Source organism: Scyliorhinus torazame, chromosome 24 (genome assembly GCF_047496885.1).
Source record: "Scyliorhinus torazame isolate Kashiwa2021f chromosome 24, sScyTor2.1, whole genome shotgun sequence".
Taxonomy (NCBI): domain Eukaryota; kingdom Metazoa; phylum Chordata; class Chondrichthyes; order Carcharhiniformes; family Scyliorhinidae; genus Scyliorhinus; species Scyliorhinus torazame.
This window is the reverse complement of record NC_092730.1, coordinates 52,357,145-52,429,233: the sequence shown is the minus strand read 5'-3', so window position 1 is coordinate 52,429,233 and position 72,089 is coordinate 52,357,145. Positions and strand designations below refer to the sequence as shown.

The 72,089-nt window shown below is 52.1% G+C and overlaps 1 long non-coding RNA gene across 1 annotated transcript; it reads left to right on the top strand.

Annotated features, from left to right (window-relative positions):
- Window positions 1–19,475: 19,475 nt before the first annotated feature.
- Window positions 19,476–67,289, top strand: LOC140400062 (uncharacterized). The gene is made up of 3 exons (XR_011938025.1): window positions 19,476–20,474; window positions 29,222–29,306; window positions 65,562–67,289. It is a non-coding gene; the product is annotated as an uncharacterized lncRNA (long non-coding RNA).
- The last annotated feature ends 4,800 nt before the right edge of the window (window positions 67,290–72,089 follow it).

Below are 72,089 nucleotides of genomic sequence, written 5' to 3'. Positions count from 1 at the left end.
CTTGTTAACTCACTCCCCTGGTTCAACCACTGCCCTGGTTTACTCACTCTCCTGGTTTACTCACTCCCCTGATTCACTCACTCCCCTGGTTTACTCGCTCCTCTGGTTCACTCACTCTCCTGGTTTACTCACTCTCCTGGTTTTCTCACTCCCCTGATTCACTCACTCCCCTGGTCCAACCACTGCCCTGGTTTACTCACTCTCCTGGTTTACTCACTCTCCTGGTTTTCTCACTCTCCTGGTTTACTCACTCCCCTGGTTCACTCACTCTCCTGGTTCACTCACTCTCCTGGTTCACTCACTCCCCTGATTCACTCACTCTCCTGGTTTACTCACTCCCCTGGTTCACTCACTCTCCTGCTTCACTCACTCCCCTGGTTTACTCACTCCCCTGGTTCACTCACTCCCCTGGTTCACTCACTCTCCTGGTTCACTCACTCCCCTGGTTCACTCATTCCAATGGTTCACTCACTCCCCTGGTTCACTCACTCTCCTGGATCACTCTCTCCCCTTGTTCACTCACTCTCCTGGTTCACTCACTCTCCTAGTTTACTCTCTCTCCTGGTTTACTCACTCTCCTGGTTCACTCACTCTCCTGGTTCACTCACTCTCCTGGTTCACTCACTCCCCTGGTTCACTCACTCCCCTGGTTCACTCACTCCCCTGGTTCACTCACTCCCCTGGTTCACTCACTCTCCTGGTTCACTCACTCCCCTGTTTCACTCACTCTCCTGGTTCACTCACTCCCCTGGTTCACTCACTCCCCTGGTTCACTCGCTCTCATGGTTTATTCACTCCCCTGGTTCACTCACTCTCCTGGTTTACTCACTCGCTCTGCTGGTTCACTCACTCTCCTGGTTCACTCACTCCCCTGGTTCACTCACTCACTCTCCTGGTTCATTCGCTCCCCTGGTTTGCTCACTCCGCTGGTTCACTCACTCTCCTGGTTCACTCACCCTCCTGGTTTGCTCACTCACTCCTGGTTCACTCACTCACTCTCCTGGTTCACTCACTCTCCTGGTTCACTCACTCTCCTGGTTCACTCACTCTCCTGGTTTGCTCACTCCCCTGGTTCACTCACTCTCCTGGTTCACTCACTCTCCTGGTTTGCTCACTCCGCTGGTTCACTCACTCACTCTCCTGGTTCACTCACTCTCCTGGTTCACTCGCTCTCCTGGTTCACTCGCTCTCCTGGTTCACTCGCTCTCCTGGTTCACTCACTCTCCTGGTTTACTCACTCTCCTGGTTTGCTCACTCCGCTGGTTCACTCACTCACTCTCCTGGTTCACTCACTCTCCTGGTTCACTCACTCTCCTGGTTCACTCACTCTCCTGGTTCACTCACTCTCCTGGTTCACTCACTCTCCTGGTTCACTCGCTCTCCTGGTTCACTCGCTCTCCTGGTTCACTCACTCTCCTGGTTTACTCACTCTCCTGGTTTGCTCACTCCGCTGGTTCACTCACTCACTCTCCTGGTTCACTCACTCCCCTGGTTCACTCACTCTCCTGGTTCACTCGCTCTCCTGGTTCACTCACTCTCCTGGTTTACTCACTCTCCTGGTTTGCTCACTCCGCTGGTTCACTCACTCACTCCCCTGGTTCACTCACGCCCCTGGTTCACTCACTCTCCTGGTTCACTCACTCCCCTGGTTCACTCACTCTCCTGGTTCACTCACTCTCCTGGTTCACTCACTCTCCTGGTTCACTCACTCCCCTGGTTCACTCACTCACTCTCCTGGTTCACTCACTCTCCTGGTTCACTCACTCTCCTGGTTCACTCACTCCCCTGGTTCACTCACTCCCCTGGTTCACTCACTCCCCTGATTTACTCACTCTCCTGGTTCACTCACTCTCCTGGTTCACTCACTCTCCTGGTTCACTCACTCCCCAGGTTCACTCACTACCCTGATTCACTCACTCTCCTGGTTCACTCACTCTCCTGGTTCACTCACTCTCCTGGTTCACTCACTCTCCTGGTTCACTCTCTCCCCTGGTTCACTCACTCCCCTGGTTCACTCACTCCCCTGGTTCACTCACTCTCCTGGTTCACTCACTCCCCTGGTTCACTCGCTCTCGTGGTTTATTCACTCCCCTGGTTCACTCACTCTCCTGGTTTACTCACTCCCCTGGTTTACTCACTCTCCTGGTTTAATCACTCGCTCTGCTGGTTCACTCACTCTCCTGGTTTACTCGCGCCCCTGGTTCACTCACTCTCCTGGTTCACTCACCCTCCTGGTTCACTCGCTCCCCTGGTTCACTCACTCTCCTGGTTCACTCACTCTCCTGGTTCACTCACTCCCCAGGTTTACTCACTCTCCTGGTTTATTCGCTCCCCTGGTTTGCTCACTCCGCTGGTTCACTCACTCTCCTGGTTCACTCACTCTCCTGGTTTGCTCACTCCCCTGGTTCACTCACTCTCCTGGTTCACTCACTCACTCTCCTGGTTCACTCACTCTCCTGGTTTGCTCACTCCCCTGGTTCACTCACTCTCCTGGTTCACTCACTCTCCTGGTTTGCTCACTCCGCTGGTTCACTCACTCACTCTCCTGGTTCACTCACTCTCCTGGTTCACTCGCTCTCCTGGTTCACTCGCTCTCCTGGTTCACTCACTCTTCTGGTTTACTCACTCTCCTGGTTTGCTCACTCCGCTGGTTCACTCACTCACTCCCCTGGTTCACTCACTCCCCTGGTTCACTCACTCTCCTGGTTCACTCACTCTCCTGGTTCACTCACTCCCCTGGTTCACTCACTCCCCTGGTTCACTCAATCTCCTGGTTCACTCACTCCCCTGGATTAATCGCATCCTGGTTTACTCACTCCCCTGGTTCACTCACTCTCCAGGTTCACTCACTCCCCTGGTTCACTCACTCACTCTCCTGGTTCACTCACTCTCCTGGTTTGCTCACTCCCCTGGTTCACTCACTCTCCTGGTTCACTCACTCTCCTGGTTCACTCACTCCCCTGGTTCACTCACTCTCCTGGTTCACTCACTCCCCTGGTTCACTCACTCCCCTGGTTCACTCACTCCCCTGGTTCACTCACTCCCCTGGTTCACTCACTCTCCTGGTTCACTCACGCCCCTGGTTCACTCACTCTCCTGGTTCACTCACTCCCCTGGTTCACTCACTCTCCTGGTTCACTCACTCTCCTGGTTCACTCACTCTCCTGGTTCACTCACTCCCCTGGTTCACTCACTCACTCTCCTGGTTCACTCACTCTCCTGGTTCACTCACTCCCCTGGTTCACTCACTCCCCTGATTTACTCACTCCCCTGGTTCACTCACTCTCCTGGTTCACTCACTCTCCTGGTTCACTCACTCCCCAGGTTCACTCACTCCCCAGGTTCACTCACTACCCTGATTCACTCACTCTCCTGGTTCACTCACTCTCCTGGTTCACTCACTCTCCTGGTTCACTCACTCTCCTGGTTCACTCACTCCCCTGGTTCACTCACTCCCCTGGTTCACTCACTCCCCTGGTTCACTCACTCTCCTGGTTCACTCACTCCCCTGGTTCACTCGCTCTCGTGGTTTATTCACTCCCCTGGTTCACTCACTCTCCTGGTTTACTCACTCCCCTGGTTTACTCACTCTCCTGGTTTAATCACTCGCTCTGCTGGTTCACTCACTCTCCTGGTTTACTCGCGCCCCTGGTTCACTCACTCTCCTGGTTCACTCACCCTCCTGGTTCACTCGCTCACCTGGTTCACTCACTCTCCTGGTTCACTCACTCTCCTGGTTCACTCACTCCCCAGGTTTACTCACTCTCCTGGTTTATTCGCTCCCCTGGTTTGCTCACTCCGCTGGTTCACTCACTCTCCTGGTTCACTCACTCTCCTGGTTTGCTCACTCCCCTGGTTCACTCACTCTCCTGGTTCACTCACTCACTCTCCTGGTTCACTCACTCTCCTGGTTTGCTCACTCCCCTGGTTCACTCACTCTCCTGGTTCACTCACTCTCCTGGTTTGCTCACTCCGCTGGTTCACTCACTCACTCTCCTGGTTCACTCACTCTCCTGGTTCACTCACTCTCCTGGTTCACTCGCTCTCCTGGTTCACTCGCTCTCCTGGTTCACTCACTCTCCTGGTTTACTCACTCCGCTGGTTCACTCACTCACTCCCCTGGTTCACTCACTCCCCTGGTTCACTCACTCTCCTGGTTCACTCACTCTCCTGGTTCACTCACTCCCCTGGTTCACTCACTCCCCTGGTTCACTCAATCTCCTGGTTCACTCACTCCCCTGGATTAATCGCATCCTGGTTTACTCACTCCCCTGGTTCACTCACTCTCCAGGTTCACTCACTCCCCTGGTTCACTCACTCACTCTCCTGGTTTACTCACTCCCCTGGTTCACTCACTCTCCTGGTTCACTCACTCTCCTGGTTTACTCATTCTCCTGGTTTACTCACTCCCCTGGTTCACTCACTCTCCAGGTTTACTCACTCTCCTGGTTTACTCACTCTCCTGGTTCACTCACTCTCTTGGTTCACTCACTCTCCTGGTTTACTCACTCTCCTGGTTTGCTCACTCCGCTGGGTCACTCACTCACTCCCCTGGTTCACTCACTCCCCTGGTTCACTCACTCCCCTTGTTCACTCACTCTCCTGGTTCACTCACTCCCCTGGATTACTCGCATCCTGGTTTACTCACTCCCCTGGTTCACTCACTCTCCAGGTTCACTCACTCCCCTGGTTCACTCACTCACTCTCCTGGTTTACTCACTCCCCTGGTTCACTCACTCTCCTGGTTCACTCATTCTCCTGGTTTACTCATTCTCCTGGTTTACTCACTCCCCTGGTTCACTCACTCTCCAGGTTTACTCACTCTCCTGGTTTACTTACTCTCCTGGTTTACTCACTCTCCTGGTTTACTCACTGCCCTTGTTAACTCACTCCCCTGGTTCAACCACTGCCCTGGTTTACTCACTCTCCTGGTTTACTCACTCCCCTGATTCACTCACTCCCCTGGTTTACTCGCTCCTCTGGTTCACTCACTCTCCTGGTTTACTCACTCTCCTGGTTTTCTCACTCCCCTGATTCACTCACTCCCCTGGTCCAACCACTGCCCTGGTTTACTCACTCTCCTGGTTTACTCACTCTCCTGGTTTTCTCACTCTCCTGGTTTACTCACTCCCCTGGTTCACTCACTCTCCTGGTTCACTCACTCTCCTGGTTCACTCACTCCCCTGATTCACTCACTCTCCTGGTTTACTCACTCCCCTGGTTCACTCACTCTCCTGCTTCACTCACTCCCCTGGTTTACTCACTCCCCTGGTTCACTCACTCCCCTGGTTCACTCACTCTCCTGGTTCACTCACTCCCCTGGTTCACTCATTCCAATGGTTCACTCACTCCCCTGGTTCACTCACTCTCCTGGATCACTCTCTCCCCTTGTTCACTCACTCTCCTGGTTCACTCACTCTCCTAGTTTACTCTCTCTCCTGGTTTACTCACTCTCCTGGTTCACTCACTCTCCTGGTTCACTCACTCTCCTGGTTCACTCACTCCCCTGGTTCACTCACTCCCCTGGTTCACTCACTCCCCTGGTTCACTCACTCCCCTGGTTCACTCACTCTCCTGGTTCACTCACTCCCCTGTTTCACTCACTCTCCTGGTTCACTCACTCCCCTGGTTCACTCACTCCCCTGGTTCACTCGCTCTCATGGTTTATTCACTCCCCTGGTTCACTCACTCTCCTGGTTTACTCACTCGCTCTGCTGGTTCACTCACTCTCCTGGTTCACTCACTCCCCTGGTTCACTCACTCACTCTCCTGGTTCATTCGCTCCCCTGGTTTGCTCACTCCGCTGGTTCACTCACTCTCCTGGTTCACTCACCCTCCTGGTTTGCTCACTCACTCCTGGTTCACTCACTCACTCTCCTGGTTCACTCACTCTCCTGGTTCACTCACTCTCCTGGTTCACTCACTCTCCTGGTTTGCTCACTCCCCTGGTTCACTCACTCTCCTGGTTCACTCACTCTCCTGGTTTGCTCACTCCGCTGGTTCACTCACTCACTCTCCTGGTTCACTCACTCTCCTGGTTCACTCGCTCTCCTGGTTCACTCGCTCTCCTGGTTCACTCGCTCTCCTGGTTCACTCACTCTCCTGGTTTACTCACTCTCCTGGTTTGCTCACTCCGCTGGTTCACTCACTCACTCTCCTGGTTCACTCACTCTCCTGGTTCACTCACTCTCCTGGTTCACTCACTCTCCTGGTTCACTCACTCTCCTGGTTCACTCACTCTCCTGGTTCACTCGCTCTCCTGGTTCACTCGCTCTCCTGGTTCACTCACTCTCCTGGTTTACTCACTCTCCTGGTTTGCTCACTCCGCTGGTTCACTCACTCACTCTCCTGGTTCACTCACTCCCCTGGTTCACTCACTCTCCTGGTTCACTCGCTCTCCTGGTTCACTCACTCTCCTGGTTTACTCACTCTCCTGGTTTGCTCACTCCGCTGGTTCACTCACTCACTCCCCTGGTTCACTCACGCCCCTGGTTCACTCACTCTCCTGGTTCACTCACTCCCCTGGTTCACTCACTCTCCTGGTTCACTCACTCTCCTGGTTCACTCACTCTCCTGGTTCACTCACTCCCCTGGTTCACTCACTCACTCTCCTGGTTCACTCACTCTCCTGGTTCACTCACTCTCCTGGTTCACTCACTCCCCTGGTTCACTCACTCCCCTGGTTCACTCACTCCCCTGATTTACTCACTCTCCTGGTTCACTCACTCTCCTGGTTCACTCACTCTCCTGGTTCACTCACTCCCCAGGTTCACTCACTACCCTGATTCACTCACTCTCCTGGTTCACTCACTCTCCTGGTTCACTCACTCTCCTGGTTCACTCACTCTCCTGGTTCACTCTCTCCCCTGGTTCACTCACTCCCCTGGTTCACTCACTCCCCTGGTTCACTCACTCTCCTGGTTCACTCACTCCCCTGGTTCACTCGCTCTCGTGGTTTATTCACTCCCCTGGTTCACTCACTCTCCTGGTTTACTCACTCCCCTGGTTTACTCACTCTCCTGGTTTAATCACTCGCTCTGCTGGTTCACTCACTCTCCTGGTTTACTCGCGCCCCTGGTTCACTCACTCTCCTGGTTCACTCACCCTCCTGGTTCACTCGCTCCCCTGGTTCACTCACTCTCCTGGTTCACTCACTCTCCTGGTTCACTCACTCCCCAGGTTTACTCACTCTCCTGGTTTATTCGCTCCCCTGGTTTGCTCACTCCGCTGGTTCACTCACTCTCCTGGTTCACTCACTCTCCTGGTTTGCTCACTCCCCTGGTTCACTCACTCTCCTGGTTCACTCACTCACTCTCCTGGTTCACTCACTCTCCTGGTTTGCTCACTCCCCTGGTTCACTCACTCTCCTGGTTCACTCACTCTCCTGGTTTGCTCACTCCGCTGGTTCACTCACTCACTCTCCTGGTTCACTCACTCTCCTGGTTCACTCGCTCTCCTGGTTCACTCGCTCTCCTGGTTCACTCACTCTTCTGGTTTACTCACTCTCCTGGTTTGCTCACTCCGCTGGTTCACTCACTCACTCCCCTGGTTCACTCACTCCCCTGGTTCACTCACTCTCCTGGTTCACTCACTCTCCTGGTTCACTCACTCCCCTGGTTCACTCACTCCCCTGGTTCACTCAATCTCCTGGTTCACTCACTCCCCTGGATTAATCGCATCCTGGTTTACTCACTCCCCTGGTTCACTCACTCTCCAGGTTCACTCACTCCCCTGGTTCACTCACTCACTCTCCTGGTTTACTCACTCCCCTGGTTCACTCACTCTCCTGGTTCACTCACTCTCCTGGTTTACTCATTCTCCTGGTTTACTCACTCCCCTGGTTCACTCACTCTCCAGGTTTACTCACTCTCCTGGTTTACTCACTCTCCTGGTTCACTCACTCTCTTGGTTCACTCACTCTCCTGGTTTACTCACTCTCCTGGTTTGCTCACTCCGCTGGGTCACTCACTCACTCCCCTGGTTCACTCACTCCCCTGGTTCACTCACTCCCCTGGTTCACTCACTCTCCTGGTTCACTCATTCCCCTGGATTCCTCGCATCCTGGTTTACTCACTCCCCTGGTTCACTCACTCTCCAGGTTCACTCACTCCCCTGGTTCACTCACTCCCCTGGTTCACTCACTCCCCTGATTTACTCACTCTCCTGGTTCACTCACTCTCCTGGTTCACTCACTCTCCTGGTTCACTCACTCCCCAGGTTCACTCACTACCCTGATTCACTCACTCTCCTGGTTCACTCACTCTCCTGGTTCACTCACTCTCCTGGTTCACTCACTCTCCTGGTTCACTCTCTCCCCTGGTTCACTCACTCCCCTGGTTCACTCACTCCCCTGGTTCACTCACTCTCCTGGTTCACTCACTCCCCTGGTTCACTCGCTCTCGTGGTTTATTCACTCCCCTGGTTCACTCACTCTCCTGGTTTACTCACTCCCCTGGTTTACTCACTCTCCTGGTTTAATCACTCGCTCTGCTGGTTCACTCACTCTCCTGGTTTACTCGCGCCCCTGGTTCACTCACTCTCCTGGTTCACTCACCCTCCTGGTTCACTCGCTCCCCTGGTTCACTCACTCTCCTGGTTCACTCACTCTCCTGGTTCACTCACTCCCCAGGTTTACTCACTCTCCTGGTTTATTCGCTCCCCTGGTTTGCTCACTCCGCTGGTTCACTCACTCTCCTGGTTCACTCACTCTCCTGGTTTGCTCACTCCCCTGGTTCACTCACTCTCCTGGTTCACTCACTCACTCTCCTGGTTCACTCACTCTCCTGGTTTGCTCACTCCCCTGGTTCACTCACTCTCCTGGTTCACTCACTCTCCTGGTTTGCTCACTCCGCTGGTTCACTCACTCACTCTCCTGGTTCACTCACTCTCCTGGTTCACTCGCTCTCCTGGTTCACTCGCTCTCCTGGTTCACTCACTCTTCTGGTTTACTCACTCTCCTGGTTTGCTCACTCCGCTGGTTCACTCACTCACTCCCCTGGTTCACTCACTCCCCTGGTTCACTCACTCTCCTGGTTCACTCACTCTCCTGGTTCACTCACTCCCCTGGTTCACTCACTCCCCTGGTTCACTCAATCTCCTGGTTCACTCACTCCCCTGGATTAATCGCATCCTGGTTTACTCACTCCCCTGGTTCACTCACTCTCCAGGTTCACTCACTCCCCTGGTTCACTCACTCACTCTCCTGGTTTACTCACTCCCCTGGTTCACTCACTCTCCTGGTTCACTCACTCTCCTGGTTTACTCATTCTCCTGGTTTACTCACTCCCCTGGTTCACTCACTCTCCAGGTTTACTCACTCTCCTGGTTTACTCACTCTCCTGGTTCACTCACTCTCTTGGTTCACTCACTCTCCTGGTTTACTCACTCTCCTGGTTTGCTCACTCCGCTGGGTCACTCACTCACTCCCCTGGTTCACTCACTCCCCTGGTTCACTCACTCCCCTGGTTCACTCACTCTCCTGGTTCACTCATTCCCCTGGATTCCTCGCATCCTGGTTTACTCACTCCCCTGGTTCACTCACTCTCCAGGTTCACTCACTCCCCTGGTTCACTCACTCACTCTCCTGGTTTACTCACTCCCCTGGTTCACTCACTCTCCTGGTTCACTCATTCTCCTGGTTTACTCATTCTCCTGGTTTACTCACTCCCCTGGTTCACTCACTCTCCAGGTTTACTCACTCTCCTGGTTTACTTACTCTCCTGGTTTACTCACTCTCCTGGTTTACTCACTGCCCTTGTTTACTCACTCCCCTGGTTCAACCACTGCCCTGGTTTACTCACTCTCCTGGTTTACTCACTCCCCTGATTCACTCACTCCCCTGGTTTACTCGCTCCTCTGGTTCACTCACTCTCCTGGTTTACTCACTCTCCTGGTTTTCTCACTCCCCTGATTCACTCACTCCCCTGGTTCAACCACTGCCCTGGTTTACTCACTCTCCTGGTTTACTCACTCTCCTGGTTTTCTCACTCTCCTGGTTTACTCACTCCCCTGGTTCACTCACTCTCCTGGTTCACTCACTCTCCTGGTTCACTCACTCCCCTGATTCACTCACTCTCCTGGTTTACTTACTCCCCTGGTTCACTCACTCTCCTGCTTCACTCACTCCCCTGGTTTACTCACTCCCCTGGTTTACTCACTCTCCTGGTTCACTCACTCCTCTGGTTCACTCTCTCTTCTGGTTCACTCTCTCTCCTTGTTTACTCACTCTCGTGATTTACTCAATCTCCTGGTTTACTTACTCTCCTGGTTTACTCACTCTCGTGATATACTCACCCCCCTGGTTTACTCAATATCGAAATGGACATATTAGTGAGAGGCAACATGGTTTTGTGAAGGGGAGGTCATGTCTCACTAACTTGATAGAGTTTTTCGAAGAGTTCACAAAGATGATTGATGCAGGTAGAGCAGTGAATGTTGTCTATATGGACTTCAGTAAGGCCTTTGACAAGGTCTCTCCTGGAAGACTGACACAAAAGTTGAAGTCACACGGGATCAGGGGTGAGCTGGCAAGGTGGATACAGAACTGGCAAGGTCATAGAAGGGAGAGAGTAGCAATGGAAGGGTGCTTTTCTAATTGGAGGACTGTGACTAGTGGTCTTCCACAGGGATCTGTGCAGGAACCTTTGCTGTTCATCGTATATATAAATGATTTGGAGGAAAATGTAACTGGTCTGATTAGTAAGTTTGCAGATGACACAATGGTTGGTGGAATTGCAGATAGTGATGAGGACTGTCAGAGGATACAGAAGGAGTTAGATCGTTTGGAGACTTGGGCGGAGAGATGACAGTTGGAGTTTAATCCAGACAAATGTGAGGTAATGCATTTTGGAAGGTCTAATGCAGGTAGGGAATATACAGTGAATGGTAGAACCCTCAAGAGTATTGAAAGTCAAAGAGATCCAGCAGTACAGGTCCACAGGTCATTGAAAGGGGCAACACAGGTGGAGAGTTGTCAAGAAGGCATACGGCATGCTTGCCTTCATTGGCCGGGGCATTGAGTACAAGAATTGGTAAGTCATGTTGCAACTGTATAGAACCTTAGGCCACACTTGGAGTTCAGTGTTCAATTCTGGTCGCCACACTACCAGAAGTATGTGGAGGCTTTAGAGAGGGTGCAGTAGAGATTTACCAGGATGGTGCCTGGTATGGAGCACATTTGCAATGAGGAGCGGTTGAATAAACTCGGTTTGTTCTCACTGGAACGACGGAGGTTGAGGGCGACCTGTTAGAGGTCTATAAAATTATGAGGGGCATAGTCAGAGGCTTTTCCCCAGGGTAGAGGGGTCCATTACTAGAGGGCATAGGTTTAAGGTGCGAGGGGCAAAGTTTAGAGTAGATGTACGAGGCAAGTTTTTTTACACAACACAGTGGGTGCCTGGAACTCGCTGTCGGAGGACGTGGTGGAAGCAGGGACGATAGTGACATTTAAGGGGCATCTTGACAAATACATGAATAGGATGGGAATAGAGGTATACGGACCCAGGAAGTGTAGAAGGTTGTAGTTTAGTCGGGCAGCATGGTTGGCACGGGCTTGGAGGGCCGAAGGGCCTGTTCCTGTGCTGTACTTTTCTTTGTTCTCCTTTAGATTTACACACTTCTCTGGTATCACCATTCTCATGATTCACACAATCTTCTGGTGAATACACTCCCTGCTTTATACATTCCCCTCTTGTACACACTGCCCTGGTTTACACACTCTCTGGTTTACAAACTCTCAGGTTTACATAATTTTTAGTGTGCACATTCTCATGGTTTTGCACACTCTCCTGGTTTACACTCACTAATTTTAAACCCTCTCCTGGATGGAAACTCCCCTGGTTGTAAACATTCCTCTGATTTCCAGGTGCCCGGATTGTGGAAGTGCCTCCCCTCCACACACAAAGTCCAGCTCTATGAGTTCATCCTTATCCTTGTTTCTCTGTCACACTCTCTATTTTTCTTGTCTTTCTCTCTCATTTTCAATATGTCATCAGGAGTGTTGTGGACACAGTGATAACACGTGTAACACTGGCCCTCACTGTGAACACTGGACACAGTGATAGCACGTCTAACACTGGTCCTCACTGTGAACACTGGACACAGTGATAGCACGTCGAACACTGGTCCTCACTGTGAACACTGGACACAGTGATAACACGTGTAACACTGGCCCTCACTGTGAACACTGGACACAGTGATAACACGTGTAACACTGGCCCTCACTGTGAACACTGGACACAGTGATAACACGTGTAACACTGGCCCTCACTGTGAACACTGGACACAGTGATAACACGTGTAACACTGGTCCTCACTGTGAACACTGGACACAGTGATAACACGTATAACACTTGCCCTCACTGTGAACACAGCTGCCGTGTTGTGGGGGAGACGGTCACTGTCCCTCCTCCACACAGAAAGTCCGGCTCTGTGAGTCCATCTTTATTTTTTAAATTTGCTATTGGGATCAGAATGGTCAGAATCTGTGTCACTGTGAAAATCTCCACTCTCAGAGGGGGTGGGATTATTCTTTAACTGGGTGTCCCTGTTTGTTGAGTTTGCGGTTCAGTGTTACCGGGCAGTGCAGGAGGATAACATCAAACAGGAAAATCTCCACTGATAGAGAGGAGATAAATTGTATTTTCACCTTCACGAAAGGTGGGTCATCAATGAATTTAGTTTTTAAAATATGACTGGCTGCTGCCGGGTATTTAGGCAAACAGAAAACTCAGAGAATTGATCAGTGAGATGAAAATCTATAATTAAGACACGGATTGGGAACAAGTGTTGAGAAGAGGGAGAATTCTGCCCTGGGAAATGTCATTTCCAGACCTTGTGTGTGGATGTGAATATTGTGGAAGAGAGAGTGTGTGAAAGGGGCGGGCCAAACAGGAGAAACCAACTGTGTTTGTGTATCCGCTCTGACCAGGAGATCTCCCAATCCCTCTGGGACTAAATGGAAATATTTTTCATTCCAACAATCCCCCTGTTCCCCTCCTACTTTTCCAAGTTGGATTTCAGGGCAGTTTCGATGCTGCTTTCCAGATTTCTGTGGAAAGGTTGGGAAAATGAGAGCGATCGGGTGAGAGAGCGCGAACAGTGCATCAGTAAAACGGGGTTAAATGCAAAATGGAGCCTTCAAATCGCGTGAAACCTTTTCTACAGCAAACATGAGAGTGTGAGAGACAGGAAGGAATTATCCTGGGACACTGTGGAGCTGGAATTTGAGTGGAATTGGAGAGTTTGGGACGAGAGAAAAACACAGAGAGCAGCAGCAGCCTGGAGCTGAGAGCAGGTTGTCTCCGCCCCGTCCGCTCGCTGCCTTTAAGTTGCTCAGTGCCGCCACCAGAGGCTTCATTTCTCACCCACATTGACGGAGAGATTTTGTGCAGAGTTCCGGACATGAGCGACAGTGCAGCCGCCGAAACGGCTCCTCCAGCCGCCGCCCCAGTCAAGGCTGTCAAGAAGCAGAAGGCGGTTCCCCGGAAGAAACAAGAAGGTCCCGGGCTGGGCGAGCTGATCCTCCAGATTGTGGCGGAAAGCGGCGATCGCAAGGGGATTTCCTTACAGGCCATAAAGAAGGCGCTGCGGAGCAAAGGGGTCGATGTGGATAAACGGGGGGCCCAGATCAAGCAAAGTGTCAGGAGGGAATTGGCTAAAGGCGCCTTGGCTCAGGTCAAGGGCACGGGCGCCTCCGGCTCTTTCAAGATCGTTAAGAAGACAACCGGGGGGATAGTGATGAAGAGCGGAGCAGGCAAGAAACCTTCAGTGAAGAAACCAGCAGCCAAGAAATCTCCAAAGAAACCAGCAGCCAAGAAATCTCCCAAAAAACCAGCAGCCAAGAAATCTCCCAAGAAACCAGCAGCCAAGAAATCTCCCAAGAAACCAGCAGCCAAGAAGGCGGCAACTCCCAAAAAGAGCGCGAAGAAAGCAGCCCCGAAGAAAAGGTCTCCTGTGAAAAAGACCACGGGCGTAAAAAATCCGACCCAATCGAGGGCCAAGCCCAAAGTGAAATCAGTAACGGCTAAGAAACCAGCAAAGAAGTGAAAGAAGGCGAGCAAATTGTAAACCTGAACCCAAAGGCTCTTATCAGAGCCACCCACATCTATCCGGAAAGAGCTGACCCCCCGACCAATGAATCGCTGTCCCGGTGCTGGGAGCAGATTTCAGACAGAAATGTCAATCCTGTATTGCCGCTCACTCGCTGACATGCTCTGCACCTGGCCTCTCCCCCCACTCTGCACTAAAACACAGGGATGTTGCTGCCTCTTCTAACCGGGGATGTGTCCGGGGGAACAGTCACAGTTTGTGTTAGTTTCATTATTCACAGATTCAGGGGAGAGTCTGTAAAAGAGTTACATGGCGAAGAAATCCCACCTCATAACTTAAACACTTTATATCAGCTGGAAGGGATGTTCGTAAAATCCCCAACCCGTCTGGGAGAGGAGTTGTGTGGGGATGGAATCGGAGCTGGGGTTGAAATTGGAGCAGATAGTTGGGCTGGTTCTTGAAAGGAGTGAACTGAGGGGGGAATATTACTGACAAGTCTGGATTTAATAGATCTGCGTTTCTAACTCGCTGCTGTCTGATGTTGCAGTTTGTACGTGTTGTTCAGCGCGCTCTTTTCACTTCTGTTTGGAATATAAAATGTGGGTTGGAGCAGGCAGGAGGCGGAGCTGGATGATCAAAGACATTTCACTGCTCTGTCTGTCACTCAGTCCGCTCCCCACCTCTCTCCCTGACTCAGTCAGGTCGGGGCGGGCTGTATAATAAAGGAAAGAGCAGTAGCTCGTCTCATTCAACAGCGATTTGACTGAACAAGCATCATGTCTGGCAGAGGGAAAGGAGGCAAATTACTGGGTAAAGGCGGAGCAAAGCGGCACCGCAAAGTGCTTCGTGATAACATCCAGGGCATCACCAAACCAGCAATCCGCCGCCTGGCTCTCCGTGGCGGGGTTAAGCGCATCTCGGGTTTGATCTATGAGGAGACTCGCGGGGTGCTGAAGGTTTTCCTGGAGAATGTGATCAGGGACGCGGTCACCTACACTGAACACGCCAAGCGCAAGACCGTCACCGCCATGGATGTGGTTTACGCTCTCAAACGCCAGGGCCGCACTCTCTATGGATTCGGCGGCTGAGAAAGTCAATTTGACAATATAACAAAATCCAAAGGCTCTTTTGAGAGCCGCCGAAATCCTCACAATGAGACCATTGACCTTAGAATAGCAGCAGCATAACTCATCGAGCTGGTTTAGCGACTCATAACTTGGAAACCTCGATTTCCTGTTAAAACGGGTGGCGTTAGAGCAGGAAATCCTTTCCGAGCATTGATTTCTGTTTTCACTCTTTTGAAGAGCCGGTGCAGATTCGATGGGCCGAATGGTCTCCTACAGTATAAATTCTATAATTCGGCGACATAGTTGTACAGTCTGAAACACAAAACCTTTCTCCGAGGTCAAACCTGTAACCGCGCACAATGAACACTGACATTGATCAGAGACACTATTTACATAACAGATCTGTAAACACCGCCTCCTCCATCCATCTCCCCCAGAACAGTCGCTGAACGAATCAGCCAATTTTCCCTTTAATACCTATCGCTCTTTGCATTGAAAGAACCGATATCGCTGATCAGATAAAAATGAGACAGAATTCCGCCCCTCAATACGAGCTTTATCCCAGTCTGTTGTAGAACAATCAGGGAGTGAATCTGAATTTAATCCGGGTGCTCAGGCAGTGGGTCGAATCTGAGACAAAAATGGGACCAGGAATCATTGAGAAGTTTTTGATATTTACAACTTGAGATTGATTTTTTTCAGTTTTCTCAAATATCCGTTCCTGTTCCCTGTGAAATTGGCGGGCTTTTTGAAATTGATGGGGTGTCAGTTGCAGGTCCACCAATCAGGGCCCTGATATCCTTCCCAATCATCTCTCTTTTCAAACTTGTCCACGGGATCGGGCTGCATCCAATGAGGAGAAGTGGGCGGTCACTATAATGTCTTAAAGAGGCAGCGAGAGAGCGGCGCCAGCATTCTCAGCGTGTGCGTTTCACCCAGTTTCACATCATGGCCAGGACCAAGCAGACAGCGCGCAAATCGACCGGAGGCAAAGCTCCTCGCAAACAGCTGGCTACCAAAGCGGCCCGCAAGAGCGCTCCAGCCACGGGCGGAGTGAAGAAGCCCCATCGCTACAGACCCGGCACTGTGGCTCTGAGGGAGATCCGCCGCTACCAGAAATCCACCGAGCTGCTGATCCGCAAACTGCCCTTCCAGCGCCTGGTGCGAGAGATCGCTCAGGACTTCAAGACAGACCTGCGCTTCCAGAGCTCCGCCGTCATGGCCCTGCAGGAGGCCAGCGAGGCTTACCTGGTGGGGCTCTTTGAGGACACCAACCTGTGCGCCATCCACGCCAAGCGAGTCACCATCATGCCCAAAGACATCCAGCTGGCCCGCCGCATCCGCGGGGAACGCGCCTAAAACTCGGCTTCACCAATAACAGCAACAAAGGCTCTTTTAAGAGCCACCAAGTTTGTCAGGAAGGGAGCTTCACCACCCAATACTCATTTGACGTGATTTCGAATATAAGCATCGGCTTTAGGAAGCTTTATTGAAATCACATACCAGAATTAATAGCATGGAATGAATTTATGAAACTAATATCGCTTATTGTCACTAGTAGGCTTCAAATAAAGTTACTGTGAAAAGACCACATTCCGCCGCCTGGTCGGGGACGCTGGTAGGGAATTGAACCGTCATGCTGGCCTCTCGTCTGCTTTAAAAACCAGCTCTTTAGCCCTGTGTTAAACCAGCCCGGATTAGATTCTTCCCGGTCCTGAGTAAGAAACGAGTCACATAGTAACCCACTTAGATAGCCATTGCAGAAACGTCTACACATTAAATAGCAGAGCAGAAACTCTACAGGATAGATTAGATCGCAGGCGTCCTTATTTGAGCAATATTATTGGAACGCGCTACGGATTGATACCATAAAGCGTGAAATATTTTCATATTAAGTAGCAGAGCAGAATCTCGAGTGTCAAAAAATAATTCGCTCTTTTTCAGATCAAGTGAGTGGCTCTGAAAAGAGCCTTTGTGTTATTAGATTAAAGAATGGTCGCTTCACTTCTTGCCGGCGCCAGCGCTGCTTTTCTTGGGCAGCAGCACGGCCTGGATATTAGGCAGCACCCCGCCCTGAGCGATGGTCACCCCTCCCAGCAGCTTGTTGAGCTCCTCGTCGTTGCGGACGGCCAGCTGCAGGTGCCTGGGGATGATGCGGGTCTTCTTGTTGTCCCGGGCCGCGTTGCCGGCCAGCTCGAGGATTTCAGCGGTCAGATACTCGAGCACAGCAGCCAGATAGACCGGGGCTCCGGCCCCCACACGCTGGGCATAGTTGCCCTTTCTCAGGTGCCTGTGAACACGGCCCACCGGGAACTGCAGTCCAGCCCGGGAGGAGCGAGACTTGGCCTTGGCCCGAGCTTTGCCGCTGGTCTTCCCTCTTCCAGACATTGTCCCAATCTCACAAACACTTTCACACAGAATGAGGAAACCCGCCCACATTCACTTCTCTTATAGCTTCAGGAGGAATGGCGGTGCACATTGCTGATTGGTTATCTGAACAACATTGCGGAGTCTGCTTCAACGTGACCAATCAGATATCTGTTTGAAGCACCAATCAGGGGGATCCCGGGTACTGAGGTCGGAAAGTTTGGGCGCCAAATGTTGAGATTCCAACCGAAGATTGATTTCAAAGCTTAAAAGAGCGCGAAAAGATTTAAAAAAGAGAAAATTGAATAGGGACCGTAAAAAATGTGAATAAATCGATGAATTTTGAGTGTAAGAATGTTGGATTCTCTCTCTATCCCTAGACCACAGTTTCTCTTCATCTGTCAGTTTCTGATTTCGTGCTTTCTCTGTAACTGACAACAAACCCAAAATTAATTAAAGCAAAATAATGCGTTGCTGCAAATGTGAATTAAGGAGAACGTGCTGGATAAACTCAGCATGTCCGGGGGCATCTTTGTAAACGTTTTGAATCTGCAGAACGTGGATTTAGATACGAAACTGTCTACAAAAATGTTTACAGTTTGGAGTCCAGTCGGGTTTAATCTGGCTGCTGTTTAAAACGCTCTCAGTCGCCGACAGAATTTCAAATATACGGCCAAGTGAAAATTTTATAATTTGTTTCCATATTGTATACTGCTTCCTCAGTGTTAAAAGTGGAGTGAGCAATTTGGAGCTCGTGTCAGTATTGAAATGGAGTTTTCCCACACCACTGGTGTGCTCTCAATAAACTGATCGATTATTGAGTAAACCTGAACATAAATGGAAAGGGAGGTTTTTCGGACCCTGAACACAAATTGAAAGGGAGGTTTTGGAGTTCTATTGTCTCTCCAAATCTAGCGACAGGGACTGAATATGACCAAGTCAGAAACCAAAGACACACAGCGTCACCGAGCAGTCACGAAATGATGGGACTTTATTATCAAGGCACGAAGGATGTTATGTTCCAGTGAAACGGTATTTGAACGGATTTGGCTATTCTTAAACTGATAATTGAAAATATGATGGTTTGGCTGCTTTGCAGAAATTGTGGGTGGCTCTTAAAAGAGCCGTTGGGTTTTGATGAGTTTGAGAACAGTTTTACTTGGAGCTGGTGTCACCGCCTTTGTCCCTTCCGACACGGCGTGCTTGGCCAGTTCCCCGGGCAGCAGCAGGCGCACGGCGGTCTGGATCTCCCGGGAGCTGATGGTGTGGCGCTTGTTGTAATGGGCCAGGCGGGAAGCCTCACCCGCGATGCGCTCGAAAATATCGTTGACGAAGGAGTTCATGATGCTCATGGCCTTGGAGGAGATGCCGGTGTCGGGGTGAACCTGCTTCATCACTTTGTAGATATAGATGGAGTAACTCTCCTTCCTGGCTCGTCTCCTCTTCTTGTTGCCCTTCACTGGTACCTTCTTCTGGGTTTTCTTAGCGCCCTTCTTGGGAGCTGGAGCTTTCTTGTCCTCAGCCATGGTCGGAGCAAACTGCAGACACACAATAACTGAGAATTGCCACACAACTGTTCTTTTCTCGACTAACTCAGTGAACTATGTTAATGAAGGATGGGTGAGAGACCAAGTCACCATTGGTGAATTTAGAATGCTCAGACATCTACGAGCATCTGATTGGTTGTTTCAGGTACCCAATTAGAGCAACTGCCCCGCCCATCCACAAACTTCTGTGGCCAGTCAGATTCCCCTAATTGACACATTGCTCTGACTCTGGGCCTCCCTCTGCCGGCAGCAGCACATTCTCTCTGCTGGTAATAACACGTCACTCTTCAGGGACTGTCCCGGGTGCCGGCTATCCCGCGCATGCGTGCCCACTCAGCCCGATCAGGCAGTGCGCAGGCGCGGTACACAGCGGGCCGGACCGTCTCCTCCTGACGTCACCGGGCTGTCGAAGGGCAGCTTCTTTGAAGCAACAGCCGGTTGAAGCGGCGCCAGAGAGCAGATCCTCCATTTTGTAGCTGGCAGCTGTGAAGAATTGAAAATGGACGGTTTTGTAATAAGGAAGAGAGGGTCAGAGACACAAACAGGCCCGGATCACACATCTAAATCTGTGGGAGAGAGTCGCTGAGGAGAGTCCACAGCAACACAAAGCAGAGCTGGGGTGAGCTCCACGGCCTCTGCTCAACAACCCATTAAGAAGCTGGAAACAGGAACACAGCAGAATAAAGGTGATATTTGAAGGTATGTCTTTATAAATTGTGCCAATGCAAATCAGGATCTCCTCTGGCTGATTTGTTTGCTGATGAAACGTGGAAGCTCTCTATGTCTTACCTTGCAGACATCTTTTCAATTCTAAACACACTGAACCGCAAATTGTCAGGGAAGGAGGATGATTGCTTTTGGCGCTGTGAAGAATTTGATGCTTTCCAAAAGTCATTGAACGTTAGGCAACTGCGCGTAGAAAGCCAAACCTACTACATGTTCCCCACACTGCAATGACATCTCGAAGAAAACGGTTAGGATGGGAACTGTCGATAGACTGGCTGCACTGAACAACAGTTTATATCGCTATTTTCCAGAGGAGAAGTTTCAGATTTTGAGAGAGAATTAGTTGGTGAAAACTCCCTTTGAGTTCGAGACCCCAGACTCAATTTACTGATTTATAGCTGACTCCAAATGTATAAACTGAGCTTCTGCACCTTACCTGTGACAGCACATTAAAAATACGGCACAACTCCATGAGGTTTTCAGAGTTCTGGCATAGCGTCTCCGAGGAGTATCCAGTACGGAGTAAAACAAGCATTCTTTTGCTATTACACATCACAAGGATCTACATGTTCAAGGTTGGATTTTTCGTCCTCAAAAGGATGAAGACAGCACACAGGAACCAGCTGAACTCTGCACCTGATACACGCACTGCCCTCTCCTCTGAACCTGATTGGAGTGAGATCATAAGGACCAAGCAAGTTCACCTACTGGATTAAAGGTAAGAGAACATAGTGGGTCACGGAGGTCAGCTGGTGTGGGTCCCAAAGGCTGGCCAGCATGGGTCCCAAAGGATGGCCGGTTGGTTAAAATGGGTCGCAGGTTAAAACAGTTTAAAAGTACTGCTCTGTAAAATTCTGCTGATTCAGTTCATCCACTTTTCCTTCATTTACCAGGACTAACTGATCTAATGTCATTGATGTAGTACATATGTTACAGATAAGAATATTTATAACTGAAGCAGAATGGAAAAGGCAGTTTCAGACATCAGGACAAGACCAGGTCTCATGCTACAAGAAGAGACCTGCGCACTGATACATTGTTCGAATTATTATTGGTAAACATGCAGTTACTGAAGAAGAATTTTAAAATCCAGGTTTGGCAGTATGTCATGGTGCTCATTACAGAGAAAGTGCTGCAAACTGCTCCGAACTGTTTGTCAACAATTCAAGTGGAGACTGGAGAAGCTTTCAACTGGAGCTGGAGCTGAGTTCATAGATTTCATCGAGCCTACAGTGGCCATTCGGCCCATCAAGTCTCCAACGGCCCTTGGAAAGAGCATATTAATAATAATAGATTGTCACAAGTAGGCTTCAATGAAGTTACTGTGAAAAGCCACAGTCGCCACATTCTGGCGCCTGTTCGGGGAGGCCGGCACGGGAATTGAACCCACGCTGCTGGCCGTGTTCTGCATTACAAGCCAGCTGCTTAGCCCACTGTGCTAAACCAGCCCTCCCCAACTACCTAAGCTCACACCTGAACCCTATCCCCACACCTCCACCCTCCCCGGAAACCTTCCCTCACCTTTTTTGGGCACTAAAGACAATTTAGCACAGCCAATCCACATAACCTGCACATCTTTGGACTGGGAGGAAACCGGAGCACCCAGAGGAAACATGGGGAGAACGTGTGACTCAGTTGACTGTGTAAACCAGGGGAGTGTTCAAATCAAATTCAATTTCAAATTGGAAAGGGGTGAAAATGAAGCCAGTCAGTGAAATGTTAGTTTGCAGAAAGTGAGAGTTTCAGGGGCTGAGTGACAGTGTAATAACAAACAAGCTGCAGGCAATGACTGCAAATTGAATATCTCGTTGGGACAAACACACAGCTACAAAGGTGATTGATTGAGCCCGAGGGCGCAGGGCCACTTGCAGCCACACACACACACACACACACACAGGGTCTCAGACTTGCGGGAGTGGAGCAGCTGCTTTGCTGCTGGAGGTGGGAGTGAGACTACCTGGGGCCTGTTGCTGCTCCCTCCCGGGGTGAAGGCCCTGACCTCTGTCCTCCCACCCTTCTCCCTGAGGTGGGACCCCATGGGGCCTGGTGCTGTTTCCCCTCCCGGGGTGAAGACCCTGCCTTTGGTCCTCCCGCCCCTCTGCCTGAGGTGGGAGTGGGACCGCTTGCGGCTGCTGTTAAGAAAAGGACTTTGTTTCGGGCCCCCACAGGGCTGAAGAGCGCCGTCTGCCCACCATTCCCACCCCCTGTGGCGGGTGTGGGGCAACTTGGGACATTGATTTCGGCCCCTCCAGGGCTGAAGAACGCTGCCCCGCTTACAGTGACTATCTGCTGTTGCCCTGCAGCTCCTTCCCTTGTGGCACCTGCTGTTGTGGGGCCACGTCGTTCCCCATGTACCCTGATCTCAGTTACAAGGCCATGCCGTACCAGGGCCAGTAACCCAGGGGCATCCTCCACTCTGCTGGGGGCAGGGCGGACAAGTCACTCTGCGGGGAAGACAGCCTCCTCGCCCTTCCGCCTCCTAACGCAGCAACTTGGGGTCAAATGTTATGCCCACCCAACCATGGCCATCAAGGCGTGCACTCGTGCGATGGCCGGGGTCATCAGCCCTTTGGCCATCGTAGCCGCCTCTAGGATGTACGGTAAGGCCGTGTTTTTCCTGCGGGCCGAGCAGGCGGTCTACCGTGTCCTGGAAAGGGGGCTCACAGTGGGTGTGGGACACGTGGCGCTGGACCCACTGGAGGCCACTGCCGAATGTGTCGTTCCTTCAAACGTCCCGCTCTACCTCCCCACCGAGCTCCTCCTCCCCCATCTCAACTTCCTGGGGGAGGTCTGGTCCGGGGTGGCGCCGCTGACACTCGGCCTGCGGGACACTTCCCTCTGTCATGAATACTCCTTCCGGCGTCAGGGTTTTGTCTGCCTGACCCGGGAGGAGGTCATGGAGGGAGGATTTGTGGCTCCCCACCAAGGGAAGGATCACAAAGTGATCTGGTCTGCGGATGGCATGCGGTGCCATGCCTGAAGTGGGCTGGGGCATATTCGCCGGAACTGCCCCACCCTAACGGCCACTGCCAACACCATCTCCAGGCCGGCCATGGCTGGCACTGCCCCCCTCTCCTCTACCACCTGTCTGCCCAGCAGCCGGCCCCTGACAACACCTCGGCTGTTGGCGGCCTAAAAAGGCCAAACGGAAGACGGCGCGATGGTCGGACCGGGCCCACCCACACCTTGGCCCCATCACGAGTACTGACCCCGTGCCCGTCCCAACCAACACAGAGGCTGCAGCCTCACCTCGCGATGCCGCCGCCACCTCACAACAACATGAGGGGCCTGGAGAGACCAACACCGGGCTCCGGAGGGCGGTGGGGACCCTGTGTACAGTCCCGAGCTGGATGCTGTTCCGGCCCCACCACAGTACCAGGGGCTCGGCGATGCGGAGGGGGGGGGCATTGCAGAGGGTGGGGGGGGGATGCTGCCGAGGGCCCTCCAGCAGTGGTGGCCCCGCAGCAAGATCAGCTTGCCCCCCGCAAGCGTCAGCGGCCTGGGTTGCAGGTTGTGGTGGATCTCGCTCCCCCCTCCCCAGGCGAGCGGGGTTGAGTATCTCCTGTGTTTATTTCCATCACCCTGATGCCCAGCCCCGTTAAAAAGGCCAAAGCAGCCTCCAGTGCCGCCGAGGCGACCGAGCTGCCATCGTCCCCCGAGCAGGGAGGCCTGGGGGCGGGCGGAGACGAGACCCCCCACCCCCAATGCTTGCATTACTCCCCAATTACCTTTTGTTCATCGCTGGGGGCCGGCGGCAGCCATCAGAGCCCCTATATCTTCGGGTCGTGGGCGGGCGACAGGGAGGAAGGCTCCCCGCTCACAAGGCCCAAGCAGACGATGCGAAGGAGCCCAGAATCCATCCCGGAGCTGTTCCCGGGGTCTTTCCGGGTCTCTCCGAGGGCCCGGCATCGGCGGCGGGGTCGGTGTCGCCACGGACTCTGAATCGAGGGTGGGGAGCCTGCGAGGAACCCGCCTGAGGGTGATCCTGGAGGTGGGATCGACTCGGACCAGGGGGAGCAGCGACAGGCTGTTCTGTTCCTCGCGGGCCTCCTGAGGGAGTGAAGGGGGCAACAACCCTCTACTCCCTCTGAGCAGAGTTATGGGTGATTGGTGAAGGACACACGCTACAACTGACTTGGAGGTAACCATAGCCAGACTCAACATCCACGGCAGCAGGGACGCGCATCACCGTTTCCAGTGCTTCTCTGTCCTCCGGGACGCATAGTATGGGGTGTGCTTCCTGCAAGAAACCCACGCCATTCCGGGGGACAAAGCTAAGTGGACCCTGGAGTGGCAAGGGGGAGTCTTCATGAGTCACTTGGGCCCACGTTCGGGCAGGGTGGCTATCTTGATGATTTCTCATTTTCAGCCGGAGATCTTGAGGGTCAAGGAGCCAGTGCCAGGCCGTCTGTTGCATTTAACGGTCCTCGACGGGGACGTGGTGCGTCACTTTGTGAATGTATACGCTCCCTGGCCGGGCCGCAGCAAACAACTTTCTTTGACAAAGTGTCCACTCTTCTTGGCACCATTCCTGTGGGCGAGTGCATCATCCTTGGAGGGGATTTCAATTGCACCCTCCAGGACAAGGACCGTGGTAGCGTCCAGTGCAGCACGCAGGCGGTGATGAAGTTAAGGGACCTGGTCAGGTCCTTCGACTTGGTGGGCGCCTGGAGAACTCTCCATCCTGAATCGCAGGTGGACACATTTGTGGGCCCTCAATTGGGAGCGTCCAGAATCGACCGTCTTTACATTTCTAGGACGTACTTGCCCAGCGTTCAGACGGCCTGTGGAGCAGGTGCTGTGCTCGGATGACCACCTGGTGTGGGCGGGGCTCAGCCAGCTCCGCGCTCAGGCACGGTCCCCGTACTGGCACTTTAACAACCTGCTGCTGGAGGACAAGAGGTTCCTGGAATCGCTTCGCCATTTCTGGGCCGGCTGGAGAAAGAAGCAGGGTGGCTTCCCCTCCTTGAGGCTATGGTGGGACGTGGGCAAGACTCATATCCGCGCCTTCTGTCAGGGGTACACTAAGCGGTCGATGCCAGGGCGGAAATCCACGATCGCCAAATTGGCTGAAGAAGTCTTCCATCTGGAGTCACGTCTCGCTCAGTCGGATGGGGACCCCGCCCTGGGGCTGCTGTACAGGGAGAAGACGGGCGTGCTGCGGGACCTGCAACTTGTCAGGTCCCACGGCACGTATGTGAGGTCACGGATCCGTTTCCTGACAGACATGGACCGTGGCTCCCCCTTCTACTCGCTGGAAAGAGGATGCACGGCCAGTCGGCCGACGACGGTCCCTCGTCTCGGATCCGGAGGGGGTCAGGACCCTAATCAGGGACTTTTATTCTGACCTCTATACTCCGGATCCGTGCAGCGAGGACGCTTGCAGAGTTCTGTGGGAGGACCTGCTGCAGGTCGGCCCGGAGCGAGTCAGGAGGCTCGACCAAACCGTCAATCATCAAGACCGGCGCCCTCGACAGCTTGTCAAGGGGCAAGACCCCAGGGCTGGACGGGCTGACCATGGAGTTCTTCAGTGCATGCTGGGACGTCCTGGGGAGCGACTACGCGGGGGTCCTGGGGAATGTATCGTGACTGGGGATATGCCCCTTTCGTGGCGCAGGGCCGTTATTGCCCTGCTGCCCAAGAAAGGGGATTTCCGCCGACTCAAAACAGGCGAGCGGTCTCCCTCCTCAGCACGGACTACAAAATAATTGCCACGGTCATGTCTTTGCACCTTGGCCCTGTGCTGGACCACATGATCCACCCCGACAGTCCTACACCGTCCCGGAGCGCAACATTTACCATGATCCGCCCTGATAGTCCCACACCGTCCCTGACCGCACCATTTACCATGATCCACCCTGACTCCCACACCGTCCCGGACCGCACCATTTACCATGATCCACCCTGACAGTCCCACACCGTCCCGGACCGCACCATTTACCATGATCCACCCTGACAGTCCCACACCGTCCCGGACCGCACCATTTATCATGATTCACCCTGACAGTCCCACACCGTCCTGGACCGCACCATTTACCATAATATCCATCTGGTCCGGGACATCCATCATTCTCAGACGACTGGGATGTTGAGCGCCTTCCTGTCTCTTGACCAGGAGAGGGCGTTCGACAGGGTGGGGCACGAGTATTTGCTCGGGACTCTGCGAACCTTCTGGTTCAGGACGCACTTTGTCGCCCGGATCCGATTACTGTACGCTGCCTCGGAGTGTCTGATTAAGGTTAACCTGTCCCTGATGGCGCCCCTTCGCTTTGGGAGAGGTGTGCGTCAGGGCTGCCCCTTGCCCGTTCAACTTTATTCTCTCTGCGTGGAGCCTTTCCTGTGCCTCCTGCAGAGGAGGTTGTCGGAACTGGTTTTGCGTGAGCTGGGCATGACGGTGGTCGTTTTGGCTTACGCTGATGATGTGCTGCTCATGTTCATTTACCCCGGTGACCTGCTGAGGATGCGAGAGTGCCAGGCTGTGTACTCCGCCGCATCTTCTGCTGGGACCAACCGGGCTAAAATGTTCCGGACTCCTGGTCGGTCCGTGGCAGATGGACCCCCTCCCAGAGGAGCTCAGGCCTTCAGCTGGCGCCGGTCCAACATCTACTTGGACCAACATCCTCGACTTGGGAGTCTATCTTTGCCCGGCAGAGGAAGCCTGGCCAGCGAACTGGCAGGAGTTGGAGACCAAGATCACCGCTCGCCTGGGACGCTGGACAGGACTGCTCCGAGTGCTGTCCTACAGGGGTCGAGTTCTCATCATAAACCAGCTGATAGCCTCCATGTTGTGGTACCGGCTGGTCACTTTGACCCCTCCCCCTGACTTTGTCACAGGCATCCAGAGAACTCTGATTCGGTTCTTCTGGGACAATGGATTGCACTGGGTCGCTGCGGAGGTCTGCAGTCTCCCGCTTGCGGAGGGCGGTCAGGCGCTGGTGTGCCTTCGCATCCAGATCACGACTTTACGCCTTCAGACTCTGCAGCGATACCTGGACGTTGAGCATCCTCCACGATGGTGTGCCCGGGCGAAGTATTTCTTCCCCCAGGTGCACGGCCTGAACTACGATGTGCAGCTCCTGTTCGTTGACCAGCAAGGTCTTCAGAATTCTTTGTTGATGCTGCCTGTCTTGTACCAGGATCTTCTCAAAGTCAGGAACAGTCGACATATTTCTTCTGCCAGGTGCACGGCCTGAACTACGACGTTGACCAGCATGGTCTTCAGAATTCTTTGTTGGCGCTGCCCGTCTTGTACCAGGACCATCTCAAAGTCTGGAACAGGGTCCCCACGTGCCACAGCTCTCCGCTGTCAGGAGTAGTGGCTCTCGTAAGGGAGCTGCTGCTCAGGAATCCGCACCTCAGCCAATATCCATTCCGGTGGCTGGCGGAGCGGAGGGCTGTGGATGTCGGGGTGACCAGGATCGGGGACATGCAGGGTGGCAGAGGAGTGGACTGGATGACGCCCTACGAGCTCACCGCGCGCGGTGCTGTATCCATCCAGCACGCGGCCAAAGCCATCCGAGGCCTCAAAACGGTCGTGCTCGGCCCCGAGGACTCGAGAAGGCGCAGTTGTGCGGTGGCATCCCGTCTGAGCGGACCCCTGCTCGGATGGAATGCCACGTTGGTCCCAGGACCCGGAACCCCTTCCGGGCGCCGGTACCCCACAACCCCAGTCGCTTCATGTAGACACCCCCCGTGCCTTTTCGTACCGCGCAGATGTGTTTCCTGTACGGCCTGCTGCTGCACACCTTCCACCTCCTTGCCCTCGCCCGCCATCCGGACATGGCTTGGCGTGCCTTGCTGCAGTCCGGCAGCGGAGGTCCCAACTGGAGTTCCCTCTACGGAGGCGTCTTCCCTATAAGACTTGGGGACCTGGGATGGAGGGTGCTGCACAAGGCAGTGTCGTGCAACCATCGCTTAAATCACCACACGGCCTCCCCAGAGACCTGCCACTTTTGCGGCCTGGTGGAGTCTGTGGAGCATGTGTTTGTTGTCTCTCTTTGGCTGCACTCCTTTTTTAGTTTTTTGACGATATTCTTGTTGAGGTTTTCTTTGCACTTAAGCCCCACGCTCCTGATCTATGGACATCTGGTGTGGGAAGCGGGGAAGGCGGAGGACCTCCTTGTGAACCTGCTCCTGTTCCTGGCCACACTTGCCATTAATAGGTCCAGGCAGCGGGCGACCGAGGGGGTCGTCCGGCCTGACTGTCTGCCCCTCCTCCGCAGCCTCGTTCGCGGCCGGGTGTCCCTGGAGTGGGAGCTTGCGGTGACCATGAGCACACTTGAGGCCTTCCGTGCTCGGTGGCCGCCGTAGGGGTTGGACTGCCTCATCAACCCTGATTTTCACACTTTAATTTAACGTGTTTTGTTCCGTTTCCGTTTCCTTTCTGATTCCTTTTTGGGCTCTGCTCCAGTTGCTTTCTTTTTGGAGCACCCCCCGGTTTGCTTTTGTCCCTCAGTTAATTTTTGTATTTTTACTTTCGTTGTCACGCCGTGCATCACTCCAGAATAGTCGGTGGATGCAGGGTTTTAATCCTGCTGCGTGGAGATAAATGCAGCAGGTCATCACTCACAAGGGAAAAAAACACAAGAAAAAAAAACAACACAAAAATATTATGACAGTTGTTAAACCCGATAAAACCCCCCACACACACTGCCCCCAACACGGGCTCTATAGGAGGTTTTGCTCTATATGTGATGACAGTGAAATGGGGAATATTCCCCTTGATTCTCAATGCGGAATTGCTGCGGGGATCTGCGCATGCCCGGCGTAACCCCGCCCCCTGCCTGTCGTCACTGAGGGTGAGAGCGCATGTGCAGCCCCTCCAGCCCAGGAACAGCGTTCTCATTGCAGCAGCACATCCATCTGGGAGTGTGAGCAAAGAGGCTCAGAGATCATTACTGACTCGGGGGGAGTTCAGGGAGAATCGGGGGCTGTTTGCAAGAGGCGCAGCGGAGCACGATCTTGTTCCGGGACTTGGAGTGAGCGGGGGGGAGGGAGAGCTCTTTCTGGGCCTGGCTTATTGTCTGATTCTGGGTTAGGATTTGGAGAGTATTTTCTTTACTTTACTGATTATCAATTGAAAGAATAGGTTGATCTATCATTGGCCCCATCTGACCCTGATTTACAAGAGATATGTTATCTTCCGCCCAGTCCAACAGATGAAGAGATGAGTTCCAAGATGATGATTCCTCAGCAACGTGAATGTGGCGACTTGGGGCTTTTCACAGTAACTTCATTTGAAGCCGACTTGTGACAAGAAGCGATTTTCATTTCATTTCACATGGTTAGGTGGGGTTACTGGGTAAGGGTGGAGGCGTGGAACGCTCTTTACAAAGATGGGCTCGATGGACCGAATGGCCTCCTTTTGCACTATAAATTCTGTGATTATCAGTTGAAAGAATAGACTGATCTATCATTGGCCTCATCTGACCCTGATTTACAAGAGATATGCTTTCTTCCCCCTAGTTCAACAGATGAAGAAATGAGTTCCAAGAACAAGATGATGATTCCTCAGCAAAATGTATGTGTCGCCGTCTCCTTCTAACTGACAGTAAGTACAATATTAATCCAACATTGCAGAGACACAGACACAACATCAACTCCACCGTCACAGAGAACAGAAGCAGTCACACTCACATTGACCTCAAGTCCCAGATAAACATGTCCAATCCAACAGTGATACACGAGAGGGCAGGTGGGATAATTTTCCACAATTCGTCCTCCCTCCATATCATGGAACGTTGGATCAACTTGTTGTGATAATAGCTTTTCGGAAAGTAATCAGTCTAGAATTAATTAGGTACAGATTCAGCAATGTGTAAGTATCCATTTGCACTTTTTTGTAACTTTGTTGGATTAAAATGTATCAGAAGCACTTTAACCTCACAAGTTGTGAACCTTTGGTGCAAGTAAAAAGTCAGATAGTACAGCTGATTTAAAAATACAGAATTATTCGTAAGTTTCTACTGAGACAAGTCAGAAAACAAGATATTGGGGGAATGTCCAATTCACATAACAAGCATGTCTTTCGGGACTTGTGGGAGGAACCCGGAGCATCCGGACTAAGCCCACACAGACACAGGGAAAACGTGCGGACTCTGCACAGGCAGCGACCCAAGCGGGAATCAAACCTTGGAACCTGGCACTGTGAAGCAATCCCCTGATTTACACAATCCCCTGGTTTACATCCCCCTGCTTTATACACTCCCCGGCTTTATACACTCCCCTGCTTCATACACCCCCCTGCTTTATACACTCCCCTGCTTTATACACTCCCCTGCTTTATACACTCCCCTGCTTTATACACTCCCCTGCTTTATACACTCCCCTGCTTTATACACTCCCCTGCTTTGTACACCCCCTGCTTTATACACTCCCTTGCTTTATACACTCCCTTGCTTTATACACCCCCCTGCTTGATACAACCCCCTGCTTGATACAACCCCCTGCTTGATACAACCCCCTGCTTGATACACCCCCCTGCTTTATACACTCCCCTGCTTTATACACCCCCCTGCTTTAAACACCCCCCTGCTTTATACACCACCCTGCTATATACACCCCCTGCTTGATACACCCCCCTGCTTTATACACTCCCCTGCTATATACACCCCCTGCTTTATACACCACCCTGCTTTAGACATCCCCCTGCTTTTCCACTCCCCGGCTTCATACACCCCTGTGCTTTACACCCCCCCCTGCTTTATACACTCTCCTGCTTCACACACACCCCTGCTTTATAAATCCCCCTGCTTGATACATCCCCCTGCTTGACGCACTCGCCCAGCTTGACACACTCGCCTGCTTGATACATCCCCCTGCTTGACACACTCGCCTGCTTGATACATCCCCCTGCTTGATACACCCCCCTGCTTTATACACTCCCCTGCTTTATGCACCCCCCTCCTTTCATCCCCCTGCTTTATACACCCCCCTGCTTTATACACCCCCCTGCTTTATACATCCGCCTGCTTTGTCCACCCCCCTGCTTTATACACCCCCCTGCTTTATACATCCGCCTGCTTTGTCCACCCCCCTGCTTTATACACCCCCCTGCTTTATACACCCCCCTGCTTTATACACCCCCCCCTGCTTTATACACCCCCCCTGCTTTATACACCCCCTGCCTCATACACACCCTTGCTTTACACGCCCCCCTCCACACACACCCCACCCCCCACACACCCACAACCCCCCCAACCACACACCCCCACACCCCCTCCACCCCCCCTCAATACTCCCCCCTCCACACACATCCCCCCTCCACACACCCCCCCCCTCAAACCCCCCCACACCCTCTCCACCCCCCCACACCCTCTCCACCCCCCTCAATACTCCCCCCTCCACACACATCCCCCCTCCACACACCCCCCCCTCAAACCCCCCCACACCCCCTCCACACCCCCCCCTCCACACCCCCCCTCCACACACACACCCTCCACACCCCCCTCCCCCACAGCACCTCCCACACTCCCCCCCCCCCCCTTCCCCCCACCCTCCACAACCCACCCCCTCCACACCCCCCCCCCGGCTTGGTATATCCCCCTGCTCTATACATGCCCCTGCTCTATGCACTCCCCTGCTTTATACACTCCCCTGTTTTACACACTCCCCTGTTTTACGCACTCCCCTGCTTTACGCACTCCCCTGCTTTACGCACTCCCCTGCTTTACGCACTCCCCTGCTTTACGCACTCCCCTGCTTTACGCACTCCCCGGCATTACGCACTCCCCTGCTTTACGCACTCCCCGGCATTACGCACTCCCCGGCTTTACGCACTCCCCGGCTTTACGCACTGACCCCCCCACCCAGCTCGCCTCCCCCTGACCCCCCGCCCAGCTCCCCTCTCCCTGACCCCCCCCACCCAGCACCCCTCTCCCTGACCCCACCCGCCCCCCCCCCGGCCCAGCTCCCCTTTCCCTGACCCCCCCCACCCAGCACCCCTCTCCCTGATCCCCCCCCGCCCAGCTCCCCTCTCCCTGACCCCCCCCCCGCCCAGCTCCCCTCTCCCTGACCCCCCCCGCCCAGCTCCCCTCTCTCTGACCCTCCCCCCCCCACCCAGCTCCCCTCTCCCTGACCCCCCGCCCAGCTACCCTCTCCCTGATCCCCCCCCCACCCTGCTCCCCTTTCCCTGACCCCCCCGCCCAGCTCCCCCCCCACAGCTCCCCTCCCCCTGACCCCCCCCACCCCCCCCCCCATCCAGCTCCCCTCTCCCGACCCCCCCCGTCCAGCTCACCTCTCCCTGACCCCCCCCCCTCCGTCCAGCTCCCCTCTCCCTAACGCCCCCCCCCGGCCCAGCTCCCCTCCCCCCGCCAAGCTCCCCTCTCCCTGACCCCGCTCCCCCCCCAGGCTACCCCCCCCCCCCGCCCAGCTCCCCTCTCCCTGACCCCCCCCCCGCCCAGCTCCCCTCTCCCTGACCCCCCCGCCCAGCTCCCCTCTCCCTGACACCCCCACCCAGCTCCCCTCTCCCTGACCCCCCCCACCCAGCTCCCCTCTCCCTGACACCCCCCCCGCCCATCTCCCCTCTCCCTGACCCCCCCCACCCAGCTCCCCTCTCCCTGACACCCCCAGCCCAGCTCCCCTCTCCCCCCGCCCAGCTCCCCTCTCCCCCCCGCCCAGCTCCCCTCTCCCTGACCCCCCTGCCCAGCTCCCCTCTCCCCTCCCCCCCCCCCGCCCAGCTCCCCTCTCCCTGACCCCCCCGCCCAGCTCCCCTCTCCCTGACACCCCGCCCAGCTCCCCTCTCCCCCCCCCCCCAGCTCCCCTCTCCCTGACCCCCCCGCCCAGCTCCCCTCTCCCTGACCCCCCCGCCCAGCTCCCCTCTCCCTGACACCCCGCCCAGCTCCCCTCTCCCCCCCGCCCCCCCCCAGCTCCCCTCTCCCTGACACCCCGCCCCGATGGTCTCCTTTTTAAAAATAATTGATTTAAAATACAGTTTTGTCCAGGTTGTGGATACAGGTATATACCTGACAAAACAAAACACAGGCTCCAGGAAATATACCCAGACAGGAGGGGTCTTTCCTCCCCTCTCTTCTTTCCTTTTCACTAATCATCTAACTGGGCAATTGTTCGTTTCCCCTTCCCAGTTTTCTTTGCGTTCTCTCACCGTGCTGTGGTTGCTCCTACTGTCGTCTTCCCCTGTGCTCTGCACACCCCCCCTCGCCCGTTTTAGTTTCCTTCTCTTCCCCCTTCTGGCTACCCCTTTTTGTCCCTTTTCCCCCCTTCACTGCTGCCCCCATTCTTTCTTGCTGGCTGGCTTTTGTTACATCACCTTCCCCCCCCCCCCGGTCCTCCCTCGGTTTCCTCTTTCTGTCTCGTCCTGGCTATTTCTCCCGGGCTACTCGCTATTTATTCATGTGTTGGCTACAAACCGGTCTCGGAGCAGTCGGGTGAATGGCTCCCATGTTTTGTGGAAGCGCTCTTCCGACCAAGGATGGTGAATTTGATATTCTCCATTTGGAGAAATTCCGATCGGCCGGGAAGCCAGTCGGCAGTTTTAGGTGGTGCTGCTGATCGCCAGCCGAGCAAAATTCTACGGCGGCCGATCAGGGAGGTAAAGGCATCCGCCCTCCTCTCCATGAAGAGATCTGGCTGGTCTGATACCCCAGAGACTGCCACTTTCGGGCATGTCTTCACTCTCATCCCTAACACTTTGGCCATTGCCTCGAAGAAGGCTGTCCAGTACCCACCAAGTCTGGGCAAGACCAGAACATGTGGGCGTGGTTGGCCAGGCCTCCTTGGCAGGTTTCACATCTATCCTCCACCTCTGGGAAGAACCTGATCATTCGGGTTCTGGTCAAGTGGGCTCTGTGTACCACTTTTAGCTGTGTTAGGGTGAGCCTCGGAGGGAGAGTTGACCCTGTGCAGTGCGTCGCTCCAGAATCCCCACCCTATTTCGAACCCCAAGTCTCCCTCCCATTTCCTCCTTGTCGTGTCCAGTTCGGTGTCGGTCCTCTCTAGCAGTTGTTCGTACATGTCACTACAGTTCCCTCTGCCTAGGATGTCTGCGCCCAGTAGCTCTTCCAATAGTGTCTGTCATGGTGGTCGTGGTTATGTCCTTGTCTCCTTCCTTGAGGAAGTTTTGTCGCTGCAGGTATCTGAGTTTGTTGCCTTTAGCTGGTTGGAATCGCTGCGTCAGTTCTTCCAGTGTTGTGACCCTACCGTCAGTGTATAGGTCCCTGACTGTCAATGTCCCCCACATCCTGTCTCCACCTTTTGAAGGTGGCGTCGGTGAGTGCTGGTGTGTACCTGTGGTTATTGCAGATGGGGGCTTTGTCGGATATTTTGGTCAGTCCGAATTGCTGCCGTAGTTGGTTCCACGTCTGGAGGTGGCTATCACCACTGGGCTGCTGGAGTGTTTCTTGGGAGAGCCGCCTTGGTGAGGGCCCGGGGGGAGGTCCCCTTGAGGGGGTCTCCTCTGCGTGCATCCACTTGGCTTCTGCCTCCTTTGTCCATCCCATCTCTCTTGGATTCGATTGGATTTGTTTATTGTCACGTGTACCGAGGTACAGTGAAAAGTATTTTTCTGCGAGCAGCTCAACAGATCATTAAGTACATGAGAAGAAAAGGGAATAAAAGAAAATACATAATTGGGCAACACAACATATACAATGTAACTACATAAGCACTGGCATCTTATGAAGCATACAGGGTGTAGTGTTAATGAGGTCAGTCCATAAGAGGATCATTTAGGAGTCTGGTGACAGTGGGGAAGAAGCTGTTTTTGAGTCTGTTTGTGCGTGTTCTCAGACTTCTGTATCTCCTGCCCGATGGAAGAAGTTGGAAGAATGAGTAAGCCGGGTGGGAGGGATCTTTGATTATACTGCCCGCTTTCCCCAGGCAGCGGGAGGTTTAGATGGAGTCAATGGATGGGAGGCAGGTTCATGTGATGGACTGGGCGGTGTTCACGACTCTCTGAAGTTTCTTGCGGTCCTGGGCCGAGCAGTTGCCATACCAGGCTGTGATGCAGCCTGATAGGATGCTTTCTATGGTGCATCTGTAAAAGTTGGTAAGAGTCAATGTGGACATGCCGAATTTCCTTAGTTTCCTGAGGAAGTATAGGGGCTGTTGTGCTTTCTTGGTGGTAGTGTCGACGTGGGTGGACCAGGACAGATTTCTGCAGATGTGCACCCCTAGGAATTTGAAACTGCTAACCATCTCCACCTCGGCCCCGTTGATGCTGACAGGGGTGTGTACAGTACTTTGCTTCCTGAAGTCAATGACCAGCTCTTTAGTTTTGCTGGCATTGAGGGAGAGTTTGTTGTCGCTACACCACTCCACTCGGTTCTCTATCTCCCGCCTGTATTCGGACTCATCGTTATTCGAGATCCGGCCCACTATGGTCTTGTCATCAGCAAACTTGTAGATGGAGTTTTACCACGCAGTCGTGTGTTTACAGGGAGTAGAGTAGGGTGCTAAGTATGCAGCCTTGTGGGGCGCCGGTGTTGAGGACTATTGTGGAGGAGGTGTTGTTGTTCATTCTTACTGATTGTGGTCTGTTGGTAAGAAAATAGAGTATCCAGTTGCAGAGTGGGGAGCCAAGTCCTAGGTTTTGGAGCTTTGATATGAGCTTGGCTGGGATTATGGTGTTGAAGGCGGAGCTGTAGTCAATAAATAGGAGTCTAATGTAGGAGTCCTTGTTTTTGAGATGCTCTAGGGATGAGTGTAGGGCCAGGGAAATGGTGTCTGATGTGGACCGGTTGCAGCGGTATGCGAATTGCAGTGGATAAAGGCGTTCTGGGAGTCTGGAGGTGATGCGCTTCATGATCAACCTCTCGAAGCACTTCATTACGACTGAAGTCAGGGCCACTGGTCGGTAGTCATTGAGGCACGTTGCCTGGTTCTTCTTTGGTACCGGTATGATGGTGGTCTTCTTGAAGCAGGTGGGGACCTCGGAGTGGAGTAGGGACAGGTTAAAGATGTCCGTGAATACCTCTGTCAGCTGCTCCATGCAGGCTCTGAGTGCACGACCAGGGATCCCGTCTGGGCCCGTCACCTTCCGAGGGTTCACTTTCAGGAAGGCCAATCTGACTTCGGAAGCGGTGATGGTGGGTATGGGTGAATTCAGGGCTGCTGGGGCACTCGCCAGCGGATTGTTGGTTACCTGCTCGAACCGAGCATAGAATGCATTAAGTTCATCGGGGAGGGGTGCGCTGCTGCCAGAGATACTGTTCGGCTTCGCTTTGTAGCCCGTTATATTGTTTAGTCCTTGCCACAGCCGCCGAGAGTCTGTCTGACTCTAGCTTGGTTTGATCTTCTCTCTTGGCATTCCGGATGGCTTTGCGGAGGTCGTACCTGGATTTCTTGTATAGGTCAGGGTCGTCTACCTTGAACGCCTCAGATCTGTCCTTCAGTAGGGAGTCAGTCTCGCGATTGAGCCATGGTTTCCGGCTGGGGAACGTACTGCTTTCTTTGGCATGCAGTCGTCCACACATTTGCTGATGAAGTCTGTGATGGTGGTGGCACACTCATTTAAGTTGGGCGCTGAGTTCTTAAATATGGACCAGTCCACTGTCTCTAAGAGCTCTTCTGTCTCCTCGGACCAGCACTGCACAACCTTCTTAGCTGGATTCTCCCGCTTGAGGTTCTGCTTGTATGCCGGGAGAAGGAGCACCGTCCTATGGTCTGATTTCCCAAAGTGCGGTCGGGGGATGGAACGGTAGGCACCCTTGATTTTTGAGTAGCAGTGGTCAAGAGTGTTGTCGCCTCTGGTGGGACAGGAGATGTGCTGGTGAAATTTTGGCAGTACACTCTTGAGGTTGGCCTTGTTGAAGTCTCCAGCCATGATGAACAAGGCCTCTGGGTGTTCTGTTTCGTAGTTGTTTATTACTGTGTATAGTTCGTCCATCGCCTTCCTCACTACTGCCTGGGGTGGGATGTAGACCGCTGTGATAATGGCTGAAGTGAACTCACGTGGAAGATAATATGGGCGGCACTTCACGGTCAGGTATTCCAGGTCTGGGAGCAGTGGGTCGCCAGAGTCGTCACATCCAAGCACCAGGAGGAATTGATGAGGAGGCAAACCCCTCCACCCTTCGCTTTGCCTGATGATGCCGTGCGGTCCACCCGGTGAATTGAGAAGCCTTCAGGTTGTATGGCACAGTCCGGTGAGGCAGGGGTGAGCCATGTCTCTGTGAAACACAGCACACAACAGTCTCTTACTTCCCTCTGAGAGGTAAGTCTGGTGTTAAGTTCATCCAGCTTGTTTTCGCTCGCTTGGACGTTTGCCAGCAGTATGCTGGGGATTGGGGTCTTGAAACCACGTTGCTTCAGTCTAACCTGCAGGCCGCCGCGTTTCCCTCACTTCCTCGGTTGGCGGCTGCTGCTGGATGATCCTGGGATCCGATGGCAGATGTCAGTTCTTGTGGAAGGTAGGTGGTCGTGTCTGGCGGGGTCCAGGGCGCTGGAGGGGACAAGGGCGCTGTTTACGTAACTGGGGTCGCGTCTGGCAGGGTCCCGGGCACTGGTTGAGGTAGAGGGGTTGCAAGGGGGGCACGTTTGCGATCCGGATGGGTCCCGGTCTTCTGCGGGCACGGGAATACCTTGCAGCACTTTTGGGTCCTCGCACGGGGTCTCCGCCGTTTCGGGAGTCCTGGGTAGTGGGCAGGGGTTTCCTGAGGCAGGTTGGGCTGGGTCCCATGGTCTGTTCCCTCCCTGGTTGCTGCTGCGGTAGGATCTTGAAGTGGGCCTGTTCGGGCCTCCACGTGGATTTTTCTTTCTTCCATCACCAGGTAGGTCGGGTTGTTGGGCGGGCCTCTCAGGGTCGGGTCGCTGGGCGGGTCTCTGGGGGTCGCGTTGGGCCGGGTCTTGCCGTCGGGAGCTCCGGGGACTGGGCAAGGCGATCCGGGGGCTGGCGTCGGTAGTTAGGCCGTGTTTGGAGCTCCGAGGTCCAGGTCGGCTCCAAATCGAGGTTGGGGCTTCACTTCCGGTTTGGGCCCGATCTTCTTCCAGGTCGCGGAGGTCAGGTCGGGTCGGGTCAAAAGGTCTCCAAGGGCTTCGGAGGATGTTCAAGCCTGCAAGAGAAGATAAAAGAGAGAGGATAGTAATAATGTTAGTTTTAGAATTAATTTTTAAAAGATTAGAACGAGTATAAGTTAAGTAAAAAGTGGATCTGTTTGGGAGAGCTCGCAGAGAGTTGCCTCGCTACGGCGCCATCTTGGTAAAAGATGCCGCTTTTGCTGCCCAGTGTTAGAATTGAAGGTTTGGGAGGGCTAGCACTCCCCTGGATTTTGGTTTCTGTTGGACCTTCTTTGTGATCCTAGCATTCTTTTCCCCCTATACAAACGCCATGATTAACTTGTCCAGTGAGTTAAAAAAGGCCTTGGGGATATAGATTGGGATCAATCTGAATAGGAAGAGGTACCTGGGCAGTACGTTCATTTTGATTGTCTGTACTCTCCCCAACAGGGAGAGTGGGAGTGTGTTCCATCTCTGCAGGTCCTTTTTGACTTCCTCTGCCAGACTGGTCATGTTCCATTTGTGGATCCCCATCCAGTGATGAGCGATTAGGATCCCCAGATAGTGGAATTTGTGTTGGGATTGTTTAAACGGCAGTCCCACCAGTGCTGCCCCTCCCCCTTGCGGGTTCACCGGGAAAATCTCACATTTGCTCATATTGTGTTTAATCGGCCGAGACGGCACCAATCTCTTTCAGGAGCGCAATGATTCCTTTCATGCTGCTTTGTGGGACCGAGATGTAGAGGAGCAGGCCATCTGCAAAGAGTGAGACTCTATGCTCTCTGCCTCCTCTTCGGATCCCTCTCCAGTTCTTTGCTGTTCTGTGAGCGATCGCTAATTATTCGATCGCTGGAACGAACAGCAGCTGTAACAGCGGGCATCCCTGCCTGGTGCCCTTGTGGAGCTGGAAGTACTGGGAGCTGGTGTTGCTTCGCCATTGGAGCATTGTACAGGAGCTCCACCCAGGAGGTGAACCCTGATCCGAGCCCGAACTGCTCCAGCACCTCTATAAGGTACTTCCACTCGACTCTGTCGAAGGCCTTTTCTGCATCCAGGGAAATGATCACCTCAGGTGCTCTGACCCCAGATGGGATCATGATCACGTTCAGCAGGTGCCTGATGTTCGATGTTAGCTGTCTACCTCTGACAAAGCCCGTTTGATCCTCTGCGACCACCTCTGGTACGCAGTCTTCCACTCTTTTGGCTAGGATCTTGGCCAATATTTTGGAGTCTACTTTTCGTAGCAAAATGGGTCTGTATGAAACGTATTCAGTCGGGTCTTTCTTAGGTATTAGCGAGATTGAGGCTTGTGCTAGTATAGGTGGCAGTCTGCCCCTTGCCAGCGAGTCTGTGAACATCTTCCTCAGGTGTGGGGCCAGTGCTGTCACAAATGTTTCGTAGAAGTCCGCCCGGAACCTGCCTGCATGGAGCTTATACTCTCCATGATCTGTCCCAGTTCTAGCGGTGCTCCCAGGCCCCATTTTCTGTCCTCCCCCACGACTGGCATGTCTAGTCTATCAAGGAACTGTTTCATCCCTGAGCCCCCTGTTGGGGGCTCTGAGGTGTACAGTCGCCAGTCAAAGTCCTCGAAGGTCTTGTTAACCTTGTTTGGGTCTGTTTCTAGTGTGCCTCTGTTGTCCCTAATTTGCGCGATCACTCTGGTGGCTGCCTGCTTTCTCAGCTGGTGTGCCAACAGGCGGCTGGCTTTGTCCCTGTTTTTTTGTAGGCGTCCCCATGCCTGGCGGAGTTGGTGCACTGCTTTCCTCGTGGAGAGCAGGTCAAAGTCCATTTGTAGCTTTTTCCTTTCCGCCAAGAGCTCTGCTGTTGAGGCCTAGCCGCTCTCTCCTCTCTCTCCCTTTGTGCTTTAAAGGCAATAATTTCCCAATTTTCTTTTTTAAATTTAGAGTACCCAATTAATTTTTTTTTTTTTTTTCCAATTAAGGGGCAATTTAGCGTGGCCAATCCACCTAACTTGCACATCTTTGAGTTGTGGGGGCGAAGCCCACACAAACACGGATAGAATGTGCAAACTCCACACACAGTGACCGAGATCAAACCTGGTGCCTCGGCGCAGTGAGGCCGCAGTGCTAACCCACTGCGCCACCGTTCTGCCCAATTTCCCCTCTAATCACGACCTTCAGCGTCTCCCAGAACGTGGAGGATGAGACCTCTACCAATCTTGTTTGTCGTATACTCCGCTGTGGCCTGTGAAACCCTCTCACTGAAGTCCTTGTCGGCCAATAGGGCAGTGTCCAATGTCCATGTGGGGCATTGGGTAGTGCCCGTCCCCAACCTCACTTCCATGTACTGTGGAGCGTGGTCGGAGATTATGATTGCGGAGTACTCTGCCTTGACCAGCCCTTGGAGCACCGATTTTCCAACCACAAAGAAGTCAATCCTCGAGTATACGTTGTGGACTGAGGAGAAGAAGGAGAACTCCTTCTCCCCTGGGTGGGTGATCCTCCATGTGTCCACCACCCTCTTCTGCCCCATGAAGCGACCGGGTTCCTTCTCCATGTTCAAGGTCTTCCCTGCTCTGGGGTTTGACCTGTCTGTCCTTGGGTCCTGGACACAGTTAAAGTCCCCCCACCCCCCACCATGATCAGTTGGTGCGTCGCTATGTAGGATATTTCTGCCATGGTCTTTTTCATGAATTTTATGTTGTCCCAGTTGGGAGCAGGCCGCACAGGAAACCCATCTGCGCGGTACGAAAAGGCACGGGGGAGTGTTTCCGTGTGGCGGCTGGGGTTGTGGGGTACCGGCGGCCGGAGGAGGTTCCGGGGCCTGAGACCAACATGGAATTCCGTCTCAGCAGGGGTCCGCTCAGACGGGATGCCACCGCACAACTGCGCCGTTTCGAGTCCAAGGGGCCGAGCACGACCGTTTTGAGGCCTCGGATGGGCTTGGCCGCGTGCTGGATGGATACAGCACCGTGCTCGGCGAGCTCGTAGGGCGTCATCCAGTCCACTCCTCTGCCACCCTGCACGTCCCCGATCCTGGTCACCCCGGCATCCGCAGCCCTCCGCTCCGCCAGCCACCGGAATGGATATTGGCAGAGGTGCGGATTCCTGAGCAGCGGCTCCCTTACGAGAGCCACTACTCCTGACAGCGAAGAGCTGTGGCACGTGGGGACCCTGTTCCTGACTTTGAGAAGGTCCTGGTACAAGACAGGCAGCATCAACAAAGAATTCTGAAGACCTTGCTGGTCAACGAACAGGAGCTGCACATCGTAGTTCAGGCCGTGCACCTGGGGGAAGAAATACTTCGCCCGGGCACACCATCGTGGAGGAGGCTCAACGTCCAGGTATCGCTGCAGAGTTTGAAGGCGTAAAGTCGTGATCTGGATGCGAAGGCACACCAGCGCCTGACCGCCCTCCGCAAGCGGGAGACTGCAGACCTCCGCAGCGACCCAGTGCAATCCATTGTCCCAGAAGAACCGAATCAGAGTTCTCTGGATGCCTGTGACAAAGTCAGGGGGAGGGGTCAAAGTGACCAGCCGGTACCACAACATGGAGGCTATCAGCTGGTTTATGATGAGAACTCGATCCCTGTAGGACATCACTCGGAGCAGTCCTGTCCAGCGTCCCAGGCGAGCGGTGACCTTGGTCGCCACCTCCTGCCAGTTCGCCGGCCAGGCTTCCTCTACCGGGCAAAGATAGACTCCCAAGTCGAGGATGTTGGTCCAAGTAGAGGATGTTGGTCCGGCTTCAGCTGAAGGGCCTGAGCTCCTCTGGGAGGGGGTCCATCTGCCACGGACCGACCAGGAGTCCGGAACATTTAGCCCGGTTGATCCCAGCAGAAGATGCGGCGGAGTACACAGCCTGGCACTCTCGCATCGGCAGCACGGTAGCATTGTGGATAGCACAATTTCTTCACAGCTCCAGGGTCCCAGGTTCGATTCCGGCTTGGGTCACTGTCTGTGCGGAGTCTGCACATCCTCCCCGTGTGTGCGTGGGTTTCCTCCGGGTGCTCCGGTTTCCTCCCACAGTCCAAAGATGTGCAGGTTAGGTGGATTGGCCATGATAAATTGCCCTTAGTGTCCAAAATTGCCCTTAGTGTTGGGTGGGGTTACTGGGTTATGGGGATAGGGTGGAGGTGTTGACCTTGGGTAGGGTGCTCTTTCCAGGAGCCGGAGCAGACTCGATGGGCCGAATGGCCTCCTTCTGCACTGTAAATTCTATGATCTATGATCCTCCGCAGGTCAGCGGGGTCAATGAACATGAGCAGCACATCATCAGCGTAAGCCGAAAGGACCACCGTGTTGCTCTGTTTATCTGGTTATAAATATAAGAACATAAGAACTAGGAGCAGGAGTAGGCCATCTGGCCCCTCGAGCCTGCTCCACCATTCAATGAGATCATGGCTGATCTTTTGTGGACTCAGCTCCACTTTCCGGCCCGAACACCATAACCCTTAATCCCTTTATTCTTCAAAAAATTATCAATCTTTATCTTAAAAACATTTAATGAAGGAGCCTCTACTGCTTCACTGGGCAAGGAATTCCATAGATTCACAACCCTTTGGGTGAAGTTCCTCCTAAACTCAGTCCTAAATCTACTTCCCCTTATTTTGAGGCTATGCCCCCTAGTTCTGCTTTCACCCGCCAGTGGAAACAACCTGCCCGCATCTATCCTATCGATTCCCTTCATAATCTTATATGTTTCTATAAGATCCCCCCTCATCCTTCTAAATTCCAACGAGTACAGTCCCAGTCTACTCAACCTCTCCTCATAATCCAACCCCTTCAGCTCTGGGATTAACCTAGTGAATCTCCTCTGCACACCCTCCAGTGCCAGTACGTCCTTTCTCAAGTAAGGAGACCAAAACTGAACACAATACTCCAGGTGTGGTCTCACTAACACCTTATACAATTGCAGCATAACCTCCCTAGTCTTAAACTCCATCCCTCTAGCAATGAAGGACAAAATTCCATTTGCCTTCTTAATCACCTGTTGCACCTGAAAACCAACTTTCTGCGACTCATGCACGAGCACACCCAGGTCTCTCTGCACAGCAGCATGTTTTAATATTTTATCATTTAAATAATAATCCCTTTTGCCGTTATTCTTACCAAAATGGATAACCTCACATTTGTCAACATTGTATTCCATCTGCCAGACCCTAGCCCATTCACTTAGCCTGTCCAAATCCCTCTGCAGACTTCCAGTATCCTCTGCACTTTTTGCTTTACCACTTATCTTAGTGTCGTCTGCAAACTTGGACACATTGCCCTTGGTCCCCAACTCCAAATCATCTATGTAAATTGTGAACAGTTGTGGGCCCAACACTGATCCCTGAGGGACACCACTGGCTACTGATTGCCAACCAGCGAAACACCCATTAATCCCCACTCTTTGCTTTCTATTAATTAGCCAATCCTCTATCCATGCTCCTACTTTCCCCTTAATGCCATGCATCTTTATCTTATGCAACAACCTTTTGTGTGGCACCTTGTCAAAGGCTTTCTGGAAATCCAGATATACCACATCCATTGGCTCCCCGTTATCTACCGCACTGGTAATGTCCTCAAAAAATTCCACTAAATTAGTTAGGCACGACCTGCCCTTTATGAACCCATGCTGCGTCTGTCCAATGGGACAATTTCCATCCAGATGCCTCGCTATTTCTTCCTTGATGATAGATTCCAGCATCTTCCCTACTACCGAAGTTAAGCTCACTGGCCTATAATTACCCACTTTCTGCCTACCTCCTTTTTTAAACAGTGGTGTCACGTTTGCTAATTTCCAATCCGCCGGGACCACCCCAGAGTCTCGTGAATTTTGGTAAATTATCACTAGTGCATTTGCAATTTCCCTAGCCATCTCTTTTAGCACTCTGGGATGCATTCCATCAGGGCCAGGAGACTTGTCTACATTTAGCCCCATTAGCTTGCCCATCACTACCTCCTTGGTGATATCAATCCTCTCAAGGTCCTCACCTGTCATAGCCTCATTTCCATCAGTCACTGGCATGTTATTTGTGTCTTCCACTGTGAAGACCGACCCAAAAAACCTGTTCAGTTCCTCAGCCATTTCCTCATCTCCCATTATTAAATCTCCCTTCTCATCCTCTAAAGGACCAATATTTACCTTAGCCACTCTTTTTTGTTTTACATAGACATAGAATTTACAGTGCAGAAGGAGGCCATTCGGCCCATCGAGTCTGCACCGGCTCTTGGAAAGAGCACCCTACCGAAGGTCCAAACCTCCACCCTATCCCCATAACCCAGTAACCCCACCTAAACCCCATAACCCAGTAACCCCACCCTACGGGCAATTTTGGACACTATGGGCAATTTAGCATGGCCAATCCACCTAACCCGCACATCTTTGGACTGTGGGAGGAAACCGGAGAACCCGGATGAAACCCACGCACACACGGGGAGAACGTGCAAACTCCGCACAGACGGTGACCCAAGCCGGAATCGAACCTGGGACCCTGGAGCTGTGAAGCAATTGTGCTAACCACCATGCTACCGTGCTGCCCCAAGGAAACCGGAGAACCCGTTTTCCTTGTATTTGTAGAAACTTTTACTATCTGTTTTTATATTCTGAGCATGTTTACTCTCATAATCTATCTTACTCTTCTTTATAGCTTTTTTAGTAGCTTTCTGTTGCCCCCTAAAGATTTCCCAGTCCTCTAGTCTCCCACTGATCTTTGCTACTTTGTATGTTTTTTCCTTCAATTTGATACTCTCCCTTATTTCCTTAGATATCCACGGTCGATTGTCCCTCTTTTTACCGTCCTTCCTTTTTGTTGGTATAAACCTTTGCTGAGCACTGTGAAAAATCACTTGGAAAATCAATATGGCGGTCAATATGGTCGCCTTCCTTAATCCTAATTATGTTTACTTTAGAGTCGCCAGGTATCTCTCGATACCACCACAAGGTTCAATCCCGAATACTGATCAAAGAGCCAATACACAAGTTAGTTAGTTCAAAGTCAATACTATATATTTACACACACAGTCAGATCTACTCATGCACAACAGTACTACAAACTAAACTATCTCTAACGCTAACGCCTGTACTTAACTTCGGGTGCCCACTTTGTCAGAGGAACAATGGCCGTTGTTTGGATCTGAGGCTGTTGGGTTTGAAGATACACAGGAGAACAGCGAAGGTCGTCCGTCTGGTCGCGAGCGTTGACCTTGAACTTACTTGCTTCTGGTGATGCTGGTGGATGGGTCTCTGTGCTTTGAGAGCCAAGTCCAAGAGAGTGAATCTCTCCTGGGGGTTCCTTCTTATCCTTGGAGGGGCTTTGCGCGCTTTTAGGTGGGCCTTAAACTTGGTCCCAATTAATTGGGCCGCTTCTCGATCACTGTTATCGATCTTGACCAATAAAGGGGTGGGTGCCCTGATGGCTGGGCGTGTCTCAGGTGGCCGTTGGCCTTGCTTTGTTTGTGCTTTTCGGTTGGGGAACTGGCGCCGGGATGCCTGCAATAGTATCGGTGACCTGAGTGTCATTCCTTTGTTTCCCGGAGATGGGCCATCAATATGCTAATCGACCCATAGTTTCAATTCCGTCTGGGAGCTGTTTCCCAAATATCCATTCAGGCTCTGTGCCTGCTTGTTTTCTAGCATTGTCCACAATTCCCTATATTCTTTGGGAGAGTCCATTTTGTATTCTGGAAGTGGCCATCCCAGATGGCTACAACCGCCATGCCCGGCTCGCACAGAACCAGCCCCGACAACCTCCTCCGCAGGAGGCGCAGGAACGGCTCCACGCGGAGAGAATAAAGTTGGTCAGCCCTGACGCACTCCTCTCCCAAAGCGAAGGGGCGCCGTCAGGGACAGGTTAACCTTAATCAGACACTCCGAGGCAGCGTACAGTAATCGGATCCGGGCGACAAAGTGCGTCCTGAACCCGAAGGCTTGCAGAGGCCCGAGCAAATAATCGTGCCCCACCCTGTCGAACGCCCTCTCCTGGTCAAGAGACCGGAAGGCGCTCAACATCCCAGTCGTCTGGGAATGATGGATGTCCCGGACCAGATGGATATTATGGTAAATGGTGCGGTCCGGGACGGTGTGGGACTGTCAGGGTGGATCATGGTAAATGGTGCGGCCCGGGACGGTGTGGGACTGTCAGGGTGGATCATGGTAAATGGTGCGGTCCGGGACGGTGTGGGACTGTCAGGGTGGATCATGGTAAATGGTGCGGTCCGGGACGGTGTGGGACTGTCAGGGTGGATCATGGTAAATGGTGCGGTCCGGGACGGTGTGGGACTGTCCGGGTGGATCATGGTAAATGGTGCGGTCCGGGACGGTGTGGGACTGTCAGGGTGGATCATGGTAAATGGTGCGGTCCGGGACGGTGTGGGACTGTCAGGGTGGATCTAGGTAAATGGTGCGGTCCAGGACGGTGTGGGACTGTCATGGTGGATCATGGTAAATGGTGCGGTCCGGGACGGTGTGGGACTGTCATGGTGGATCATGGTAAATGGTGCGGTGTGGGACTGTCAGGGTGGATCATAGTAAAGGGTGGGGTCGGGACGGTGTGGGACTGTCAGGGTGGATCATGGTAAATGGTGCGGTCCGGGACGGTGTGGGACTGTCCGGGTGGATCATGGTAAATGGTGCGGTCCGGGACGGTGTGGGACTGTCAGGGTGGATCATGGTAAATGGTGCGGTGTGGGACTGTCAGGGTGGATCATGGTAAATGGTGCGGTCCGGGACGGTGTGGGACTGTCAGGGTGGATCATGGTAAATGGTGCGGTCCGGGACGGTGTGGGACTGTCCGGGTGGATCATGGTAAATGGTGCGGTCCGGGACGGTGTGGGACTGTCAGGGTGGATCATGGTAAATGGTGCGGTCCGGGACGGTGTGGGACTGTCAGGGTGGATCATGGTAAATGGTGCGGCCCGGGACGGTGTGGGACTGTCAGGGTGGATCATGGTAAATGGTGCGGTGTGGGACTGTCAGGGTGGATCATGGTAAATGGTGCGGTCGGGACGGTGTGGGACTGTCAGGGTGGATCATGGTAAATGGTGCGGTGTGGGACTGTCAGGGTGGATCATGGTAAATGGTGCGGTCCGGGACGGTGTGGGACTGTCAGGGTGGATCATGGTAAATGGTGCGGTCCGGGACGGTGTGGGACTGTCAGGGTGGATCATGGTAAATGGTGCGGTCCGGGACGGTGTGGGACTGTCAGGGTGGATCATGGTAAATGGTGCGGTCCGGGACCGTGTGGGACTGTCAGGGTGGATCATGTGGTCCAGCACAGGGCCACGGCGCAAAGACATGACCTTGGCAAATATTTTGTAGTTCGTGCTGAGGAGGGAGACCGGTCGCCATAACGGCCCTGCACCACGAAAGGGGCATCTCCCCGGTCACGATACATTCCCCAGGACCCCCGCGTAGTCGCTCCCCAGGACGTCCCAGCACGCACTGAAGATCTCCACGGTCAGCCCATCCAGCCCTGGGGTCTTGCCCCTTGACAAGCTGTCGAGGGCGCCGGTCTTGATGATTGACGGTTTGGTCAAGCCTCCTGACTTGCTCCGGGCCGACCTGCGGCAGGTCCTCCCTTATCACTCTGCAAGCGTCCTCGCTGCACGGATCCGGAGTATAGAGGTCAGAATAAAAGTCCCTGATTAGGGTCCTGACCCCCTCCGGATCCGAGACGAGGGACCGTCGTCGGCTGACGGGCCCTGCATCCTCTTTCCAGCGAGTAGAAGGGGGAGCGACGGTCCATGTCTGTCAGGAAACTGATCCGCGACCTCACGTACACGCCGTGGGACCCGACAATTTGCAGGTCCCGCAGCACGCCCGTCTTCTCCCTGTACAGCAGCCCCAGGGCCGGGTCCTCATCGTGCTGAGCGAGACGTGACTCTAGATCGAAGACATCTTCAGCCAAGTTGGCGATCGTGGATTTCCGCCCCGCCGTCGACCGCTTTGTGTACCTCTGACAGAAGGCGCGGACATGAGTCTTGCCCATGTCCCACCATAGCCTCAAGGAGGGGAAGGCACCCTGCTTCTTTCTCCAGCCGGCCCAGAAAAGGCGAATCCAGTCCAGGAACCGCTTGTCCTCCAGCAGCAGGTTGTTAAAGTGCCAGTACGCGGACCGTGCCTGAGCGCGGAGCTGGCCGAACCCCGCCCACACCAGGTGGTCATCCGAGCACAGCACCTGCTCCACAGGCCGTCTGAACGCTGGGCAAGTACGTCCTAGAAATGTAAAGACGGTCGATTCTGGACGCTCCCAACAGAGGGCCCATAAATGTGTCCACCTGAGATTCAGGATGGAGAGTTCTCCAGGCGCGAACCAAGTCGAAGGACCTGACCAGGTCCCTTAACTTCACCACCGCCTGCGTGCTGCACTGGACGCTACCACAGTCCTTGTCCTGGAGGGTGCAATTGAAATCCCCTCTAAGGATGATGCACTCGCCCACAGGAATGGTGCCAAGAAGAGTGGACACTTTGTCAACGAAAGTCGTTTGCTGCGGCCCGGCCAGGGAGCGTATACATTCACAAAGTGACGCACCACGTCCCCGTCGAGGACCGTTAAATGCAACAGACGGCCTGGCACTGGCTCCTTGACCCTCCAGCTCTCTGGCTGAAAATGTGGAGCCAGCAAGATAGCCACCCCGCCCGAACGTGGGGCCAAGTGACTCATGAAGACACCCCCTTGCCACTCCAGGGTCCACTTAGCTTTGTCCCCCGGAATGGCGTGGGTTTCTTGCAGGAAGCACACCCCATACTATGCGTCCCGGAGGACAGAGAAGCACTGGAAACGGTGATGCGCGTCCCTGCTGCTGTGGATGTTGAGTCTGGCTATGGTTACCTCCAAGTCAGTTGTAGCGTGTGTCCTTCACCAATCACCCATAACTCTGCTCAGAGGGAGTAGAGGGTTGTCGCCCCCTCCACTCCCTCAGGAGCCCCCCGAGGAACAGAACAGCCTGTCGCTGCTCCCCCTGGTCCGAGTCGATCCCACCTCCAGGATCACCCTCAGGCGGGTTCCTCGCAGGCTCCCCCTCCCGCCCCTCCGTGGCGACACTGACCCCGCCGCCGATGCCGGGCCCTCGGAGAGACCCGGAAAGACCCCGGGAACAGGTCCGGGTTGGATCCTGGGCTCCTTGGCATCATCTGCTTGGGCCTTGTGAGCGGGGAGCCTTCCTCGCCGTCGCCCGCCCACGACCCGAAGATATAGGGACTCTGGTGGCTGCCGCAGGCCCCTGGACGGGCACGGGGTCAGTACTCGTGATGGGGCCAAGGTGTGGATGGATTCGGTCTGACCGTCACGCCGTCTTCCGTTTGGCCTTTTTAGGCTGCCTCTGGTCTAGTGGAGTCTCCCTCTACCCCCCCCAGCAGCCGCGGTGTTGTCAGGGGCCGGCTGCTGGGCAGACGAAGAGGTGGTAGAGGAGAGGGGGGCAGTGCCAGCCACGGCCGACCTGGAGATGGTGTTGGCAGCGGCCGTTAGGGTGGGGCAGTTCCGGCGAATATGCCCCAGCCCTCTTCAGGCATGGCACCCTCAGACCAGATCACTTTATGATCCTTCCCTTGGTGGGGAACCACAAAACCTCCCAGCGTGACCTCCTCCCGGGTCAGGCGGGCAAAAGCCTGACGCTCCGAGTATACATGACGGAGGGAAGGGTCCCGAGGCCGAGTGTCAGCGGCGCCACCCCGGACCTGACCTCCCCCAGGAGGTTGAGATGGGGGAGGAGGAGACACGTTCGGCGATGGCCTCCAGCGGGTCCACGGCCATGTGTGTCCCACCCACTGTGAGCCCCTTTCCAGGACACGGTGGACCGCCTGCTCGGCCCGCAGGAAAAACACGGCTTTGCCGTACATCCTAGAGGCGGCTACGATGGCCAAGAGGCCGATGACCTCGGCCATCGCACGAGTGCACGCCTCGATGGCCATGGTGGGGAGGGCATAACATTTGACCCCAAGTTGCCGCGTTAGTAGGCGGAAGGGCGAGGGGGCCGCCGAGGGTCGAGAGGCTGTCGCCCCCGCATAGGTTCTTGGCCGCCCTGCCCCCGGCAGAGTGGAGGATGCCCCTGGGGTACTGACCATGCCCACACTTGGTACGGCACAGCCATGTAACTGAAATCAGAGTGCTGGGGGAAGGACGTGGCACAACAACAGCAGGTGCCACAGGGGAAGGTGCTGCAGGGCAACAGCAGATAGTCACTGTAAACGGGCAGCGCTCTTCAGACCCGGAGGGGCCTAAAGCAAAGTGGCAACTGCCACACCCGCCACAGGGGGTGAAAGAAGTGCGTGGACAGCGCTCTTCAGCCCTGTGGCCCCCAAGACAAAGTCCTTCGTCTTCACAGCAGCCCCCGGCGGTCCCACTCCCACTTCACCCCGGGAGGGGGAATAGCACCAGGCCCCAGGTGGTCCTACCTCAGGCAGAGGGGTGGGAGGACAGAGGTCAGGGCGGTCACCCCGGGAGGGGGCAGCAACAGGCCCCAGGTGGTCCCACTCTCTCCTCCAGCAGCAAAACATTTCATTGATTGACTTCATTTTCACCCCTTTCCAATTTGAAATTGAATTTGGTTTATACACTATCCTGGCTCACACAGTCCGCTGGTTGATACATTTCAGTGGCTTTGGACAATTGTCTGGTCTTGGACAGTCCGCTGGTTTGAAACACTCCCCTGATTTCCACACTCCCTGTTTTACCCACACCACTGATGTAGTCACTCCCCTGGTTTCCAATTTGTAATTGAATATGACTTGAACACTCCCCTGGTTTACACAGTCAACTGAGTCACACGTTCTCCCCATGTTTCCTTTGGGTGCTCCGGTTTCCTCCCAGTCCAAAGATGCGCAGGTTATGTGGATTGGCTGTGCTAAATTGTCCTTAGTGTCCAAAAAAGGTTAGGGAAGGTTTCCGGGGAGAGGGTTGAGGTGTGAGCTTAGGTAGTTGTGGGGCTGGTTTAGCACAGTGAGCTAAACAGCTGGCTTGTAATGCAGAACAAGGCCAGCAGCGTGGGTTCAGTTCCCGTACCGGCCTCCCCGAACAGGCGCCGAAATGTGGCTACGAGGGGTTTTTCAGTAACTTAATTGAAGCCGACTTGTGACAATAAGCAATTATTATTATTAGTTTGCTCTTTCCAAGGGCCATTGCTGACTTGATGGGCCGAATGGCCACCTTCTGCACTGTAAATGCTATGAAATCTATGAACTCCGCTCCAGTTGAAAGCTTCTCCAGTCTCCACTTGAATAGTTGACATCCAGTTCTGAGCAGCTTGCAGCACTTTCTCTGTCAGGTGCACCATGACATACTGCCAAACCTGGATTTTAAAATTCTTCTTCAGTTTCTTCTTCCGTTACTGCATGTTTACCAATAATAATTCTTATAATATGTCATTGCTCAGGTCTCTTGTAGCATGAGACCTGGTCTCATCCTGATGTCTGAAACTGCCTTTTCCATTCTGCTTAAGGTATGAATGTTCTTATCTGTAACATATGTACTACATCAATGACATTAGTATGAACTTCATCAAGCACCGATACTGTCTATGGCACAGTGATGGAGCTGGATTTTGCTGACATTTTTTGTATAATTGAAAAATACATTCCAGCTGTAATACATTGAGAATATCTTTAATATCTGCGACTCCAGTTCATGTATTCCAAGAAGTTTTCATAGTAAACTTACACACATCGATTAGGAGCTGCCAGATGTGTACAACTATCATATTCATTTTAAAGCCACGCAGAATACACGGGCAAAATGCTGGAGTTAAAATAAATCATTCTCTGCCAGAATCTGAGCATTATGGAATAGTGTAATAAACAAAAAATGTGTATTACAGATGAGTCCGTACATATGGATTGTAAACAGACAGGTGGCCCATAAACCCACAGCAGGGTTTTATTTCAGTCAGGTTTTTCTCAATGTTGTTGTCACTGCTCTTCTAACATTTTATCCAAAAACATTCGCAGCAATGTTCACATGAGCCCCAGTTGTAAATCAAACATTCTGGATTCTACTTCCGGATGAAGGGCGGGATTAATAAACATCAGTTAGTCCTGGTAAATGAAGGGTAAATGAATGAACTGAATCAGCAGTATTTTACAGAGCAGTACTTTTAAACTGTATTTTACCTGCGACCCATTTTAACCAACCAGCCATCCTTTGGGACCCATGCTGGCCAGCCTTTGGGACCCACACCAACTGACCTCCGCGACCCACTATGTTCTCTTATCTTTAATGCAGGAGGTGAGCTTGCTTGGTCCTTATGATCTCACTCCAATCAGGTTTAGAGGAGAGGGCAGTGCGTGTATCAGGTGCAGAGTTCAGCTGGTTCCTTTGTGCTGTCTTCATCCTTTTGAGGATGAAAAATCCAACCTTGAAGATGTAGATCTTTGTGATGTGTAATAGCAAAAGAATGCTTGTTTTACTCCGTACTGGGTACTCCTCGGAGACGCTGTGCCAGAATTCTGAAAACCTCATGGAGTTGTGCCATATTTTTAATGTGCTGTCACAGGTAAAGTGCAGAAGCTCAGTTTGTACATTTGGAGTCAGTTTTAAGTTAGTATTTGAGTCTGGGGTCTCGAACCAGTTTTCACCAATCAATTCTCCCTCAAAATCTGAAACTTCTCCTCTGGAAAATAGCGATAAAAACTGTTGTTCAGCGCAGCCAGTGTATCGGCAGTTCCCTTACTAACCGTTTTCTTCGAGATGTCATTGCAGTGTGGGGAACATGTAGTAGGTTTGGCTTTCAACGCGCAGTTTCCTAACGTTCAATTACTTTTGGAAAGCATCAAATTCTTCACCGCCAAAAGCAATCATCCATGTCAGGAGGAGGCGGTCCGGCCCGCTGTGTACCGCGCCTGCGCACTGCCTGATCGGGCTGAGTGGGCACGCATGCGTGGTATAGCCGGCACCCAGGACAGACCCTGGAGAGTGACGCGTTATTACCAGCAGAGAGAATGTGCTGCTGCAGAGGGAGGCCCAGAGTCAGAGCAATGTGTCAATTAGGGGGAATCTGACTGGCCAGCTTCCACCCTACTTCCACCACCTCCTCTGGCAGCGCGTTCCAGGCACCCACTACCCTCTGTGTAAAAAAACTTGCCTCGTACATCTCCTCTAAACCTTGCCCATCACACCTTAAACCTATGCCCCCTCGTAATTGACCCCTCTACCCTGGGGAATAGCCTCTGAGTATCCACTCTGTCTATGCCCTTCATAATTTTGTAGACTTCTATCAGGTCGCCCCCAACCTGTCGTTCCAGTGAGAACAAACCGAGTTTCCTCAACCGCTCCTCATAGCTAATGCGGATTATTCTGGAAAAGAGCAGGTGTGGCAGTTCTCAGTTATTGTGTGTCTGCAGTTTGCTCCGACCATGGCTGAGGACAAGAAAGCTCCAGCTCCCAAGAAGGGCGCAAAGAAAACCCAGAAGAAGGTACCAGTAAAAGGCAACAAGAAGAGGAGATGAGCCAGGAAGGAGAGTTACTCCATCTACATCTACAAAGTGACGAAGCAGGTTCACCCCGACACCGGCATCTCCTCCAAGGACATGAGCATCATGAACTCGTTCGTCAACGATATTTTCGAGCGCATCGCGGGTGAGGCTTCCCGCCTGGCCCATTACAACAAGCGCAGCACCATCAGCTCCCGGGAGATCCAGACCGCCGTGCGCCTGCTGCTGCCCGGGGAACTGGCCAAGCACGCCGTGTCGGAAGGGACAAAGGCGGTGACCAAGTACACCAGCTCCAAGTAAAACTGTTCTCAAACTCATCAAACCCAACGGCTCTTTTAAGAGCCACTCACAACTTCTGGAAAGCAGCCAAACCATCGTTTTTAAATTATTATTGGATTATGAATAGCCAAATCGGTTCAAATAGGGTTTCACTGGAACATAAGTAGGGTGAAAGCTGGCCAGTCAGATTCCCCCTAATTGACACATTGCTCTGACTCTGGGCCTCCCTCTGCAGCAGCACATTCTCTCTGCTGGGGGTGACGACTTACCAGGGGTAAGCCATGGGGTACGGGCCTCTGGCACGGAGTCTGTCCCTGTTGCTCAGAAGGGAAGGGGGGAGAGGAGCAGAGCATTAGTAATTGGGGACTCTATAGTCAGGGGCACAGATAGGAGATTTTGTGGGAGCGTGAGAGACTCACGTTTGGTATGTTGCCTCCCAGGTGCAAGGGTACGTGATGTCTCGGATCGTGTTTTCCGGGTCCTTAGGGGGGAGGGGGAGGAGCCCCAAGTCGTGGTCCACATTGGCACTAACGACATAGGTAGGAAAGGGGACAAGGATGTCAGGCAGGCTTTCAGGGAGCTAGGATGGAAGCTCAGAACTAGAACAAACAGAGTTGTTATCTCTGGGTTGTTGCCCGTGCCACGTGATAGTGAGATGAGGAATAGGGAGAGAGAACATTTAAACACGTGGCTACAGGGATGGTGCAGGCGGGAGGGATTCAGATTTCTGGATAACTGGGGCTCTTTCTGGGGAAGGTGGAACCTCTACAGACAGGATGGTCTACATCTGAACCTGAGGGGCACAAATATCCTGGGGGGGAGATTTGTTAGTGCTCTTTGGGGGGGTTTAAACTAATGCAGCAGGGGCATGGGAACCTGGATTGTCGTTTTAGAGTAAGGGAGAATGAGAGTATAGAGGTCAGGAGCACAGATTTGACGTCGCAGGAGGGGGCCAGTGTTCAGGTAGGTGGTTTGAAGTGTGTCTACTTCAATGCCAGGAGTATACGAAACAAGGTAGGGGAACTGGCAGCATGGGTTGGTACCTGGGACTTCGATGTTGTGGCCATTTCGGAGACATGGATAGAGCAGGGACAGGAATGGATGTTGCAGGTTCCGGGGTTTCGGTGTTTTAGTAAGCTCAGAGAAGGAGGCAAAAGAGGGGGAGGTGTGGCACTGCTAGTCAAGAGCAGTATTACGGTGGCGGAGAGGATGCTAGATGGGGACTCTTCTTCCGAGGTAGTATGGGCTGAAGTTAGAAACAGGAAAGGAGAGGTCACCCTGTTGGGAGTTTTTTATAGGCCTCCTAATAGTTCTAGGGATGTAGAGGAAAGGATGGCGAAGATGATTCTGGATATGAGCGAAAGTAACAGGGTAGTTATTATGGGAGACTTTAACTTTCCAAATATTGACTGGAAAAGATATAGTTCGAGTACAATAGATGGGTCGTTTTTTGTACAGTGTGTGCAGGAGGGTTTCCTGAAACAATATGTTGACAGGTCAACAAGAGGCGAGGCCACGTTGGATTTGGTTTTCGGTAATGAACCAGGCCAGGTGTTGGATTTGGAGGTAGGAGAGCACTTTGGGGACAGTGACCACAATTCGGTGACGTTTACGTTAATGATGGAAAGGGATAAGTATACACCGCAGGGCAAGAGTTATAGCTGGGGGAAGGGCACTTATGATGCCATTAGACATGACTTGGGGGGGATAAGGTGGAGAAGTAGGCTGCAAGTGTTGGGCACACTGGATAAGTGGGGCTTGTTCAAGGATCAGCTACTGCGTGTTCTTGATAAGTATGTACCGGTCAGACAGGGAGGAAGGCGTCGAGCGAGGGAACCGTGGTTTACCAAGGAAGTGGAATCTCTTGTTAAGAGGAAGAAGGAGGCCTATGTGAAGATGAAGTGTGAAGTTACGGTTGGGGCGATGGATAGTTACAAGGTAGCGAGGAAGGATCTAAAGAGAGAGCTAAGACGAGCAAGGAGGGGACATGAGAAGTATTTGGCAGGAAGGATCAAGGAAAACCCAAAAGCTTTCTATAGGTATGTCAGGAATAAGCGAATGACTAGGGAGAGAGTAGGACCAGTCAAGGACAGGGATGGGAAATTGTGTGTGGAGTCTGAAGAGATAGGCGAGATACTAAATGAATATTTTTCGTCAGTATTCACTCAGGAAAAAGATAATGTTGTGGAGGAGAATGCTGAGCCCCAGGCTAATAGAATAGATGGCATTGAGGTACGTAGGGAAGAGGTTTTGGCAATTCTGGACAGGCTGAAAATAGATAAGTCCCCGGGACCTGATGGGATTTATCCTAGGATTCTATGGGAGGCCAGGGAAGAGATTGCTGGACCTTTGGCTTTGATTTTTATGTCATCATTGGCTACAGGAATAGTGCCAGAGGACTGGAGGACAGCAAATGTGGTCCCTTTGTTCAAAAAGGGGAGCAGAGACAACCCCGGCAACTATAGACCGGTGAGCCTCACGTCTGTAGTGGGTAAAGTCTTGGAGGGGATTATAAGAGACAAGATTTATAATCATCTAGATAGGAATAATATGATCAGGGATAGTCAGCATGGCTTTGTGAAGGGTAGGTCATGCCTCACAAACCTTATTGAGTTCTTTGAGAAGATGACTGAACAGGTAGACGAGGGTAGAGCAGTTGATGTGGTGTATATGGATTTCAGCAAAGCGTTTGATAAGGTTCCCCACGGTAGGCTATTGCAAAAAATACGGAGGCTGGGGATTGAGGGTGATTTAGAGATGTGGATCAGAAATTGGCTAGCTGAAAGAAGACAGAGGGTGGTGGTTGATGGGAAATGTTCAGAATGGAGTAGTCACAAGTGGAGTACCACAAGGATCTGTTCTGGGGCCGTTGCTGTTTGTCATTTTTATCAATGACCTAGAGGAAGGCGCAGAAGGGTGGGTGAGTAAATTTGCAGACGATACTAAAGTCGGTGGTGTTGTCGATAGTGTGGAAGGATGTAGCAGGTTACAGAGGGATATAGATAAGCTGCAGAGCTGGGCTGAGAGGTGGCAAATGGAGTTTAATGTAGAGAAGTGTGAGGTGATTCACTTTGGAAAGAATAACAGGAATGCGGAATATTTGGCTAATGGTAAAGTTCTTGAAAGTGTGGATGAGCAGAGGGATCTAGGTGTCCATGTACATAGATCCCTGAAAGTTGCCACCCAGGTTGATAGGGTTGTGAAGAAGGCCTATGGAGTGTTGGCCTTTATTGGTAGAGGGATTGAGTTCCGGAGTCGGGAGGTCATGTTGCAGCTGTACAGAACTCTGGTACGGCCGCATTTGGAGTATTGCGTACAGTTCTGGTCACCGCATTATAGGAAGGATGTGGAGGCTTTGGAGCGGGTGCAGAGGAGATTTACCAGGATGTTGCCTGGTATGGAGGGAAAATCTTATGAGGAAAGGCTGATGGACTTGAGGTTGTTTTCGTTGGAGAGAAGAAGGTTAAGAGGAGACTTAATAGAGGCATACAAAATGATCAGGGGGTTGGATAGGGTGGACAGTGAGAGCCTTCTCCCACGGATGGATATGGCTGGCACGAGGGGACATAACTTTAAACTGAGGGGTAATAGATATAGGACAGAGGTCAGAGGTAGGTTCTTCACGCAAAGAGTAGTGAGGCCGTGGAATGCCCTACCTGCTACAGTAGTGAACTCGCCAACATTGAGGGCATTTAAAAGTTTATTGGATAAACATATGGATGATAATGGCATAGTGTAGGTTAGATGGCTTCTGTTTCGGTGCAACATCGTGGGCCGAAGGGCCTGTACTGCGCTGTATTGTTCTATGTTCTATGTGTTATAGATCACAGATACATAGTGAGGGTAAAACACACACACACCTGTACGAGTAAAATATGTGTTATATATCACAGATACATAGTGAGGGTAAAACTCACATTCTCTCACTTACACACTCTCACTCACCAGTACCTGAGCAGTAAGCAGTAAAAGCTGTTATACATCACAGAGAGACAGCGACAATAAACACACACACACTCACTCATATACTCACACACACACTCCCAAACACACTGTCTCACTCACACACACACTCCCAAACACACTGTCTCACTCACACACACACTCACAAACACACTGTCTCACTCCACACACACACTCCCAAACACACTGTCTCACTCACACACACACTCCCAAACACACTGTCTCACTCACACACACACTCCCAAACACACTGTCTCATCACACACACACTCCCAAACACACTGTCTCACTCACACACACACTCCCAAACACACTGTCTCATCACACACACACTCCCAAACACACTGTCTCACTCACAAACACACTCCCAAACACACTGTCTCACCCACACACACACTGCCAAACACACTGTCTCACTCCCAAACACACTCCCAAAAACTGTCTCACTCACACACACACTCCCAAACACACTGTCTCACTCACACACACACTCCCAAACACACTGTCTCAGTCACACACACACTCCCAAACACACTTTTTCACTCACACACACTCCCAAACACACTGTCTCCCTCACACACACACTCCCAAACACACTGTCTCACTCACACACACACTCCCAAACACTGTCTCACTCACACACACACACTCCCAAACACTGTCTCACTCACAAACACGCTCCCAAACACACTGTCTCACTCACACACACACTCCCAAACACACTGGCTCACACCCACACACACTCCCAAACACACTGTCTCACTCACAAACACACTGTCTCACTCACAAACACACTCCCAAACACTGTCTCACTCACACACACACACACTCCCAAACACACTGTCTCACTCACAAACACACTGTCTCACTCACACACACACTCCAAAACACACTGTCTCACTCACACACACACTCCCAAACACACAGTCTCACTCACACACACACTCACAAACACACTGTCTCACTCACACACACACTCCCAAACACACTGTCTCACTCACACACACACTCGCAAACACTGTCTCACTCACACTCACACTCCCAAACACACTGTCTCACTCACAAACACACTGTCTCACTCACACACACTCCCAAACACACTGTCTCACTCACACACACACTCCCAAACACACTGTCTCACTCACACACACACTCACAAACACACTGTCTCACTCACACACACACTCCCAAACACACTGTCTCACTCACACACACTCCCAAACACACTGTCTCACTCACACACACACTCACAAACACACTGTCTCACTCCACACACACACTCCCAAACACACTGTCTCACTCACACACACACTCCCAAACACACGGTCTCACTCACACACACACTGTCTCACTCACACACACACTCCCAAACACACTGTCTCACTCCCAAACACACTGTCTCACTCACACACACACTCCCAAACACACTGTCTCATCACACACACACTCCCAAACACACTGTCTCACTCACACACACACTCCCATACACACTGTCTCATCACACACACACTCCCAAACACACTGTCTCACTCACAAACACACTCCCAAACACACTGTCTCACCCACACACACACTGCCAAACACACTGTCTCACTCCCAAACACACTCCCAAAAACTGTCTCACTCACACACACACTCCCAAACACACTGTCTCACTCACACACACACTCCCAAACACACTGTCTCATTCACACACACACTCCCAAACACACTGTCTCACTCACACACACTCCCAAACATACTGTCTCACTCACAAACACACTCCCAAACACACTGTCTCACCCACACACACACTGCCAAACACACTGTCTCACTCCCAAACACACTCCCAAAAACTGTCTCACTCACACACACACTCCCAAACACACTGTCTCACTCACACACACACTCCCAAACACACTGTCTCATTCACAAACACACTCCCAAACACTGTCTCACTCACACACACACACACTCCCAAACACACTGTCTCACTCACAAACACACTGTCTCACTCACACACACACTCCAAAACACACTGTCTCACTCACACACACACTCCCAAACACACTGTCTCACTCACACACCCACTCACAAACACACTGTCTCACTCACACACACACTCCCAAACACACTGTCTCACTCACACACACACTCGCAAACACTGTCTCACTCACACTCACACTCCCAAACACACTGTCTCACTCACAAACACACTGTCTCACTCACACACACACTCCCAAACACACTGTCTCACTCACACACACACTCTCAAACACACTGTCTCACTCACACACACTCCCAAACACACTGTCTCACTCACACACACACTCTCAAACACACTGTCTCACTCACACACACACTCACAAACACACTGTCTCACTCACACACTCACTCCCAAACACACTGTCTCACTCACAAACACACTGTCTCACTCACACACACACTCCCAAACACACTGTCTCACTCACACACACACTCCCAAACACACTGTCTCACTCACACACACACTCCCAAACACACTGTCTCACTCACACACACACTCCCAAACACACTGTCTCACTCCCAAACACACTGTCTCACTCACACACACACTCCCAAACACACTGTCTCACTCACAAACACACTGTCTCACTCACACACACACTCCCAAACACACTGTCTCACTCACACACACACTCCCAAACACACTGTCTCACTCCCAAACACACTGTCTCACTCACACACACACTCCCAAACACACTGTCTCACTCACAAACACACTGTCTCACTCACACACACACTCCCAAACACACTGTCTCACTCACACACACACTCACAAACACACTGTCTCACTCACACACTCCCAAACACACTGTCTCACTCACACACACACTCCCAAACACTGTCTCACTCACAAACACACTCCCAAACACACTGTCTCTCACACACACACACACTCCCAAACACACTGGCTCACTCACACACACACTCCCAAACACACTGGCTCACTCCCACACACACTCCCAAACACACTGTCTCACTCCCAAACACACTCCCAAACACACTGTCTCACTCACACACAGACTGTCTCACTCACACACACACTCCCAAACACACTGTCTCACCCCAAAAACACTGTCTCACTCCCAAACACACTCCCAAACACACTGTCTCACTCACAAACACACTCCCAAACACACTGTCTCACTCCCAAACACACTCCCAAACACACTGTCTCACTCAGACACACACTCCCAAACACACTGTCTCACTCACACACCCACTCACAAACACACTGTCTCACTCACACACACACACTCCCAAACACACTGTCTCACTCACACACACACTCGCAAACACTGTCTCACTCACACTCACACTCCCAAACACACTGTCTCACTCACACACACACTCCCAAACACACTGTCTCACTCACACACACACTCACAAACACACTGTTTCACTCACACACTCCCAAACACACTGTCTCACTCACACACACACTCCCAAACACACTGGCTCACTCACACACACACTCCCAAACACACTGGCTCACTCCCACACACTCCCAAACACACTGTCTCACTCCCAAACACACTCCCAAACACACTGTCTCACTCACACACAGCCTGTCTCACTCACACACACACTCCCAAACACACTGTCTCACCCCAAAAACACAGTCTCACTCCCAAACACACTCCCAAACACACTGTCTCACTCACAAACACACTCCCAAACACACTGTCTCACTCCCAAACACACTCCCAAACACACTGTCTCACTCACACACACACTCCCAAACACACTGTCTCACTCACACACACACTCCCAAACACACTGTCTCACTCACACACACACTCACAAACACACTGTCTCACTCACACACACACTCCCAAACACACTGTCTCACTCACACACACACTGTCTCACTCACACACACACTCCCAAACACACTGTCTCACTCACACACACACTCCCAAACACACTGTCTCACTCACACACACACTCACAAACACACTGTCTCACTCACACACACACTCGCAAACACTGTCTCACTCACAAACACACTCCCAAACACACTGTCTCACACACACACACACTCCCAAACACACTGGCTCACTCCCACACACACTCCCAAACACACTGTCTCACTCCCAAACACACTCCCAAACACACTGTCTCACTCACACACACACTGTCTCACTCACACACACACTCCCAAACACACTGTCTCACTCACACACACACTCCCAAACACACTGTCTCACTCACAAACACACCCCCAAACACACTGTCTCACTCACACACACACTCCCAAACACACTGTCTCACTCACACACACACTCCCAAACACACTGGCTCACTCCCACACACACTCCCAAACACACTGGCTCACTCACAAACACACTCCCAAACACACTGTCTCACTCACACACACACTCCCAAACACACTGTCTCACTCACACACACACACTGTCTCACTCACACACACACTCCCAAACACACTGTCTCACTCACAAACACACTGTCTCACTCACAAACACACTCCCAAACACACTGTCTCACTCCCAAACACACTGACTCACTCACACACACACTCCCAGACACACTGTCTCACTCACACACACACTCCCAAACACACTGTCTCACTCACACACACACTCCCAAACACACTGTCTCACTCACACACACACTCCCAAACACACTGTCTCACTCACACACACACTCCCAAACACACTGTCTCACTCACACACACACTCCCAAACACACTGTCTCACTCACACACACACTCCCAAACACACTGTCTCACTCACACACACACTCCCAAACACACGGCCTCACTCACACACACACTCCCAAACACACTGCCTCACTCACACACACACTCCCAAACACTCTGTTCACTCACACACACACTCCCAAACACACTGTCTCACTCACACACACACTCCCAAACACACTGTTGTCACTCACACACACACTCCCAAACACACTGTCTCACTCACACACACACTCCCAAACACACTGTCTCACTCACACACACACTGTCTCACTCACACACCCACACAGCAGTAAGCAGTAAAATATTCATTATATATCACAGAGAGACAGTGAGGTTAACACAGACACACAGATATGACTCTATCTTATAATAATCTTTATTGTCACAAGTAGGCTTAAATTAACACTGCAATTAAGTTTCTGTGAAAAGACCCAAGTCGCCACATTCTGGCGCCTGTTTATGTACAGGGAGGGAGAATTTAGAATGTCCAAATTACCTAACAGCTCGTCTTTCGGGACAATCGACCTATGAGTGTGTGTAGTAACCTCTGTGATAGTAACCACTGTCTCTCTGTGATATATATTGAATATTCTACTGCTTATTGCTCAGTTACTGGTGTGTGAGAGAGAGTGTGAGTGTGTTTACCCTCACTGTCTCTGTGCTATATAACTTGTATTTCACTCTCTCTCACACATTCTCTCTCACACACACTCATACACTCTCTCATTCACACACACACACCAGTAACTGAGTGGTAAATTATGCTTTATCTTTCACAGAGGGACAATGAGAGACAGTGTGACACACACTCCCTATTTCTCTGGCAAACACTAACTCTCACACACACTCACACACACTCACTCTCTCACACTCCTAGTCCCTCTCTCTCAGACTGCCTCACACATGGACACACCAGTCACTGAGCAGTAAGCAGTTAAATATGTGTTATTTTTCGCAGAGGGACAGTGAGGGTAAAACACACTCTCGCCACTCTCACACTTAAGTAACTGAGCAGTAAGCAGTAAAATATATTATATATGATAGCCAGACAGTGAGGATAAACACACTCGCACACCAGTAACTGAGCAGTAAAATATGTGTGAAATATCACAGAGACAATGAAGGTAAAACACACACACACTCACGCAGACTATTTCTCACACTCGTACACTCTTGCAGACATAGTGACACATTCCCTCACACACACTTCCTCACACACACTCACATATTCACAAACTTTGATATTCACACACTCTTTGACACAACAGTAACTGAGCAGTACACAGTAAAATATGCATCATATATCACAGAGACCGTGATGGTAAAACACACTCTCTCTCTCTCACACACACACACCCCAGTAACAGAGCAGCAAGAGTAAAATATGTGTTACATATCAAAGAGTGACAATGTAAAATACAGAGGCTCACTCGCTCACACACGCACTCTCTCACACACCCACTCTCTCTCTCACAAACGCACTCTCTCACACACACACACTCTCTCTCACACACACTCACACACACATCCACTCTCTCTCTCTCTCACACACCAACTCTCTCACTCACACACACATCCACCCACTCTCTCTCACACACACCCACTCTCTCACACACCCACTCTCTCTCACACACACCCACTCTCTCTCACACACACCCACTCTCTCACACACCCACTCTCTCATACACACCGACTCTCTCTCACACACACACACACACTCTCTCACACGCACCCACTCTCTCTCACACGCACCCACTCTCTCTCACACGCACCCACTCTCTCTCACACGCACCCACTCTCTCACACACGCACCCACTCTCTCACACACGCACCCACTCTCTCACACACCCACTCTCTCTCTCACACACCCACTCTCTCTCTCACACACCCACTCTCTCTCACACACACCCACTCTCTCTCACACACACCCACTCTCTCTCACACACACCCACTCTCTCTCACACACACCCACTCTCTCTCACACACACACACTCTCTCACACACACACACTCTCTCACACACACCCACTCTCTCTCGCACACACCCACTCTCTCTCGCACACATCCACTCTCTCTCACACACACCCACTCTCTCTCACACACACCCACTCTCTCACACACCCACTCTCTTTCACACGCACCCACTCTCTCTCACACACACCCACTCTCTCTCACACACACACTCTCTCTCACACACAACCACTCTCTCTCACACACACACACTCTCTCACACACAACCACTCTCTCACACACACACCCACTCTCTCACACACACCCACTCTCTCTCGCACACACCCACTCTCTCTCGCACACACCCACTCTCTCTCACACACACCCAGTCTCTCTCTCTCACACACACACCCACTCTCTCTCTCACACACCCACTCTCTCTCACACACACCCACTCTCTCTCACACGCACACACTCTCTCTCACACACACACTCTCTCTCACACACACACTCTCTCACACACAACCACTCTCTCTCACACACACCCACTCTCACACACCCACTCTCTCTCACACACACCCACTCTCTCTCACACACACCCACTCTCTCTCACACACACCCACTCTCTCTCACACACCCACTCTCTTTCACACGCACCCACTCTCTCTCACACACACCCACTCTCTCTCACACACACACTCTCTCTCACACACACACTCTCTCATACACAACCACTCTCTCTCACACACACCCACTCTCTCTCTCTCTCACACACTCACTCTCTCTCACACACACACACTCTCTCACACGCACCCACTCTCTCTCACACACACACACTCTCTCTCACACACACACTCTCTCACACACAACCACTCTCTCTCTCACACACCCACTCTCTCTCACACACCCACTCTCTCTCACACCCACCCACTCTCTCACACACACCCACTCTCTCTCACACACACACACTCTCTCACACGCACCCACTCTCTCTCACACACACACACTCTCTCTCACACACACACTCTCTCACACACAACCACTCTCTCTCTCACACACCCACTCTCTCTCACACACCCACTCTCTCTCACACCCACCCACTCTCTCACACCCACCCACTCTCTCTCACACACACCCACTCTCTCACACACACACACATTCTCTCACACACACCCACTCTCTCTCTCTCACACACCCACTCTCTCTCACACACACCCACCATTTTCACTTGCCTTTAATGTGACAGGTGAGCCTGCTTGGTCCCCACGATCTCACTTGCTTTGTTATTCAATGTTACATTTCTGATAATGACTTCAGCTGATGATTGAAGATCTCACTGCGTCCGTTGACAAAAATTACAGAGGTTTGTCCTGGAACTCGCCATGCTTACTCTTCAAACGTCTTTGACATTTTGAGGTTTAAACTTTCATTTGCCAGTAATTCCCGACATGTAACACCCATTAAATTTGACTCCTGATTGCAGTGGCACAATTTATAAACCCACCCCTCAAATACTCATCATTGTGCTGCTTTGTTCCTGTTTTCAGCTTCTTCATGGGTTGTTCACCAGAGGCCCTGGAGTTCACTCCAGCACTGCTGGCAGCTGCAAAATGGAGGAATCTCTCTCGGGCCCAGAACACGTGATGTCAGCGTACGGGGCGTGTGACCTGCTCGCTGACGCCGCCTCCGGTGGGAGGACTCCAGAATTTGCTGAACAAAACAGGCCCGGGACAGCGCACTGACATCACGAGGAGCCGGTCCAACTTGCTGGGCTCCAGGACTGCACACTGCTTGATAAGAGACGCATGCGCGGAATGGCCGACAATCTCAAACGTCCATCATGGTTGGCATTTGTAAACACGAGTCGTGACCATTGGCCATTCCTTCCGCGATCTGGATAACTACCACCCTCCTGAGATCCACCCACAGGTCACGACCCTGAGCTTGAAAACCCCGGGCCTATGCTATCCTTGTCTCTATTCGCCGAGGCACAGAGTTTAAGAAAAGGCAGGTTATGCTGGAACTGTATAAAACATTGGTTAGGCCTTAGCTAGAGTAATACTCACACTCACACCGTATCAGAGAGTGAGTAAATCCCACACTCACACACTGTATCAGAGAGTGAGTAAATCCCACACTCACACACTGTATCAGAGAGTGAGTAAATCCCACACTCACACACTATCAGAGAGTGAGTAAATCCCACACTCACACACTGTATCAGAGAGTGAGTAAATCCCACACTCTCACACTGTATCAGAGTGAGTAAATCCCACACTCACGCACTGTATCAGAGAGTGAGTAAATCCCACACTCACACACTGTATCAGAGAGTGAGTAAATCCCGCACACACTGTATCTGAGAGTGAGTAAATCCCACACACACACTGTATCAGAGAGTGAGTAAATCCCGCACACACTGTATCAGAGAGTGAGTAAATCCCACACTCGCACACTGTATCAGAGTGAATAAATCCCACACTCACACACTATATCAGACAGTGAGTAAATCCCATACTCACACTGTATCAGAGAGTGAGTAAATCCCACACTGTATCAGAGAGTGAGTAAATCCCACACTCACACACTGTATCAGAGAGTGAGTAAATCCAACACACACACTGTATCAGAGAGTGAGTAAATCCCACACTCACACAGTGTATCAGAGAGTGAGTAAATCCCACACTCACAGTGTATCAGAGAGTGAGTAAATCCCACACTGTATCAGAGAGTGAGTAAATCCCACACTCACACACTGTATCAGAGAGTGAGTAAATCCCACACTCACACACTGTATCAGAGAGTGAGTAAATCCCACACACACACACTGTATCAGAGAGTGAGTAAATCCCACACTCACACACTGTATCAGAGAGTGAGTAAATCCCACACTCTCACACTGTATCAGAGTGAGTAAATCCCACACTCACACTGTATCAGAGAGTGAGTAAATCCCACACTCACACAGTGTATCAGAGAGTGAGTAAATCCCACACTGTATCAGAGAGTGAGTAAATCCCACACACTCACATATTACAAGGCACTCACAGTTCCTGAAGGAATCCCACAGTCTCTCTGTGCTGAAGGGTCCCTCTCACCGACAGCCAGGTACTTTTCCCGGTGGATCTTTACACACTGACAAACTGGAGACATTCTTTCTGAAAAGTATTTCCTGTTTGTAATATGATTGTAATCTGAGGTTTATGATTGGTGCAAAATCCTAATTCTGATTGGTCTGTTTTTTTATCCAGTCAAATAAACAGAATATAACTGGCTGTCCTCATTCTTACAATGTCCAATCACAATCATTCCTTTCCCCATTCCTCATTAGCATAGATGTGAGGCTCTGTCTATTTAATCAGCGCTCGGAAGGGGTTTGCTTTATTTCTGGGTGAAATTGACAATGGCTGACGAGAAGAAACCAACATCGAAACCAGCTTCCAAGAAGGGAGCCAAGAAAGTCATTAAGAAACCGGCAGTAAAGGGCGGCAAGAAGCGGCGAAGGTCGAGGAAGGAGAGTTACTCCATCTACATCTACAAAGTGATGAAGCAGGTTCACCCCGACACCGGCATCTCCTCCAAGGCCATGAGCATCATGAACTCCTTCGTCAACGATATTTTCGAGCGCATCGCGGGTGAGGCTTCCCGCCTGGCCCATTACAACAAGCGCAGCACCATCAGCTCCCGGGAGATCCAGACCGCCGTGCGCCTGCTGCTGCCCGGGGAACTGGCCAAGCACGCCGTGTCGGAAGGGACAAAGGCGGTGACCAAGTACACCAGCTCCAAGTAAAACTGTTCTCAAACTCATCAAAACCCAACGGCTCTTTTAAGAGCCACCCACAATTTCTGGAAAGCTGCTAAACCATCGTTTTTAAATTATTATTAGACTGAATAGCCAAATCGGTTCAAATAGGGTTTCACTGGAACATAACATCCTGGGTGATGTCCAGTTATCGCCCGGTCGATCTTCGTGCCTTGAAAATAAGTCTCATCATTTAGTGACTGCTCGGTGTCCCCGTGTCTTTGGTTTCTGACTTGGTCATATTCGGTCCCTGTCGCTAGATTTGGAGAGACAATAGAACGCCAAAACCTCCCTTTCAATTTGTGTTCAGGTTTCCAAAATCCTCCCTTTCTATTTCAGGCTTCCTCAATAATCGATCAGTTTATTGAGAGCACACCAGTGTTGTGGGAAAACTCCATTTCAATACTGACACGAGCTCCAAATTGCTCACTCCACTTTTAACACTGAAGTAGTCTACAATATGGAATATTTTTAATAAGGTTTGTAGTTGGCTGTGAATTAGACATTCTGTCTGCGGCTGAGAGCGTTTTAAACAGCAGCCAGATTAAACTCGATTGGACTCCAGATTGTAAAAATCTGTGGAGACAGTTTCGGATTAAATGCCCCTTTTATAAATCCGAAACTTTTCCACAGATTCTCCCAGACATGCTGAGTTTATCCAGCATTTCTCTTCAATTCACATTTGCAGCATCCACATTTACTCCACTTTTAACACTGAGGAAGCGGGAGCAGTCTACAATGGGAACAAATGTTATAGTTTGCAGATGGCTATAAAATAGACACTGCCGACGGCTGAAAGCGTTTTAAACAGCAGCCGGATTAAACCTGTGGAGACAGTTAACGTTTCGGATCTAAACGTCCCTTCTACAGATCCTAAACGTTTCTCTCCACAGATTCTCCCAGATATGCTGAGTTTTTCCAGCATTTTCTCATTAATTCACATTTGCGGCATCCGCATTATTTTGCTTTAATTTATTTTGGGTTTGTTCTGTTAGAGAGAAAACCCGAAATCAGAAACTGACCGATAAAGGGAAACTAGACTCGGGAAAGAGAGAAAATCCAACAATCTTATACTCAAAACTCAAATGATTTATTCACATTTTTTACGGTCCCAATTCAATTTATCTCTTTTATCTTTTCGCGCTCTTTTAAGCTTTAAAATAAATATTCGGTTGGAATCTGAACATTTGGCGCCCAAACTTTCCGCCCTCAGCACCGTGGAGTCTCCTGATTGGTGCTTCAAACAGACATCTGATTGGTCAGTTTGTGCCAGGCTCCACAGTGTTGTTCAGATAACCAATCAGCAATGTGTGCACCGCCACTCCTCCTGAAGCTATAAGAGAAGTGAATGTGGGCGGGTTTCCTCATTCTGTGTGAAAGTGTTTGTGAGATTGTGACAATGTCTGGAAGAGGAAAGACCGGCGGTAAAGCTCGGGCCAAGGCCAAGTCTCGCTCCTCCCGGGCTGGACTGCAGTTCCCGGTGGGCCGTGTTCACAGGCACCTGAGAAAGGGCAACTATGCCCAGCGTGTGGGGGCCGGAGCCCCGGTCTATCTGGCTGCTGTGCTCGAGTATCTGACCGCTGAAATCCTCGAGCTGGCCGGCAACGCGGCCCGGGACAACAAGAAGACCCGCATCATCCCCAGGCACCTGCAGCTGGCCGTCCGCAACGACGAGGAGCTCAACAAGCTGCTGGGAGGGGTGACCATCGCTCAGGGCGGGGTGCTGCCTAATATCCAGGCGGTGCTGCTGCCCAAGAAAACCAGCGCTGGCGCCGGCAAGAAGTGAAGCGACCATTCTTTATTCTAATAACCCAAAGGCTCTTTTCAGAGCCACTCACTTTATCTGAAAAAGGGTGACCTGTTCTCGATCCGCTTAGTGCCGTGTTTGTGAGAATTTCCCAGAGGCTTCCGGCTGGAATGAGCTTCCCCTGGATTGTTGGTATTTACCGGGGGACGGCAGTTTTTAGCCGGCAGGCTTTCCTAAACAGACCATTTATGTGCAATGGGTCTGCGGGGTTTCAGAATTCATTCCCGCTCCCATTACAATGTCAGTGTTCACTGTGCGGTTACAGGTCTGACTTCGGAGAAAGCTTATGTGATTCAGACTCTCCAGCAGATTCATGTCACCTTGTAATGTGAAAAGAGAGATCAATGATAGGAAATATTGGTCTATTTTGCCTCCTTACTCGTAAACCAGCTCGGTACATTATGCTGCTGCCATTCTCAGGTCAGTGCTCTCAATGTGAGGATTTGGGCGGCTCTTAAAAGAGCCTTTGGGTTTTGTTAAATTGTCAAATGGATTTCCTCAGCCGCCGAATCCATAGAGAGTGCGGCCCTGGCGTTTGAGAGCGTAAACCACATCCATGGCGGTGACGGTCTTGCGCTTGGCGTGTTCAGTGTAGGTGACCGCGTCCCTGATCACATTCTCCAGGAAAACCTTCAGCACCCCGCGAGTCTCCTCATAGATCAAACCCGAGATGCGCTTGACGCCGCCACGGCGAGCCAGGCGGCGGATTGCTGGTTTGGTGATGCCCTGGATGTTATCACGAAGCACTTTGCGGTGCCGCTTTGCTCCGCCTTTACCCAGTCCTTTGCCTCCTTTCCCTCTGCCAGACATGATGCTTGTTCAGTCAAATCGCTGCTGAATGAGAGACGAGCTGCTGCTCTTTCCTTTATTATACAGCCCGCCCCGACCTGACAGAGAGAGAGAGGCGGGGAGCAGACCGAGTGACAGACAGAGCAGTGAAATGTCTTTGATCAGCCAGCTCCTCCTCCTGCCTGCTCCAACCCACATTTTATATTCCAAACAGAAGTGAAAAGAGCGCGCTGAACAACACGTACCAACTGCAACATGATGGGCTGCACAGTGGTCAGCACTGCTGCCTCACAGCGCCAGGGACCCTGGTTCACTCTGACCCTGACATTCTGTGTCTGTGTGGGTTTCCTCCCACAGTCAAAGATACGCAGGTTCGGTGGATTGGCCATGCTAAATTAGCCCTTTGTGTCTCGGTGTGTGTGTTAGGTGGAGTTGCGAGGGAGTGGGCCTGGGTAGGTTTGCTCTTTCAGAGAGTCGCTGTGGACTCGATGGACTGAATGGCCTCCTGCACTGTAGTAATTATATGGGAAGGATCTCGGTGTTGCTGGACGTGGCGCAGGTCTGGCCCATTCCCCAGTCCTGCGCGCAGCAGTCACCCGAGCCACCATCAAGTTCATCTGGAGATCACAGGGACCCATATACAAACAGAAGGGACAGCATGTACAAATCTCTGGATAATGGAGGGAGAAACATACACAAGGCCGGCCTCCCCCTGATGTCCACCTTTGTGTGTGACTACATCAAGCTGTGCGTGGATCCCCAGTACACAAACACCAAGTGTCACTACGTACTGAGGTTCTACCTGTCCCCGGTGTTACGAACGATGGGTCTGGCCTCATTGCCGCAGGATGCTCTGGTAGTTGGACCATGTCGTAACACCTGTCCCTCATGGAAACATTTGTTCAGGAAAACACCTTTGACCACAAGGCGATCAAGCAGTGGTCTGCACGTAATGTCCTCGAGGCCCTTAGGGAAAAAGAGACGGTGGATCATGACAGATGGTTCCCCTGAGCGGACTCTCTGAGGCATCTGGCAGATCATCTCATCACCAGAACTTTCAAACAAGCACCAAGCCCCAGCTTGGCTGGTGGTGAGCAGGACTCTCCCGGCAGATCTTTCCTGCACTCCCGAAGTCTCAACGCCATCACACGCTGCCCTCGAAGTAGCTGGGGGGGGTGGGGGAGGGGGGGCGCGAAACGGTCACTCGCCTCCATGTGGAATGTGCCTTTCCAAATAAGGTCTGGAGAGTGAAAGTTCATGGATGATACCAACGTTGGTGGGAGTGGCAGAGAGTGTTGAGGATTGTCAGAGGATAGAGCAGGACATACATAGGATGGAGACTTGGGCAGAGAAATGGCAAATGGAGTTTAATCTGGACAAACGGTAGGTAATGCATTTTGGTAGGTTTAACATAGAGGGGAAATATACCGTAAATGGCAAAATTCTTAGGAATACAGAAAGTCGGAGAGATCTGGGCACGCAGGTCCACAGATCTTTGAAGGCGGCAACGGAAGTGGACAAGGTTGTCAACAAAGCAGACGCAATGCCAGCTTTCATTGGACGGGGCATTAAGTATAAAAACTGGCAAGTTATGCTACAGCTGTACAGAACCTTGGTAAGGACGCACTTGGAATATTGTGCACAATTCTGGTCGCCACCTTACCAGAAGGCTGTGCA